This window comes from Phasianus colchicus, chromosome 1, assembly GCF_987193195.1.
Source record: "Phasianus colchicus chromosome 1, bPhaCol1.hap1.1, whole genome shotgun sequence".
In the NCBI taxonomy this organism is placed as follows: Eukaryota; Metazoa; Chordata; class Aves; order Galliformes; family Phasianidae; genus Phasianus; species Phasianus colchicus.
The window spans coordinates 35832125-35895325 of NC_143436.1; the positions used below are offsets into that span (position 1 = coordinate 35832125).

At 39.8% G+C, this 63201-nt stretch overlaps 3 protein-coding genes across 6 annotated transcripts in view; all 3 read right to left on the reverse strand.

Annotated features, from left to right (window-relative positions):
* Positions 1-247, reverse strand: part of IL26 (interleukin 26) — a 6511-nt gene extending 6264 nt beyond the window's left edge. Inside the window, exon 1 of the mRNA XM_090134421.1 lies at positions 77-247. Within this exon, the coding sequence (XP_089990547.1) occupies positions 77-247 (171 nt within the window). The remainder of the gene's footprint in view (positions 1-76) is intronic.
* Positions 248-13344: 13097 nt separating this feature from the next.
* On the reverse strand, positions 13345-16004 carry IL22 (interleukin 22). The gene is made up of 5 exons (XM_031589613.2): positions 15778-16004; positions 15027-15092; positions 14788-14931; positions 14485-14550; positions 13345-14077 (listed from the first exon to the last, which is right to left on the reverse strand). Exons 1-5 carry the CDS (start codon positions 15979-15981, stop codon positions 13964-13966), a joined length of 594 nt encoding a protein of 197 aa, XP_031445473.1. The 5' UTR covers positions 15982-16004; the 3' UTR covers positions 13345-13963.
* An 8506-nt stretch (positions 16005-24510) lies between these two features.
* On the reverse strand, positions 24511-49516 carry SAXO6 (stabilizer of axonemal microtubules 6). 4 transcript variants are annotated; one of them, XM_031589498.2, is made up of 16 exons: positions 49305-49516; positions 48704-48809; positions 45754-45906; positions 45548-45642; positions 44983-45117; positions 42731-42883; positions 40672-40805; positions 38028-38127; positions 33691-33726; positions 33146-33321; positions 32052-32330; positions 30736-30884; positions 30502-30632; positions 29811-30069; positions 28631-28699; positions 24511-26531 (listed from the first exon to the last, which is right to left on the reverse strand). In XM_031589498.2, exons 1-16 carry the CDS (start codon positions 49320-49322, stop codon positions 26422-26424), a joined length of 2103 nt encoding a protein of 700 aa, XP_031445358.2. In that variant the 5' UTR covers positions 49323-49516; the 3' UTR covers positions 24511-26421. The 4 variants fall into 4 exon arrangements, with proteins under 4 accessions (XP_031445358.2, XP_031445355.2, XP_031445356.2 ...); XM_031589495.2 differs by having other exon boundaries at positions 24512-26531; positions 45548-45906; XM_031589496.2 differs by having other exon boundaries at positions 24512-26531; positions 42743-42883; positions 45548-45906; positions 49305-49515.
* Between the last annotated feature and the right edge of the window lie 13685 nt (positions 49517-63201).

The window sequence follows — 63201 nt, forward strand, 5'->3', positions numbered from 1 at the left end:
TCCAGGTGATGAATAGCGAAGCTGCCAAAGAAGCATCCGTAAATAGAATAAACTTCAGCTAGTGGGATCAACTTACAGGAACAGATGATTTTAAACTAGTTGCCTTGGTATATAGGTTCTCTGTCACTTGGGAGAGTAGTCCTTTCCGGCAGGTACGCTTTCCTGTAGGTGACTTTTTGCCTTCTACAGTGAAAAGACAAAGTAGAACTAACAAATACCCAGATCTGAAAATAGAATACGCTTTCATCTTCGCTCCCAAATCTTCGTGCTCTACAGTCACAGCAGCGTATGTGATACAGCAAGACTGGTTAGATGACAGAGGTTAACCTAATTTTGTTAACCCTCAACACAGCTTCTGCACTGAGATGCTCGTGTAGATAACCTAATGCTCGTGTGCTGGCTCATTAGTATTGTTGCTGTGCTTTTTTATACATGTTGCTCCACTTTCAACAAGTTTTACCACAATCATCTGTGACGTTTTCTAAACGATATCTCCATATTTACTGGCAGCAGGGTCAAGGTTTCCAAGAAAGTAGAACTTCCCTCTCATGTGAGAAGTCTTTCCTTTAAGTGGTGGTCATTTGAAGGAAAAGTATTTGAGCTGATTAGTTTGGTTTCGTAACAAATTATACCAAATGTGAATTTTCTAGAATTATTTTTCCACAAAACCTTATGGCAGCAATTTTCTAACACGTAGTGGCGCAGAGACAGAAAAATCTTTGCTAATTTACACTAAAGCATTTTTGAAAATCCATTATGTATAAGGAAGCTAGACTACGTTGCTTTTAATTCTTCATTGTCCAGTTCATTGTGAAGTTTTTTCAGGTATACAGCAGATAGTAGCAAAGTATTTTGCTGCTTATTTTAATGACTTTAATTAATCTTTTGCTGGGGCAAGACTTGAATTTGTAGTAGCAGCAGGGGTTGTGCATCATGAAAAGCAGGTCTCCAGTCGGAGCTCTCCTCATGCACCAGGGCATGCCTGGCTACCAAGCTTCCTTAAGAGATCACCAAGAACCAAAGGTCAGGAAATGGCATGAGAGGTCCCAGCTCACCCACCAGGAAGGTTGTAAAATTAAAACTGTAGAGTCTGATACTTGGTTTTCTACACTCATGCCCAAACAGAGATTGGGCAGTCTGTATCTCTGTCCTGCTTTTGGGCCTGCCAAATGCTGAGAGCAACAGAGTTGTCCATCCCAGTTGGATGACTGGGATAAATTCATCTCAGGTACCACTCCATTCGGATAAGGAACGTCATCACACCAAGGATGGACTTAGAAATCCTGAAGTGATACCATCAATGTGAGGCTATAAAGTAATGAACCGGTGAAGTCAGCCATCAGACCCCAACGACCTGCATGACCCCCATTTCTATGTGTGATAGAAATAGGAGAAAGCAGCTTCTGGTCCAGCATGCCAACTCTTCCACCTACAGTGATAGCAGGTTTGGGAGAAAGGATGGGACAAGCTAGATAGTAAATTTACCCCAGCACTGATCCCACTGGCTATTTATGCAAACAAATATACATGCATTCTCAGTCAAGATGGACTCACATTCAGCTCCAGGGATCTCACTTGTAACATCTCCTGGAAAAGAGTTTTACTACATGACCAATCCACATATTCTAGTAGCTTCACTCTATGCTCCTGGGGCTCAGGACCAAAGAACTGACCAGAGGAGAAGAGTTAAGACCTTTGGTAAGCAGAGATGATGGAGACCTGAGGCCCTGTGTGCACTTCAGTGCTCGTTTGATCTCTGGTCTGTGTTTAAGCGCTCTAAATGCTGTCAGATTTGTTTGATGAGATACACTAAAGACATGTGGACAGATACATTTCAAGGCGTGTGGACAGCAGATTAAACGCTTTCTTTTAGTTTGCTCCCAGTGAAGGATCTCAGGCAATACCAGAAGCAGAGTCAGAATGCATAACTGCCTTATTTTCCCCAAGGTGTGGTACTCTCTGGTCAGTAGCTTTACTCTGGATGGAATAAATGTGTCATGTAGCCAGACCGTAATGGCTTTTCGCAAGAAAATCAATAATTTTAAACATCTCTGAAACTCCTGTTGTTGCTGGAAAACCCTTGAACCCACAAGTTTCATTTTGTCTGTTCTGCAAGCTCTTACCACTGTGTGCTATAGTAGTTACACTGATGTACTGAGCTTTAGAGAGCTTCCTTGGTGACTCAGCACACATCTTGCTGAATCCAGCTAGCTTTTCCATAGAGTTGTGTAAATGGATGCAGGTGGATATAAATGCATGGTGTCCATATTAAAAAATAATATAGGATATAGGGTTTCCTTATCTTTCCTGTCATAGGAGGATGGTGGGTGCTGTTTAATATCAGATCCTGTAAAGTCAGTTAACATTTTGTTACCTATTCAGAGCAAAGATTTTTTTTTTTTAATTTCCTTTTTTTTTGGTGGAGTGCCTCATTTAGTGCTCTGTACACTGCAGTTTAGTACCACTTTTGCACTCAGTTGTAGTAATGCTATAAATAATATAGAACACAAAAGAACTGATATTACTCAGTGTTTTGAAGTTGTATGAAATAGAGGAAGAAAGACATTCAGGGACACGGATCTTTTAGAAATGAACACTGAAAAGTGCTGCAAAGCTTTGTGTGCATGGTAGAACTGATACACCTGAGCTATCCTTGAGGACAGCAGCAAAACACACCACAAAGCATGCTGACTTCCAGACGTGAGTTGAGAACCATATGAATTTAAGGAAATCACCCCAGTGCAAATGTTTTCTCACAGTACAGACAAATCTAGATGCATATCATGGCGAATACTTAAGGAACAGTACAATAATGATAGAACATGAAACTTACTTTCATTCATTACTTTAATACAAATTGTGTAAAATTTAAGGTCATGTGAATGAAAGAGAAAGAAAACCACTAAGAATAAGAAAAAACTAACAGAACGACCAACACATTAGAGAAGAAAATCTTGCCAAATTTGCCCTGGCTAGGGACTAAGTTTCAAAGAGGGCTGTGTGTAATTTACAAATGCAACAATCCATGTCAAGACAGGCTCAGTGCACAGGAACATCACCGTGGAGAAAATCTTTTCTTCACCATCCTGTTGTGAATCATGGAACTGACTCGATCTATATGAGTTAACTAGACGTTATTAATATTAAATTCTCTTGGTCTGTGTAAAGCAAATGGATACATCTATCACTGCTACAAAGTTCTTAGTCCATTTAAGATAACAAACATATGATTATTTTGCAGCTTAGTTGGCTTTTTGATCTGCATCCATAAAATACCCCATCTAATTTCTTACTTCTGAATCTTCTCATCTTTCACGTTTTCTGTTGATTTTATTTCCTGTTAGCATAACGAGAACTAGAACTAAATTAGCCCTATGCTTCCTATAAACAATTTTTTTTCAGTTAACTTTAGTCTTCTGAAAAATAGTATTCTACATGAAGAGCTGCAGTATTTATGCACCAGAATATGTTTAGATGAGTAATTATGAAGTTTATTGAGATTTTCCCAAAACTGATGGTTTCAATACCTATCAAAAAAAAAAAAAAAAATCCTAATACCTCCATCGTAGACAGAAGTTTGGAGTGGAGCATCTCTTAGCATCCAAAGAAGATTCTGCAGTTTTTGGAACATGGTTGTAATGAATATAGTCATATAGATAGGCACAAAATACCCACCAGCACTTGAGAACTGCTCCTTTTAACCTTCTTTACTATCTGAAGTAATAAGAGACTTTGGAGCTGGTACAGATTTTTGACAATCACTAAACGTTTATGAGCCGACTTTTCAGACATGAGGGCCTAGACTACCCATGCAAACTCAGCACATGGGCACCCAGTGATTCACTAACACCATCTTCAACAGTCAGCAGAGCAGTTCTTGCTTAAATATTGTATGCACACTGCTATGGTTTGGAAAAAAAAAAAAAGAAAAAGAAAAGAAAAGAAACATTTAAAAAATTGTCCTTGAAACTGGGGTAGTCTAAGAAAGGTTGCAAACATTTAATGCCTAACATGGGATGTCAGTCTAGTGCCTTTCCCACCCCTAACTATGACTACAATTTTTCCCATGGTGCACTCACAGTATATGGTGCCTGCCTAGATGCTCCTCAACTACCTTTGTTGAATATATCCAAGAAGCACAGAATGACTCTGGTTGGCCAGGCCCTCTGGGTCCATCTGCTCCAACCTCTGCCCAGCAGGGCCACCAGCACAGGGTGTCCAGCACCATGTTCAGTCAGCTTTGAAAGATCTCGAGGGAGGAGACTCCAAAACCTCTCTAGGCAGCTTATGCAAGTGCTCTGTCACCCACACAGCACAAAAATGCTGCTTGGTGTTCAGAGGCAACCTCCTGTGTTGCATAATGTACTCACTCCCTCTCTCCATTCTCTTTCACTCTCCTTTCAGATATTTCTGCACACTGATAAGATCCCCCTTGAGCCTTCTCTTCTCCAAACTGAACAGTCTCAGCTCTCTCAGACTGCCCTTGATGCTCCAGGTTCTTAATCATCTTTGTGTCTATGCACCGGCAAGACCATGTGTCCAGAAAGAATTTATTCAATCTATGCCTTACATGAATCTAATAAAAATTTTAAGATATTAAGTAAAGCAGAAATCATAGTCAAACCTAGGTGAAAAAGAAAAACCAAGCAAAAAAAAAAAAAAAAAAAAAAAAAGAAGAAAAGAAAAGAAACCCCAAACCCAATTACATTTCCTCCAGGCATTTGCATCTCTTTGCTCAGTATGAGTAACATCTCATGAAGAAGTCTCAAATGTGAATTTCTATAAAACATACTGATGATGTCCTCTCATCTTCAGGAAAAGACACAGACAGGCTCGTATGGTGGGTCCATCTAAGCTTCTGGTTCTGTATTTCAGTTTGATGGCAGCCAGCAGTTGTCTGCCAAGCAATTCTTACTTTAGCCTCGTTTAGCATGCTCCATCTCCCCAGAGACAGTGCACAGAGGGTTCAGTTTGAAATCACCAAGGTACTAAAAGTGATCTTTTCCCTCTACACTTAGAAAATAAACAAGAGTTTAAGATTTCATAGCAGTAATGAACCGTTGCACCCATTGGTTAGGTACCTTGGAATAATGCTCAGCACTACCTGAATATCTCAGGATGCTGTTCAGTATCTCCAGCCATGCAACTAAAAATTCACAGATCTGTATTTGACATAAAACCTTTATTTAGATAGTCTTTACTAGTCATGCTTTTGTAGTCTGATGGAGATATTGCTATTTGAGAGAATATTGAATATGAGGAAATGTTCAGGCGCATTCACATTCTTATCAACCAGTTACGTGATCTCACTTAATGGCAGATATTCAGTCTCTAACCTCATTATAAAATGTTAGTCTGATGCCATCAAACTCTTATTAGGAAATTTCTGTACAGAGGTATTATTCCTTGGTTTACAGACATGCTGGGCAGTAACAAACATCTTAGCTTCCCCACACTGATAGATGTCTATTCCAAACTCTTTTCTTGCTCTTGCACATAGAGCAATATTCAGACGTCTGTGACTTGCTTTCTCTTGCAACGTCATTGCAGCCTTATTAAAAAGTAACTTTTTAAACTTGTAAAAACAAAAACCAAATCACATGGAAACCTGAGCATGGTTTTGGGAGAGGAGGATGCCTACATCTGCTAGGCTGGTGGAAGTGGGTTGGTTTGTATAGTACTACATTCACACTGAAAATCTCTCTCATTCTACCTTTGTACCTCTTTCTTCAGTTTTCTCTCCTTGTTGTTGCTTGCTTGTTCTTTACCTTTCTTGCTTTACGTATTTTTTTTTTTTTAACTTATAAAATTTAGCTTTTAAAGTGGTTCTACTCTGTTCTCTTCTCCCAGTCCATCCCTGACCACCTTGCCAATGCCTATAGATTGTGCTCAGTGGGCTCTCTGAGCCATGTCAGCTGGGAGCTGGACTAGAAGACTGTTGAGACTGTGGAAAAAAAAGAAGGTGTGAACCCCAGCTACTGTTGGTCCTACTGCCATGGTACTGCTGCAAACTTCCCCAGCAGTAACACCAGGAAACAACAGCAAGGGAAGCAACAGCACTGTGGGTAACAATATTATTTTCTAAAGCTTTTTCCATCTGAGGTAGCATCCTCCCTCTGGTGAGCTTAAACCTAATGGTAATAGGTCCTTCCACTACATTTCCCGTAGGAGTTATCTTGGGAGTTCTGCGCCCTAAAGACAGAGATTGTTGCCTTGGCACCCTTCCTCCAGCTTTTATCCAACAGCCCTCAGTGTCTCCAGATTTCTCCAGTTCCCACTGCATATCTGCTTTCTATGTGAAATATCGCTTTGAATGAATCTCATCAGTAGGGTCCTTTGTTGTTATTGTTTAGATATGACTACATCTGGTGATTTTTTTTTCCAGCAAAAGATATAGGGGCTGAATAATGAATGACTCATGCTGGATTTATTTACCAAGGCACGTAAAATCCTGCAGGCATAGGTCACATACATAAGCACAGAGAAGTACCTGGAATGGAGTAAAATCTAAATTTCTTGTTGGCAGTATTTAAATGAAAGAAATTTTATTGTAGAAATTCTATAAGTTACAGAAAAAAATATCACAATATATGAATATCACACAGATAGATGCGCCACATGTCAAAACATGCATTAAGATTTTGACTTACAGTATACTATTACGATAACAAAATATAAATCAGTAGCTATTAATTATGACAGTAATTAGATCTAGAAAATCAGGAGACAATGAATTTCACATTTCCTACAACATTTGAAGTAATTTTAGAAACTTAAGATAAAGTAAAACACAGATTATATCTAACTTTGCATAACTCTCTTCTCTGAACTTTTCTGTTTATTTCACTTTTTGTTTGGTCTGAAGTCCAACATTTAAAATGGCAAAAGGGGTGATTAATTCATTTAAGAAATCAGAAATACTCCAACTTTTATTGTTTGTAGGTTTAGTAAAGCTTTTAGGGAATCCTTATGTGCAAAATGACAACTACAGACCTGAGCCCTAACTTTAAAAACCCCATATATTCCATTAACTTTGTACCCGTAACAGAAGTTTGAAGAATCTCAAGTGTTTGTAGGACTGAATTTGAAACTAGTTCAAAAATTGTTGAACTTTCATATGAAAATAATTTCTTTTTTAAAAAATAAAGATCCACCTTTTACTGCGAACCATCATTGAAAACAGACTGGCTTTTTTTTTCCATTTTTGAAGAGCTACTTCTTCAAAATACTACTTGGCTTTTCAGTTTTTTAATTTCCAGGAGAAAATCAATATTTAAGTAGAAAAGCAGCAAAAAACATTCATTTCTTCACAAAACCCATCTTCTACCAGTGGAAAATGAAGTAAAATTTCAGTGGAAAAAAAAAACAACAACAAAACTTCCATTATTAATCAAACCGTTAAAGAAGGAAAGAGAAAAGAATTGAAGAGTAATCCTCTGTCATCGTTTTTCTTTTTGTACCCCGATCATGCGAGACCTGAAAAGTATCCCAGGTCTGAAATATTTGACCAAAACTCTGAGTTCTACTGAGGTTTGTTCTTACTATTCTGTCACTTCTGAAAGCAAACATTTAATTTATCCCAGCAAAGAACAGGAGATAATTTGTCAACTTGCAACCTCTCTCTTACCTCAGTTCTGATAATGAGGTTACAGCATAAACCCAACCCTCTTGGCTGAATCTTCAAACTGCATCTCTGAGACATTCTCTGTTTTACTTTTCAGAAGTGTAGAAAAGATGAGTTGCTCCAGTCTTCCTATTTTCAGAGAAACTTGCACGTTCTTCTAGTCTAAAACATATTCTTCATTATTAAGTATACATTTCCAGCATCACTAGGTTACCAACGTAAATCAAATTTCAGAACTGCAAGTAATGTTAAAAATGCTACTGGGAATTGGATAAGAATTCAAAAACAAAATCTAAATTTAATGTCAAATGTTTCCAAAGTAAAATGGCAATACTTGTTGCTGGTTCTCTCACTTGTTGGTAGCTTGATCTGGTAGGAACACAATATCCTGCAGTCCATGACTGGGATTTCTCATGGCTGGACACAAACTTTAGGGGTTTGGATCTCTGAATGCATGTTCATCACCAGGGGTTCTCCCTGTGGCTGACGGAAGGAACAGGCCCTCAGAGAACACCTCACTTCATCTGCCTGACATCCTTGCTGCCAAAGGTTCTAGCGATATATGTCTACAGCACTGTTTCTGTGGGGGCCTAGGGGCACCAAGATTTTGTTGGCTAGTTTTCTGGCACCCAAGCTAGGGGACATGACTAATACAAGGTCTCTATAAAAATGTAAGCCAATTGTACTGGCTTGCTGGATCGGAGGGTTGGTCACTGCTTTGTTTTTCATTCCCAGTCACTGACTAGAAGTTCTTGTCACATAACAGCTGGATCACTGACAGATTCAAAATGAGAGCTTGAAGCCATTGTTGAGCAGATTCCTGTTTTGGAGGCCTTATGTCAAGTTAAATCAGACAGTTGGTGGTGTTGTGGTTTAACCTGGCATGTGGCTGAGCACCATACAGTCATTTCTTCACTTACCGCATTCCCAGTTTGGTGGGGGAGAGAATCAAAAAACCAAGTAGAACTTGTGGGTTGAGATAAAACTATTTACTAAGTTAGAGAAAAAGAGAAGGATAATGATTATGATAAATATATACATATATATACATATATATGAACGTATATAGCAAGTGATGAACAAGGAATTGCTCACTATCCCCCCACCAAAGCTCAGCACAAGAGAGCCAGATGAACTCCCACTCCCTTTAAAATTCCTTCCACTTGATGTCATATGGTATGGAATATCCCTTTAGTGAGTTTAAGTCAGCTGTCCTAATTCTGTTTCCTCCCATCTCCTTGGGCCCTTCACTGAAAATGGCCTTGGCTCTATACAATACTGCTTAGCAGTAACTATTGACATCTGTGTGTTATCATTGTTTTTCTCCTAGAACCAAAACAGAACTCCATACCAGACACTCTCAAGAAAAAAATTCCACCCCAGCTTAAACTAAGATGGATGTCTAAGTAGCTGTCTTGCATTTTCTGAGAAAGACATGAGTCCCACCAAACCAAAACTATCTAAACATTAGATATCTTCTGTTACGTGCAATGACCACTGTGATGTAGTTAACAAACTAATGCTTATAAACGAGACATGTATTTTTGCCAAATTTTGTGTGTGACAAACAAGTGTTCCCCATTTTTGAGTTACCCAAGGAAGAATCAGATCTGATAACCTCTAAATCTGTGATTATCTATCTAAAATGTCAGTTATTCATTTTTGGGGGGATAAAATACAAAAAAGAGAGAAAGAATATGAATCTTCTTCTGCTGTTCAGGATTGGAAGGAATTACATTTTAAAGAACTACAAACCAGAAATTTTAGAGACATGCTTGATGAGAAGTATTAACCTAAGACAAAGTCTAGATAGTTAAATATATTTAATGTTGTGCCTTAATAAACTTTATAACCAAGAAAATATTTACATTTAGGTCTAATGAGTCAATCTGTTGAAGTTGATCCTTTTTCAGTTTTCTCTTAGAGAAGGAAAGATGAAACAATACTTTCCTTTCTAAATCTTTTATCAGTGTATTACAAATGAAAAGGCAGATATCAATGTATTTGTGAATTTGGTCAGAGATTTGAAATTTAAAAGTTAAGCAGAGAGCAACTTCCTAGACTTCAGAATAAAACTTTTCACATACACATTACTTTAGCGCTTTTTCTAGTGGTGAAATTCATATAGTTTATCTGATAAGATCTGGCTACGTGTTATCTTAGAAAAAGTTGCTGCAAATAGATACAATTTTAGAGCCACATGTGGCCCCAGAAATATCATCAGTCTCAGCACATTTTGTGTTTAACCATTTCTCTCCCCCAAATAAGTCTTGCTAACAAATTCTTGAACAACACGGAATCGTGGTCATGAGAGGCTGCATTACTTTCTAATCCAATATCTTGGTTTATGTATCATGACATTGGGTAGCTGCCTCCCAAATATCCCCAGAGTCCCATAGAACCATGTTTAGGTTTTCCTTCTTTACAACGGTCTTTATCTTCTTCACCAATAACAGTAATCAGTAACATCAGTGCTGAGCCTGAGACGACTTCAATGTCTCTGCCAAACCTGCTTCCAGTAATAGGCCAGTTCAGCTCCAGATCACACTCATTTAACAAACATCTATTGGCTACTGATTATGGTTATGAATGAAAGGATTATCAGGCATTTATGGCTGTTCCATGCAATCCATATGCAATCCATACCTTCTTCAAAGCATAGTTTAGTTAGCTGTGCTTTAAAGCACAGGCTGCTGGGTAACCATTGGGATAGCTTCAGTTCTGCATTCTCTAGAATACAATTCCAGCAGCAAATTGGAAATATTGACATTTTCTTATTCTAAATCACTTAAAGAGTATATATTCAGACGCTGAACATGTAAATCTTGTAACTGAGTAATGCTCGATATGATGTATTTAAGAGAGTTTTGCTAACAAGTCACCAATGCTTACTGGGCAGGATGTGGAAACTTCTCTGCATTGGGTTCCCTTGTCTTCTCTACACGAAGTTTCAGAGTTAGATAAATGTTTTATAGTTATCTATTTAGCAAAAAAAAGTGTCTGTTCCGGTCCCCAACTGTAAGCAACAGGGAGGAGAAGTCAACAAAATGCAAATTTGGCAGTAGGTAGTTCTGTCCATTTTTTGCCCCATGAGAAGTCCTCCACCTTCTACAACAGGGGTGTTCACAGTGAAGGATGTGGACTGGATGCCCTCCCTAACAACATTAGGTCAAGGACCTCTCGGAATTACAAACTGTCCATGACTTGCCTAGGGTAGGAGTGAGGAGAGGAAAATAGGGCAACGGAAATTAGAATTGTGTGAACAACAGAGTTTCTGTTGGGTGACCCAACTGAAAAATCAAACAAAAAAAATTAATTTGGAGTCAGCCCAAAGCACTCATCCAACTCAAAATGAAACAGCTCATTTTGCTTTCAAATCTCTTTTTATCACTTGAGACAAAATGTAAGTAAAGCTCTAAACCAAAGCACTATTTCCAAGTGCTTTGGAATATTTTCTTTAGAAAACGTCAGAATGAAATATTTCAATTTGATTTCCCTTTTCTGAGCTGTAACTATCGACTGAAATGAAATCCAACTTACTTGACTGAAAGTACATTTTTATTTTCTTCTGGTCAGTAACTGCCCCAGACATTTCCCCTGCTGTAAGGGAAATACTATCCATCATCCTTCACACATCCACAAGCCACCTGTGTCTTGCAAGAAAAACTTAGTAGGACATTCTGCACATTCTGCTGTGTGACATTTCCAGGGTTCCAGCTCATTAGGTTTCCACTGTAGAATCTTTTAGCTGGTGGTTTTCAAGATTAGAGAAGTTAATAAATAGATGAATGACTGTCTTTTGCATTTGTGGACAAATGGTTTGTTTAGGTTTAGCCAGAACATGGAAAGCTCAAGAGATGCATCTGACGTTTCTGGGTAGGGCAGCTCAAAAGAAGGGCAGCGTAGAAGGGGACTAGAAAAAGTAGAAGAAAGAAGAAAGTTAATTGTCCATTGGTAAAGAGATTGTATCAATGAGCAATAGTACACTTAGCTCTTGGTCTAGTCTTTCTAAATAAGGAAGAAAACAAGTATTTCTAGAACAAAGACATCTTATTCTGTTCAGAGGCATTACCTTCATAAACTTTGAATGGAGTTCTAACAAATCACACCTGGATAATTCCTTTTACCTTCCATCACCTGTAAAGGGAGAAGGTCATTGATAGTGAGATAAATTCCCTAATTTGTGTTTAGCTTCCCTGTCTTTGCTGTCAGCTGTTGCAAGTTTGAATGATAAGAGAAAGGATGTCAGCCAAGAACTCTTGACAATATCATTCCTTATCCCACAAGTTAGAAAATAAATATCCTATTCAATATAATAAAAGGTTAAATCCCTAAAGCTGTCATATGGTAACAAAGCCTGGCTGCCTGTGACTGTTGGGTCACTTCTTCCTTGACTGTGAACAGGCATGTAATTCATATGTTGTCAGATACAAAGGAGAGTGTGGAGCAAAGCAAACCATGTTGATTGCATCTAGTTTGACAGGTGATGGACATCGTTACCTAGATGGATCATGTATCAGTTTAGAATGTGAGTTCCTACAAATGTTATTTCAGCTGTCATGAAATTTTTCCATAGTATGGACAATTGCTTTTGTCTTGAAATCACTCTGGATCACAATCAACAAGGCATAGTTTAACCTTCTTTACTGCTAATTCATTACAATAGCTGATGTAAGACATTGCGACTACATCTGGTTTAGCTTTGATTTCTCTTTGAGTAATTGAGGAAGCTACACAGGCAGAAATGTTTTCCTGCCAGTATTTTTAGCACATTACAATACCCACTCATGATGAGTCTTTAAGATGCCTCTTCAGCACACATTTTAGAATTTGGATTTCCCTAAGATGCTGTGTCCACAAAACTTCACCTGTACTGCCAACTCAACTGGATCTCTTATTTGAGGAAAACTGTGGTGACTTTTTTTCCACTTCTTTTTCCTTTCTTTTTTTTTTTCTTTTCTTCAAGATGTGGGCAAGATGCATGCTCTCCTGATGAAGAAATGGTAAAGCCTTGCTTAAGAGGGCTTCACCAGTTGCTGACAATCCACAATTACATAACTCCTCTGATTTTTTCACTATTTGGATGCTTTTTGACCTCTTTAACCTTCATGCAGTCACTAATGATCCTGGGTGTACCAGAGCGACTTGTCTGTCAGCCCAGGGGACACTGCTGAAGGAACAGATAATGACACCAAGCAATTCTCTTCTGAAGTGCTCCCAAATCTATGGTGCTACTGAGCACTCTTTGTCTTAGCACTATGGGTCAGTGAGTTTTCATGTAGCTCCTACTACTTGTCCATTTATCTCCATCTCGTCTGACTCAGGGGTGGACAGTCTGAAACTTTTTGTTATCAGCTGTTCAAGATAGGACATTACCTAGGGAGAATTACTTAGGCAGATTCAATGAACCACACCAAAGACTCTCAGGAGAAGTGCTATTTTTCCAACAACTCCCCACAAGATAGGCTGATCCACACACTCCCCACAAAGCCCTGGCCTTTGTTGAAATTTCAGATTTGGTGTCCCCAGACTGAGTTTGCATCCTTTCTGAATAGAAGAATACAGCCACTCGGCCCAGCAGCCCCCCAGGCATGATATGTCACCTCCCTTGCCTTTCAGTAAAAGAGAAAAGCTCTACAAGATGGCAGTATTTGAAAACAAATATATTTATTGTAATAAATTAAAAAATAAGCATTTATAAAACAATCCATCTGCATATAAATATTACACTGCGGTTTTAATTTTACAGTTCACTCTGAAGCCTCTGGTCTCCATAAATACATTCCTGTGGCTATGTTTTAATTAATCCATATAAATACAAGTCATGTATAATTAATACAAAATTATTACCTTTAAATAAGTTACTATTAAATATGAGCAACAAAACTAATTTCTGAATGTCTAAAGTTCCAGCTTTTCAGGTAAAGGTCAGAAGAGGGCAACATACACAAGAGAGATTTTGAAATCAAAGACTGAAAACTTCCTGGCTATGGAGCACTGCCTACCTTGGCCAAAGCTGACTCAGAGGTGTCAAATCTCAGCCTATGAAATACAGAAAGAGTTGTCTTATTCCAGTGTGGATAAGAAGGATAGGAGCACGCTTTTGAAAGTAACCAGTGTGCAACACTGAAGTGGAGCCACAAACACTGCTCTGCAGTCTTCGTTTTCAAAGAAGGCAGCAATACACATCCATCTGTGCCCTCCTGGTTTGCTATTTCTGGTACAGATTTAAACATGTACTGCAGCTGTGGGCGGGATTTTTTCCACAGTAGTTAATCAATTTGGGTAGTAGTAAGAGCTTTTGGAGACATTCCTTCAAGACTAATCTGGGTTTTTTTTTCAGTTTTTCTTCTTGTTCCCTCCCTTCTTTGGGGCATCAGTGCAAGCATTTTCTATGTAGTCAAACAGTAAATCCAGTTCTCCAATGGCTTTGTTCTTTCCATTCTCTCCCAGCTAGAAAAGAGCAGAACACAGGTTTTAAAATCTCTACATTTCTCAGAAGACTTAAATTAGGCTCGTTGAAGAAACTGCATAAAGAACTTACACTCGTTTCTCATAAGCAGTTCTGTTAAAGTCGTTATATCATAAAATATAAACTAGCTCATTCAAATCCAATCTAGTATACACAATGACTCGCAGCTCAATTTCTAAGGGCTAATTACTACAAGGTACGCAGAGAGATAACACCACAAATGAAGGAACTCTGGAACTGGAAACATGACTAGTCCCCTCTTTAACATCCCTGCAAACTTCACCTCTTACATAAATTCCAGAGCTCGCTTCAAAACTTTGTCGGCTTTAATTTAGCTAAACAACTGGAGTTTTGAACTGCACTTTTTAAAAACAGGGAAAAAGTATACCTCTTTCATTTTGCTCTTCATTTCTTCCAGGTTCTTTTCAATATGCTCTCTGTTTCCTGAGGATTTCTAAAAAAGAGAAAATATCCAGAGGTAACATTGACAGCTGCACGTGACAGTATGCTGCTTTTTTTTTTTTTTTTTTTTTTCCCCCTTTTTCACACGTTTTTATCAACCTCTAGTTTGATATCTTAGATCTGAGGTTTCCTTTCATATCACTGCCTCTTGCCACTGTTCGCAGCTTTCTGAGATTCGGGAGCAGTGACAAGAATCACAGCCAGGGGAAAGAAACCCAATACTACTTACACATCTGCTCAGCTCCGAGGTCAGGGATGCCAGAAACTGTGCCACATCTTCAACGTACGGGTATCGCTCCTTGGCCTCTGTGAGGAGGACGTCCTTCAATATAATCTCTGTAATTCTCTTCATCATGTAGCAGCGGTTGTTCTCCTATGTGCGTAAGTAAGAGGTCACGTTAAATTGTGAAAAGCGGAGAATGAGTGCTGCAGAAGGACACGGGATCTGTCTCTAGCTGGGAGACTCACCCTGATGTTGACGTAGATTTGCTGACCAATAAATCTGTTGTCAGTGTCTTGATCTGAGACCCTGGCCTGAGGGGAAAAAAAAGGAAATGTCAGGTGAGAATCAACAGTGAACCATGAGGTTTCATCAATAACAATTCCAGTGACAAAAAGAAATGGACACTATAATCAGGTAGATAAGGTACAGGAAGATAAGCTTGGAAATTTTGGCTGCTTCTCTCCATAACTGCATAAGAATCAAGGTCACAGGAAAGTAAATAAGCAGAAATCTGAATTCCTGTCCCTCTTGTAAACGTCAGAGGTCGTAGTGGTTATGATGACTAAACCAGAACCTGTGAGTGGCCATCCACAACATCTCCCGCAGTGCTGCATTGTCTCCCACAGTGCACAGCCCTCAAAGGTGTATGTGGGGGGGATCTACACATGGTAGAGATGGCCAAGAAACCTGTCCAGGCATAGAGCTGGAAAGCCAGACATGCCCAGCTCTGAGAACAAGAGTAATTAAAGATCATGTCTCGCAACTGTCCCTTCATACCAGCAGCCACTCCAAAGGAGCTAAGCAGCTTCCCTCGGCCACACCACCAGTGGGCAATGGGACTATTCCTCATGTCAACCTCTGTCCTACTGCAAATGTCTCTGGGTTTTTTTTTCTGGAGAAGTGCAGAAGAAGGAGAGAGAAATGATGAAGGCAAGAAACCAGGGCACAGAAGGAGGTCCTCACATTTTGCCATGAAGGGAAAGTGGGTTACCATACCATTTCAGCCAAGGTGTAGGTGCGATTCCTGATGTAGGGCAGCTGGAAGTTGATCTTCCTGAGCTTGCAGGCTTGATGGGCATTGGAAACCACCCCCATCCCTTTTGGAGGCAGGGGACTGGTGAGAAGAAGAGGGAGACAGCAACAGCAGCAGAAAATGACCCATACTGAGAAGCTCCTGGTCAGGGTGTGCAGGGTGGCCATGGCTCACGTCCGTCCCAGGGGCTGCAGATACAGCACTCAGCACTGATGAGAGAGAGCAGTGTTAGCATCGGGGAGAGTGAGCAAGGGTAAAGGGAGAGAGACACCCAGGCTGTAAGACTTACCTTTGCTGTGATTCTAGATGTGCTCTGAAGGAGGTGAGGTGTGCCTTATATAGGGCTATCAACATCTCTCGCAGCTTTTTTGGGGGGGAGTATTAGTGGTGAATTAAAAATGACATCAGCAAGTCTCTGACTTTCCTGTATCTTCTTCTGAGAACTTCCTAACCACTACAAAACCCACAAATACAACTTCAAGGCAATTGTAACCTTCAGGTTCTTATAAAGTAAACCAATTTTTAATGCAGGGACAAAGCAGGGGCTTTTACTGGGAATGGGATCCTGAATCCTTTTCTCATAAAAACATCTGAGAAGTTCATAGATTTGTGCCTTCCGTCCTGATTGTGTCACACTAACTGCAGTGGCAATTTGATGGCAAATAACATCATATATTTATGTTCATCTTCTGTAGTATAAGACTAGTGACCCACTGGAGCTGATGGCTGAACACAAATGATCAGAGATCACTCCAGACCTTGAGCACTCTGACCAGGTGTGATACTCACCCCAAAAAATCCCTTCCCACACGGGTCTGCACTGGAGCCATGGGCTATCTGCCCATCACTGCATTTCTCTCTGGGACATCAGAAACTGTATAGGACCAGCACAGAATTTATCACATCCCTTATCCTCACACTCACATTTTCCAAAAAATGATCAATTTTTCAGGTTGTAACCAGGGGTAATAACCAGAGCTGAGGCCATGTACTTCAACTTTATCTTTTTCTGAACACATTCACATCCTTCAATTCTCCATGCCTCTGTCACCCCAGTTACCTCCCATCTCATCTCTGCATGGCTCCGCGGCCTTTGGCACCTGCTCACCCTGAAACTGCTTCCAGCAGAGCCACCATCACCATGATACTTTCCATGACTCTCAGATGTATCCCACCCATTCTCATGCCTGGCCTCCAACAGCAAGCCTGGATTCAGGATGCTGACCACACAGTTCGTATCCCAGATGTACCAAAAGACTATTCAAGAACATGTTTATAAACTCTTTTCTGGGAATTTGTCATTTGCCAGGTGAATAAGCCCAGTGGGGGAGCAGGTCAATTAGAAGAAGGGAGGGTGCATTATAGGTAGACAAAAACAGGCAGAGAAGAACAAACTGGGAGAAATACAGGCAGAGACTGTTTCAAAGAGTTGGCCTCTGAAGTGCACTCCCATTAACTCCTCTTCAAGGGCTAACACAATCTGATAACTACTGCCTGCTTTGAATTCTAAGCTAGGTTTCTCTCATTTCTCTACCAGCTCATCCAGCAGTTCAGATGTCCCAAGCCCAGAACAAAAGCCGTGAACAGGAATTCTGACTATTTCCAAGGGGAGCAATCCCCGTCTTGCTCCAGATCCTGTCTTCCTGAACTTCTAGACCCCACCTCACATCCCTCTGATCACTCACTCTCATTTGACATGGTTCCAGTTTTGCTTGACCTCTTCTGGTAGCTCTGATCTCATGGACAATGCTTGTGGCCCGTGCAAGCATGTGCTGTAGTACACACATCTGTTCAAATTGCAGTGAGGAGACCACATGGTCTCAGGATTCCCCCAGTGATATCCCAGGGATATCTAAATAACATCAGGCAGATGGATGAGGAATTAGATGCTGAATCTGCCTCCTGCCCTCTTTTATGCAGTGACTACAGGATCTCTTCTATCTGGCTTCTCTAGTATTTGCAAATCATAGACTGGGATGTATATATTTCCAGAGGAAGCGTTAAGTCATACTTCATGAGCCTCTCTCCCATCTATGCTGTCAGAAATCTCTCTCAGTCACACATCATTGGCTCTGCCATGCTGTCTTCCTTCTGAGGCTTGCAAAATGTCCTTATTTCATTTCTTTGCTTTATCTCTGCTGCTCATACCTTTATTTTCCAGACATCGAAAGGAAAATTTAAGTTTTAATTAATTCATACTTCATGAATTTCCTTTTTATGACATTTGTAAAGCCTTTGCATTACTTGATCTTTTGCTTGCCTTAGTGGGTTATAACAACATTGCTTCCTTCTTTCTAGCTTGCTGTGAATATGGCCAAGCCCAAAAATGAAATTTCAGAGTCTTTCTGGACACTAATTTTAGCAGTTCACATGGTTCTCCTTGCACATCAGTCCACAGTTGGAAGTTTCCTGACCACTTTTCACCAGGTGACTGCTGGTTCTTGATGTACCTCTGGTTATGGCACAGCTATGGTCATGGCTGCAGTTATTCCCCTTAGTATGTCAAGATAAGATGTTTGGGAATGGAGATAGGCCTCCCATATCACCAGGAGAGCCATTTTCATTTTCTATTTGTGATTTTCTGTAGGTTAAATGTTATTTTTAATATTTGAGGCTACTAATACTGTTAAAAAAAAATTAATAAGAGAACATACATGTTTTGGTTCTATTTTAATCAAAAAGAACAAAGACCTCTCCTCTTCCATAAAGTATCTTTTGCATTGTATTTCTGAGTGTAATCGCTTCAAAAATAATTATGAAATTGTTCACAGATTGCATTTTCTTCTCCATGACGTCCCAAGAACCAAGCATCTATCCTACCACTAACCTCACTAATATAATTTTTAAGCGTAATTATGTGGAGTTTCCCTAATTCATTAAGAAACCATAGCGGTTGAATATTCTCGACAATGACTTCTTGACCCATATTGAACACAGAGGATTTTTTGAGGAGGACTGGAACCCTACATCACGCCTACCTCAAAAGCCACAGGCACTTCCTTCTTGCTTTGAATGAGGCCACAGGTGAATAACCAATACTGTACTTCCATGTTGTACTTCAATCTGTGTATCACTAGCACACTGCCATGCAGGAGGTTCCTTCAGCTTTAATACATTTTCAATTAGGTGGGTTTGCACTGTGTTATTAGAAACATCCTTAGGATCAAGCATCAGAGTGGAAACATTGTCAAGAGCAGAGGTGTTGAAGACTCTCTGCATTGTCCTCTTGGGTCTTCCACCTGACGATCTAATTCTCGAAAGTATTTGTACAAATGTACCATAGATGACAAAGTGTTCAAAACTGAACAGGCAAAACCCCTGAGCACAAGAAAAATGCAGAGCTCTTGGAACAGGTCCAGAGGAGGGCTAAGGTGATCAGAGGACTGGAGCACCTCTCCTATGAGGAAAGTTTGAGGGAACTGGGCTTGTTTAGCTTGGAGAAGAGAAGGTTCAGCGGAGACCTCATTGTGGCCTTCCAGTACTTGAGGGGAGTGTATAAACAGGAGGGAGTATGACTGTTTATATGGGTGGATAGTGATAGGACAAAGGGGAATGGTTTTAAACTAAGACGGGGGAGGTTTAGGTTAGATATTAGGAGGAGTTTTTCACACAGAGGGTGGTGATGCACTGGAACAGGTTGCCCAAGGAGGTTGTGGATGCCCCATCCCTGGAGGCATTCAAGGCCAGGCTGGATGTGGCTCTGGGCAGCCTGGTCTGGTGGTTGGCGATCCTGCACATAGCAGGGAGGTTGAAACTACATGATGTTTGGGGTCTTTTTCAACACAGGCCATTCTATGATTCTATGAATCTATCTGAAAACATCTCCAACTTTCAGGTCACTCTCATCCCCTGCACTTCTTTCCATTATTTACTTAATCAATTTTGGATTACAGTTTTATTTTATTATGATAAATACTTTTAAAATGCATTATCTCATGAATGAGCTAATTCACTGCACTTTATGTAAGCTCTTCTAGGCTAAGATTTATCGTAGTCTTTCAAGGTTGAAAAAAAGTAAAGCAGACTCTGAAAATATTTCAGATCACAGCAACAGAGTGGCTGAGGTTGGCCAGGCCCTCTGGGTCCATCTGCTCCACCCCCTGCCCAGCAGGGCCACCAGCACAGGGTGCCAGCGCCATTCCAGGCGGCTTTTGAAAATTTCCAGAGAGGAGATTCCAAAACCTCTCTGGGCAGCCTGTGCCAGTGCTCCTTCACCCTACACGGCACCTGCTGTTCAGAGGCAACCTCCTGTGCTCAGGGTTGTGCCCATGTCACTTATCCTTGCACTGGGCACCACTGCAAAGAGCCTGACTCCATCCTCTCTGCACCCTATCTTCAGATATTTGTTCACATTTTTCAGGTCCCCCCAATCGTCTCCTTCTTCAGACAGAACAGTTCCAGCCCTCTCAGCCTCTCCTCATAGCAGTGGTGCATTGGGCTCTCCCCAGCACATCCATGTCTCTAGTGTACAGGAGGCACAGAACTGGGCATAACACTCCGTGTGTGGCTTCATCAGAACTGAACAGAGGTGAAGGAGGAGTGGTGATCAAGGTGATAAATCTCCAGAGGAGCCTTATTTTAGTCAGTTCTCTGCCCAACAATGAAAACATCAGTAATGAAAATTGATTCTTCTAACAGAGTACATACAGTATTTGAAATTCATATTTTTGCCTTAATCAAAGGCCTAATGATGAATTAGACAGAGAGAATTTGTTGGAAGGAGGATTATGTTATTAAAATTGCTTTGCCTGGGAACATTAGTTGAATCTGGAAAAGACCTCTGTATGGGGACACGCCAGTTCTCAGAGCAGATACCACTGACTCAGGCATTTTCCAGAGGATGTGCAATTCATATACCTCGCATGACCATGACACTTTTATACAGTTGACCATGACACTTTTATACAGTGAGTAACATATTTCCTCTGTTAGTAACACTTTTGCTTGTATATCTGATATTTCATCAGACACTTTTTCTGATCTTCAGTCAATTCTATTACATAATTTCTGGATCTATTACGTAAAGGATTTTATATAGTAAAAATTGTAAAATGGTATTTCATCTTATATAAAGTCTAAGTGGATGAGAACTGATAATTCACTGTGGTCTCAATTTTCAATTACATTCTACAACAGATAATCCTTCCTGGCATGAAAGCCTTCATTGTCACCTCAGAAACACTGACATAGCAGAGCTCCAAGATAAAAGCCACCCAAAGCCACAGTGAGACGACACTATGCAGCTGTTTCTGATAGTACTACTGCTACCCCAGGATCACTGATGCTGTAACTTCCATTGCAGTGTCAGGAGGATTCCATGGTGAAAAAGAAAACAGTAATTAACAGAGCCAGTGGAAGTGCAATAGATGTTAGCCCAGTGGCTCTGCTTCTGCACAACTGTTGTTGACATCGATAAAACATAAAGAAAATTTTAGTTGGACTTCCCAGTGGATCCATCATTTAGCCTATGTGGATGGGAGAAAAGAGAACTGAATCCATCTCAGTGCATACAGCTTCATGCCTTCACAGGTACCACTATTCACCCTTCCACCAAACAGTTCTCCTAGTTCAGAGTGTAAAATCAAGCGCATACTCTGTCACTTTGTATAGTGACCTACATATCCAACTGTGTCTTGCAAAGAGTCAGATCAGGTGAACTGAAACTTCTGTGCTTCCTGTTAATGTGGTGTGCTTGCACAGCAGTGACTCAGTGGCATGGCAAAGTGGAATTACTGACATAGTGCGCATTGAAGAAAACCACTCTAACTAGGAACAGAATTATGCAAGCTGGTTTATAATCTGAAATTCAGTGGTACGTGGTTACTTAGGTTAAGAAATAGCCTCAGCATCATGCACCTTGATTTACCAAGACTTATCACGTAACAATTCCACTTCATTTTCAGTAATTACAGATGTTCTAAAGGGAAGCAACAAATTCAAGGTGAAGTACTTCTACACACACTGCCCATACATCAACACTTTCCATTGAGGATCCTGGAGAAGACCTCAGCTGCTCAGTTACCCTGTACGACAGGATGCTGGAGGTCACAGCTCCTATCTCCTTAACAGTGGCCTTCTAGTTAGCATGTGTCTCTAGGAAGCCAATAGTCTGTGCCCCAGCCCTTCTCCAGCCCAAAGTGATGCTATTGTCCATCCTCAGGAGAATAACACAGCCAGCGAGCTTCCTGTTGGAGTGGGGCTATTGTCAAGAACATAAGATTTATGGAGCCAAAAGGAGTCCCAAAGAAAACAACTGCTGCCTAGCACTTAGGATGCTGTTTTCCTGGGTTATCTGTTTTTAGCTGCATATCGTGTAAGCTAAAACGGATAAACCGGCCAGAGCCAGCTTGCCCTGGAAGCACACCACACTCCTCATGACGGCACTCCTCAGGGAGCACGCAGCCCCATACGGCCTGGCAGGACACAAGCAAGGCTTGTCAGGACAGGAGCAATCTGCTCATCCCCCATCTCCACCAGAGAGCTGGGCATGCAACACCCCAGGACGGGAAGCACGCTCCTGTGCGTGTGTGATGAGCCCAGTGACTGGAAAGGGACCAGAGACAGGATTATCCCAAAAGGATGGGTTTTCTGGATCCTGTCAGCCATTACCATTCAGCTTCTATTGGCTGGAGACACCCCAGGACACAAACACAAACCTTGAGCAAAAAGTGTTAATACATACATATGTACGCATGTATAATACATGTACACCTCAGACATAAATACAGTTAAAAGGAAAAGCACTGAGGCCCATTCAAGAATCTGCATAGTTTATGAGTTTAGTTACCGCAGGAAAGGTAAGTTAGCAGAAACATAATTAGTCACATTTACAAAGCAAATGAGTGCTTTGTTGTATTTTTATTCCAGCCCCACTCCTTCTCTACAGCTTCTGCTCCCGGTGGGATCGCTGCCACATGAGATAACACCTTCCTACTGGGTTTCAAAGCCAGACGGGATCTGCATCAAAGTGCTGCCTGTGCCCAGTGGGTTAATGGCAGCTCCACAGCCTTCCCCACTCCTCAGCAGATCTGTAAAGGTCTGAGCATTTATTTTGGTCGTTTCAAATGGAAACTGCTGTTTGAAACAATTTGTTGGTTGCCGTGGTTTTCCTAATTGGTAAAACAACTTAAATACTAATTAGAACTTTTTGTTCTCTCTCATTTGTGTTTCTCTGTCTAAAGGAACTATTTTGCTTCAGGCTCTGCTGAAAGTCAGTTGACTAGTGCATAACAGAGCTCCCACTTGCAACAGATGGCAACAGAGCTCTTTGCTGACAAAATGTACCACACAGTAAGAGCTGCTCTGACAGCAGAGCATCAGTTGCCTGCCCAGCCTTGCAGAACAGGCAGCTGTAATGAGGCACTATGGCATTATGTAAATAAGAGCACACTAGATTTTTCAAAGAAGCTCTGCTTCTTACTGCATCTTCAAATCTATAAAGTAGTTCACTGGCTATTATGAACAGCAATAGAGGAAAAAAGAAACTCCCAGTGCTGTCAGGAACGATGCTGGGTCAGGTAAAGAAAATATCTTAGTACATGGACTTGAATGAAGGATAAAGTGGCTTCACATCCCTCGACCCTTCCACAACATAGACATGTTTTCAACCTGTGGCCCTTAAGCTCAGGGAAAACTCAGACTACTTGCAAGTATCAGTGAAAGCAAATACAATTTCAGGAGGCTACTACCCACTGCACAGGGATCCAGGTAAGTAATACAGAAACACAAATCTATTTAACTACTTATTGGCATGAATCATAGAGTGGCTTGAGTTGGAAGAGACCTCAAAGATGACCTAGTTCCAACCTCCCTGCGGCAGGCAGAGCTGCCAACCACTTGATCTAAGTGCTAGATTGGGTTGCTCAGGTAAGAGAATACCAGGTAATGGGAGACCTTTTACCTCCTAGCAGTGGTCCATGAGAAGTTGGCTTATCTACTTCTACAGACAGTAGAGAGCTGTGAACCCACAGCAGTGAGATTCACAAAACACAGGAGCTGAAATTGTGCAATTCAACAGTTACTGACTGGGTCCATTGTTAGGGTGCTGTATCTGTAGATCTTGTCCTTGGCAAGCTTGCAAAGCTGTTTATTCCCCGGATATATCACCTATTAGCATCTGCCTTCCTCCTTTATCTTTTTTGTCTCTCTACTTCAAGGTTTCTATGATTTCCTTGTCAGAAAACAATGCACATTCTCTGTATAGCACGCATTTGTAATTATTAATAAAGTGTGCACTTTTGAACTGGAAATCATAACAGGAAGCATGTCTGAAGGTTGGACTCAGACAGTAAGGATAACAAAAAAAGAAACACAACTGAAAGAACTAGGTAAACAATAGTAAAAAGCAGGCATAAAGAATTTTGTGCTTGCCTCAGAGGCTTCAGAAGCTTTACACTAGCACTTTTTTAAAAGGGTATTTTGTCTATATTTCTCCTGAACACTTCTGTCCAAAAGTAAATTCACTCAGAGCATTTGAAGCAAAGGCTAATATCTGTTCACATGAGAAATGCAATGATGACATGTAGCATGCCACAGGCTTCCATTTTCATCCATAAATTGGTTTGTACACTCATGTACTCCTCCTCCACCATTTCCATCGTCTTCTTGCCATCCATCACTGGACTCACAGTGCAATACTGTAAGCAAAACTGGTACGTAAGCTGTTAAAACATTTTTTACTTCCAGGCTTCAATTGTATTTTATTTTTTAAAGAGGACAGTTAATAAAACTCAAATTACAGGTATCACAAAGAAGTAGAGGAAGATGGGAGTTCTTGGCTTTTACACACATTGAACTGTATGTAGAACATAGAAGACTGACAAATTAACCCTGCCATAATGCATGGCAGTAACATTTCCATCTTAACAAAAATTTTTCCAGTTTTAGACATTACATTTTCACTGTAAAACAATTATTTTTACAGGAAAACTGGCAGTTTCCATAAAAGTTGCTTCACAAAGAAACAAAGTTTCATTTTCAGTAGGAACCTTCTGACCAATTATAATTTCAATATTAAGTGTATCCCAAAGAATAAGCCCAGAAGTCTTTGAGACAAAATAAAATATCTTGATTTGTTTCAAACAACTCTACTGGTAGAAAGATATTCCAGTGCAGAACATCTGGAAGGTGTGGACACTGATTTCTAACATAATCAAAGCTGAATATCATCCTGTTTGTAAGCCAACAGCTCATATGTTGGGGGGCTGGCCCTTTGGGCACTGCAGCCCTTCAGCTTGTGCAGCACTCATCTGCTCCAAATATGAACATACCTGGTTTAGTAAATTATTCTTCCTAAACACTAGTTATGAGGAAACCTCCTGTCTTTCAGAAGTCCACTGACATTCCACCTGAACAGCTGTTCCACTAAATAGAGAATCACCAACTTAACAGACTCTCACAATTTATCTTGTGTAACTCTAAAAGAAACAAAGCCAACAAAACCAATTTACCAATTTGACCTTTTTTATTTTAAGTAATTCATGGACATTAATTGTGTAGAAAATCAATACGTATACAAACTTGTACAAAATTCAAATTGTTACTGTACAAAATTTTCAAATTCAATAATATTAAAAATTGAAGCCAGGTAAGAAGAACCAAACCACTGAAAGAATTGGCTGCCAGCCATCCATTTCTTCTATTTCATGTTAACTTAGCCTGTTTTTCCTTTGTATGTGATGCAGATATCAGCATAAATCACAAATATTTTTGCTCTGACAATTGCAACAGTATTCCTGTTTCCTATAAACAGGTAACTGGAAAGAGAGGTAATTAAAACATCAAAGTCTAGAAAACATTCTTCAGAGTTTACTTAAAGGTATCAATTACTCCTAAGTACCTGAGGTTGAAGCAATGCTGGGACAGACCACAGTTTAAGTGGTTAAGGTTGCTTTTTCTAGAGAAGCTGACATTAACACTAAATATGGATCTTGCCCACAAAACATAAGTACATCTGCAGAACTGTATGCATTGACCTTTAATAGTCATCCTGGCCAAAAAAAATACAACTCGGGCAATCAACAAGCCCTGAACCTTAGCATCCTTTTCTCAAATTCTTTTATGTGCCATGTCAGCTTTCTTAAGAAGTAATAAGGAGTTTTTGGTAACAGGTTAAAAGTAGTAAATAGCAAAAGCAATGGATTTTGTTACAGCTCTGTGTTGTACTCAAATTCATGAAGTAGCATAATGAAATGTACCACAGTTGCCTTTAAGATACCTGGTTAAAAAAATCAAGCAACTGAGATGTTTTGTGAGTGATAATGCTGCCCCTGAATACTGCCCCAGGTCATACTGCCTCACTGCAGCAGAATATCTTGATAATAAAGACACAGGTTACACAAAAATAATTGTCTCAGTTTCAAGAGGTTGCATTAAAAAACAAGTAAACAAAAAAACATCTTCTGTAACATAATTCTCAAACATAAAGGATTTGCACTTTCAGCACTGGTTTAAATATTGAAATTTTAAATTGGAATGGCAATTCTAAAGAGGAACTGTAGTAGTGACAAATAAAAGGATGCTACATGATATCTACAACTTTTAAAAATGTACAACCTATAAAAATAAATCATTTTACAGAACAATTTGTAGAAAACAAGTGAGAGAGATTACGTCTTGCCCCAGAAATCCTCCTTCCTCTTCTGAGCTCGTTCCAGTATCTGAGATGCAAGTGAGCTAGAGGCTGCTGAGCGAGCAGAAATCTGAGACAGCCTGTCATCTGGGGGAAGAGTAACAAGGGAAAAATAAAGAAAAAATAAATATGTATTTAAAACACAGTTACATTCATGGCAGGTTTGGAAAGCACAAACTCCAGAATTGAGATCTGCAGCCTCATCTGGGGAATTTTGACACCACTGCCCAATTCTCCAAGGCATCTTTACATATAGTCTCCTTTGGCAGGAGATCTCAGCATCATTCCTCTGCCACCAACCTTTGTACAGACTAGACTCTTAAGAAAAACATACTTATGAAAGCAATTCACCACTTCAAGCAAACAGGACAACCCTAGAATGCTACAACTAAAATAGCAGAGCCCACACTGTCAAAATGTCCTTTTGTGCCAAAACTTATTTGTGTGCAACAAGCTGCTGAAAGCAATGTGTCTTCTGAAGAAAACAGGAAGTTGAACACAACAGTAAGGAAGCTTTATAAATGTACTTTTGGAAGGTCTTCTTTTTCAATACAAGATTCATTTCACACCCAACAGAACTTCTAAAATTAAGCAGCCTGGACCATGCTTCTCTGGCAAAGCATGACATTATATTCCTATAACAACATTTTTAAAAGGTTGCCATAGCTCTATAAAGATGGTCTCTACAAAAAAAAAAAAAAAAAAAAAAAAGATCTCAATTACATTAATTCTCTTGCAATGGATTAAAAAATTTGTAGCACTGCTTCTCAACCCTGTCACCAGAAAACAATAAAGATTCCACAACTAAACCCTAATAGGATCTGTTCTTTGTCAGTGTGCCAATAATTTTTCAGTGGCATTTGTTAATCTTTGAAATCCAGTGAAAACAGCTCATAACAGACTTAAACACTATGCATAACAACTATATTCCCATGTATGAGAAAACTGCTGTACTTGTGCAATCAGGCACATCATTGGAATAACTCCTGGGCTTGTATGTATATCAACAAATACCAGCATACAAAATATTTGGCACACTGCAACGCTTCTGAAAGCACGGATATCATTTCTCAGATCATAGTAAAAGAAGTTAAAAAAACAAAAGGTATTTACAGCACTTAAACTGTGAACAGAAAAGCTTGTGGGAAGCTGCAGAGTACTATAGGATATTGCATGTTTTATGTAGATACACAGATGCTTGGCTGAGCCATCTGCACAACCCACACATTTTCCAGCCAAATGCAATGACTAAAATAGAGAATCAGCCCGAACCTTGGTTAAAACCAAGGAGAGAACCAACGTAAGGGGTATAAAAAAGAGCGTGTGTTTATTCTGGGGTATACTTATAAATAGCTTACTGTCAGATATAATCTCACTCTGCCTATGCTCTGAAACAAAGGCAGGTGATTGCAAGTAGCACAGCACCAAACCAATGCTATGAAATGATGTGAAGTGGCCCAGACTATTGAAGCTACAGAGCCTTTGGTTGATTCATAATACTACAAGAGTTTATTTGGGGCTGCTCACAGAAGGGCCAAGAAGATGCACTGGTGGCCCACACACATACCATCTGCTCCTGCAGAGTAACTTTATAGTAAATGGAAAAAAAAAGGCCAAAACAGCAATCAGAGTAACAGGATGCCATAAGTATCCCTAATGCAAGGAGTGGAGGAACAGGTGTGAAAATCAGAGGAATAGGTGTGAAGTCAGAGGAATCATTTTATGTATGCTACATACTTGCTGGTAAAGTTTCAAGCACATGTGGTACCTTTTAAGTTGCACCCATAATTACTATAGCTGCAACCTGAGCTGTGATCATTTTGAAGTTTGCTTCTGTTGCTACCAACACAAAGATTTTTAAAAAAATGTGTGGGGAGGAAATGATTTAGGTATGGAGTCGAGCAAGCTATATTAAGCATACTGAACCGCAACGGTTTGTTTGATTTTCTGCTGTATTCATTGTGTTTGTTTATGCTGGAACATAACTTCATGCTCTTACTTCACATTACTGGGATGAACATTTTTAATTTTCTTTCTGTGAAGCCAAGAGGTATTTATGCACTACCAGTATATTATAACTACCAGTGTAATAAACCAGTACTAGACCTCCCACATTAGTGCAACAGTTAAAGTCAATCCAGATAACATAGACATGAGATGCAATGATATTTTGTGATGATAAATACCTTCATTGTTGTAGTTTCTTTCCTGAAGAGGTAGCTGGAAAGATCTCATTTTTGGATTCCCAATATTTCCTAAGAGCAAAAAGTCAAGTTGCTTTTTAGAATAATTTCTAAGTAGGCAAAGGATTTCATTTCAGAACATTTTAAAATGTTAGAATATTATTACTTTCATCAACATCAGTCTTCCAAATAACAAATATGCCAAAAACTCCATGAAACCCCTTTACTCGAGGCTGAGGTAAAATTTATTCCATTGTGTTCTCCTCACCTGTCTTTCATAGACACTGTAACAATTAGTTCATGAACAGCACTCCAGGTGCACAGATGGAACACAGCACCAGTTCTAACTCTTTGCAGGGAAATTCTCTGGATTCCACCAATCCACTTAACCTGACCAGTACTTGCTCCATTCTAGAATGGAAATTTTACCTTAGTCTAACAAATCTTTATAACACAAGGACCAAGAATTGGGGGACTACTGTGATCATCTACTGAAAGCCTTACCACAAGGGCAACGTAAGCAAATAAGCTTTATTCTGACTAAGGGGTAAAAGACCCTGCTTTATCAGATGTGCCTTCAACAGTTCCTAAAAATCTCTGAAACACTCCAGCACAAATTCCTCCTAAGCAAAGAATTTTCACTGAAGAGTCAAAAATACCCTTCACGTGACTTTCCTCAATATCCAATAACTTTTTAATAATTGTTTTGTTTTGTTTCCAAGTTCTGCAGAAATAGTTAAGGAGCTTATTTCTCAGAAATTCATCACCTCTGCAATGTAACGACATGCTCTAAAGGTCTTGTTCCCTATCTCTGTTGGTTGTTCCAGTTGGATGGACTTACACAGTTGTAGCCTAATGATTAAATATTACAACTGTCTGTGGTAAACCAAATAGTTCTCGTGGTAAGTGGGTACTTATTGATATTAATAGAACAGAATTAGACAACAAACCACAGAATAGAATTGTATTAGTGGAATCTGAAACTAAGATGGATAGTCATGCACACCTTTCCTTCAGATCCTCAGCAAGACTAAACATACTAGTGTAATTTTTTGTTTATAAGCTCTTCTTTGTACAGTTACTAAGACAGCAAACTCAGGACTCCCTTGGCCTGAATGCTGCAAGGTAGCTATTTCCATCTTGTGACATTCTTTAACACAGCCAGTTAATAAACAATACGCACCATTATGCTGGAATTCAGGATCCTTAAGAGTCCCTTGAATACGAGGAGAGGGACTCCAGCAAGGCACAGGATGGTTTTTGGTTGACTTTAGCACAGGAAGTGTAGAGGACTGCTCTTGATATGCTGAATTAATAGCAACTGTCCCACCAGAAACACCATTAGGATGCCACTGATCCTGCCTAAGTGGCAGAGGATCCACAGTTCCCAGCCCAGCAGGTGGAGAGGTAAGGAGTGAAACAGCTTTCATTTCTGCTTCAGGCTAAAACACAATAAAGAAGGAATCATAGAATAGCTTGGGTTGGAAGTGACCTCAAGGATCCTCAAGTTGCAAACGGAAGTGGAGGAAAAGAAAAAAAAAGCACTTCGTGTATACTAACAGCCTTCCAATACAGTCCCTCACATATGCAGCTAATGTTTTTAATGGGAAAATGAACAACTCCTGATTACAACTTTTTTTTTTCCCCCATGTATTTGGTAGAAATAGCCAAAATGGAGCTCATCTAATCTCACTCCTTTGTTTGATAAAAAAAACATATTTTTTATTCAAACATCAGCCCTTTTAGTCACAGATGCTGAAAATTTTACAATAGCAAATGACAACTCAAGAAAAAGAATTATTAAGCTATTATTCAGAATTACTTTAGAAGCATATTCCTAAAAAGCATTACACTAAGTTCCTTTTCTCACTCACCTGGGAGGACCTTCTTTGTGAAGCCTCTCTTGCACCTTGCTTTGCTGAGGAAGGATCTGTTCCTAAACTTCTCATTCTCTGCCGTGAAGACGAAGATTTGAATTTAGGAGGAGACACTAGAACTGCACCTCCTATTGTGGTGGAGAAGATAAAAAATGCAAACTTGGTAAAAACTAATTCATACATATCTGTTTTTCTTTAGTTCTTGATTTTGCATTCAAAAGTCTCTATTACCAACAGCAGGGGTAGTGAGATCATGATGAGTTCTCCGTGCTCGGCCAAGTGCTCTCAGCTTCGGAGTAGGAAGTCTGCCACCGGGCTCCGAGGATGCAGAAGAAGAATCTGACACAGCTGCAGGAGAATTCAACAGGCAGGTATTCTCACTGCAAAAATGAGAAATAATTCCAGGATTAGTTAAGGTGTTGGGCATCTTGCATTCAAACGTTTTGCTACTAATACATTCCTACAATGAAGGCAAGACAGTTAGGGCCATAAAACATCAATATCCTGTAGCTAAAACATCTGTTTGCAATGGGGAATCCTGAATTCCAGTCTCTGAGCCTCAGTTTCTGTTGTGCTGTTTTGTTTTTTTTTTAAATGTAACACATAAGCAGTCTCAAGCTTCAAATTCAGGCTCCCTGTTTCCCATTATACTTTGAATACTTTGCTGTGCAGTAGCACCCAGATCTCACCCAGAATAACTTCAAACCTGACTGCTAATAGTCACCTCAGAAGTTAGAATGTGGGTTTGCCTTTACAGTCAACATTATGGAATCGAAACGAAACACAATGGGCAATACAAAATGCTTAGGTAGTGTGATAACGAGGGCCAAAGTTACTCAGATTTAAATACGTACCAAGCTAACATACTGTTCTACCAAAAATGTTTACAGAAGTTGCACAGTAGAAAGCTAGAAATGGCAATAATTAGATAGATTAAGGATCTTTGAACAGACAAATACAGTAATACACGCTGTACTATGCACACAGAATTGACCTCTTTTTTTCTAAATTCCCCTACACATCTTTCCCATTTGGGCTCACTGGTGATTTCTGGATGCTAGTAAATTCTTTTCCTCCAAGTCCTCTATCTTTGCCCATGAGTTTTCTTCAGAAAAGCAGACACATAAGAGCAAGATTAGAATGGACTCCATCCTTTCAGCACTACATTGTCAACCTGAAGCAAACTGGGCTTTGATTTTCACTACACTTTGCTACTGTGCAATGAGCAGACTCTACTGATAGGCCTACACTGCAAATTTTAAAGCTTTTGGAAAAATTCATTCCAATTTTTCACACTTCTATACAAATTACAACTTAAGTCTTGCAAGTTGGAAATCCAGTATTCTAATGATGGATCCATTTCCAACATCCAACTCAGTGTTCTGAGGTTTCCTATCCATTATCAAACTATTACAAACCAAACCAGAGTCACACTGAATTATACTTGCATAAGTAAGTCTGCTTTCAAAACAAAAATAACTTAATTTACACATTTCTGAGATGTTAGAGGAAAAAAATATATATGCCACAAGAATGTTCAGTTTTACCCTTCAATTTTGTTATCTTCATTTATACCCTTATTGTTTTTTTCTAAATTCTGTGTCACAACTGCAGCTTGCTCGTTTTCTTTTTCTTCTTCTTCTGTTGATTGTTGACTCTCTTTTTCTTCAGTGCCTTCTTGTTCACCCCAAACCAAACGTCTTTTGACTGGAACAGTTGGTGCATCTATCAAGTCTTTCTTCTCAGTGTCATCCTGGTGAGACTGTTCTCTGGAGCCAGGTTGCTGCAGCATTTTTGGCTTTGGTGCTGTCTCCTTTTCAGAAACTCTGGGTAACAAAGAAAGCACTGTTTTACAGCACTGATTTGCATCTATATAGAGCACACTCATCCAGTTCAGTCCTTCATAATAAATACAGCTCAGATACTAAAAAGTAGAGTTAACATAATGTATATGTATTGAGACTTTAACTGATGATTAAACTATCTATTTTCAAACTAGACTGAAATCTCTGAACTACCATTTCAAAAAATGGACTGTAAAATTAGTGCACTATTTCCAAATCGAAAATAATAAAACCATCATAACACACTTCATTTGGGTAATAGCTGCCTGTACATTCCAGTAAAATACTATTTCTGAATTCTCCTTGCAAAATATTTATTAATCTACCTGGTATTCACAGAAACGATCATTCCAGTTTATAAGCCTACATCTCACAAGTAAATTGTGTCTAAGATTCAACCATCAGATTATTAATTAATCTCAACAAGAACAATGACAAAATCTGAGCAGGCAAAATATACTTCATATCACTCCAATTGAAAGAGGAACATTACTTCAGTATGATTCAAAGATAAATTTCTCCATACTTGACAAGACTAAGGTTGCCACACTAAATATACATTTGTGGTTAACCACAAAGGAGTAGAATTTCTCTTCTTTTAGAAGACATGAGCATTCCTCATTTTAAATTGGAGCATATATCAACTGATGCATTTGTGAAACAGTAAATGCCCACATCCATTCCAGAAAATTTACATTCAGTCTAACAAGGAGATCTCAAAGCTATGCTAAGCCAATCTAAAGCATTTTGCTCTGTGTTCAGAGATGCAGAACAAAATGTAGGACTGACTGCCTTACCCAGCAAGATCTAGTGCTCTGATGTCATTGCTGATGCCTTCTTCTGAACTGGAATTTGAGGATACATCCCACAGACTGTTATTATCAGACAGGAGCTGGTTGAGGTGGTATCGAGAGAAGTGTGTTCCCTCTATTCGTTGCCTGTAAGCCTTTGCTCTTGCTCGAAGTTCTCTCACCTGCACACCAAGGCTACGTAAGCTGCATGCCAATTTAAAGTTCACTTACATATTACTACCAAGTACTCGCATTAGCTACTGGCAGCTAAAAGAGAAAGGCAAGTTACTCATAACGCAGTCACCCACAGAGCAAACACTGCATGCTGCAGTAAGTGCAACAAAAAGAAAGCAAAAACAACAGAAGTTTGTGTTTAGCAAGCATATTTGAGCCATTATGCCAAAGCAAAATTATCAATTACTCATTCAGAGAGCACAAAAAGTTATGCAGCAGCTATGAATAAGCTTAGTACTGGATTCTAGTTCTTCCATCCGCGTTCAGGCACAGCACAGTGCTCCAAACTTTAGAACAAGAACGTAGATGCAACAAACCTCCATATACCACATGGAATTTAGGGGGTTTTGAGCCTAAAGAGAGGAATACAGAATTAATTCAAAATTCCTTAATTTTCTCTCAACACTGTATTACCATTGTAAATCGATCAGTATCTAAGCAACAAACTAAGTACACAGCTCTATGCTGCCTCCCTGAGATTCAGTAAAAAGCTGTAAAACAAACACATCAACACTGCCATTACACCAGTTTTCACTGAGCTTGAGGAAACTGATTTACATTTCTAGGCCTTAACATGTAAAAATACATTTATTGTGTATTTATTTGTATTTCAAGTCAAAAGACCTATGTGCGTGTGTAATACCAAGTTCATAAACTGTGAACACTGCACCTGGCTCTTGCTACACTAATCTCATCTCAGTGAGGAGCTCATGACTACATGAGATCTCTTGATACTATTGTATATAAGTCATAACATCCAAATCATTCCTTCTAGGTTAGCACTAGCTATATGAATGAGATGTAAAACTGTTAAAATGTCAGCTTTGGTTTCAAAAGGCAAAAATTGCAAGCCCTCCCTTTAGATACGATACTGTTGAAATTATACTGGTTATATACTGTTTGAACACTCCCTTTCTTCCATCTTTCAAATACAATTTAAAGAGCAAGAATACAAAACAGCAGTAAAAATTTACTTTTATTTTGAAATGATTCAAAAGAAGTTCTTGATATTGTAACTTTGGCCATCATTATCACACTCCCTAAGCATTTTGCCTCACTAAAAATGGCTCACAGGAACTATGCATTTTGTCAAAAAGAAGGAAAGCAATACTGATGCTTCCTTTAGCACATTTTCTTTTATTTATTTGTGGTTTTTTTTTAATTTCACAATAGGCTTAACAAAGTTCTTCCTGAAAGGAAGGGGCATAAGGGGCCAAATTCCACAAATCCCACTAAAAAGCAATCAGATACAGAAGATGAATATCCACTCAGCCTGCACCAGCTAATATCCCAATAGTTGACCCATTAAACTTCCAAAGAATAGTCCATTAAAAATATATACTTGTCATTTTACGAAGAGAATTTAAAGGTGCAAGTGATTTACTGGATTATTCACTTTAAATAGAAGAACGATAAATTAATTATGATAGTCACAACAGAAGGAATACAAAACCAGAGCAACAGGACACTGCAGGGGGAGGAAGAATACTATGTCTCCAATGAATTGTGAAGAAGTACAAAGGACAACCGACTCCTTCAGCGACTCAGCAGGCAGCGTCATCTCAGCAGGACACTGGCCCCAGAGAGTCCTAATGTGATTATGAATTGTCTGCATTAATTTTTCAAAAGCATAATTCAAAGGATCTTTTCATTCTACTGCTGAAAAGCAGCCCTTAATAATATATTATAGCATAGCAGTTTAGCAATAATCACTACAGCTAAGGTCACACCAGGATTCTATTGCAGTCCTTGCCTGTTCGAGCTCAAAACTTCAGTCTATTTTTCGGACCCAAAGTTATCTATGTAAGGTCTCAACTGGGAAAGCAGACTGGAGCAGCCAGAGCTCATCAATAATCACACTATAGAGAAATGTTCTGTAGGCACCTTCAGCAGGGATGAGCCTCAAAGAGCAATTAGAGATAATGGTTAAGATGGAGCCCTGCAGAACAGTCATGTCAGTGCATTAGTATGGGAGTGGGTATGGAATCATTCAGAAACCAAAACAACCATTAAGAAACTGGTAGGGTAGCCTGTACTGTGAATAACCAAAGTACTTCTGCTGCTTTCTGTAAAAGTGATTAGCTTAGCAGTTTTTCCAAGTTTTACATTCCTGGAACAACCTGCAGTAATATACTTCTCAAACAGCTAGATTCTTTCCTGTATCTCAACAATGAAGGAAATATTTTATTCAGTTCTACTAATTCAAACACGCTGGATTTCATCCTGTAATGAACTCATTCTAAGGAATTAAAAAAAAAAAAAAAAGCATGGCAACAGATCAATCAGGATTTTTATTCCTGTATTAATAGAGGTTTTAATAATTAATCTTGGTTTTCTCCCAGCCTATCTGTACAACTGGAAAATTCCAAGCTTTAAGCTTGTTGTTTGCTTCCACTGTGCCAAAAAAGCCCTTCTTTTTGAGAGTGATAAACCCAGGAGATTTATATAGAAATGCTAACAAGGCAATAACAATTTAAAAAAAAAAAAAAAGATTACATAGAAAATCCCACCAAGTAACATATCTGCACAAGCTAAACATTGTTGTATGTCTCCTAGACATGTGAGCATGTGAATCAAAGTGTAACAGAGGAAAAATTCAGATAATTCCAATTCTGAAAATCTCTGCTATATGAAGTCATACTGAGATGTAATATAGGTATGTATATATAAAAAATGTATACATTATATATACTTGTAATCAATAAAGCATTTGTTATTATCATCTTAAAATTTGGTTCTTTCAGCTACCCAGCACAACTCCCTCACTTAGAAGGTCCCAAAAAGCCAAACATATTCTTCATGCAGTGACTGTTCTCCTTCATTTTCTGCATTTCTTGTCAGCAAGTAAAATCTCCATCAAAAAGTCAGATACATCCAAAACACACATCCTTAAATGTGTGAAATTCTTCATTTCCAGTGCACTCTAATTAAATGTTATATATTTCTATATAAAAAGGATCCTGCTTGGTAAAGCATAACACCCGAAGCTGATAACAGCTCCAGTTTCAAAAATTACTGACACAACATCCAGTCTCCAGAGAAAAGCCCAAGATGCCAGAAAAATTATATATTGTACAGAAACATTCTGCATGCTGCTTTACAGTCAGGCTGCATGCAGGAGCTTGGCTTATTCTACAGCCTTAGTGACCGATTAGTGTTAAGCTAACACATACATCAGTGCTCATCAAAATTAAAATATTTCCTGTTTTAAGTTCTCCAACATCTTACACGGCTGTTTTTGCATAATGGATTATCTGATGACATATATAACAACTGCTTCTCATTAAATATTCAACATATATACATTTTTGCCTAAGAAGAAAAGTTAAATGACTTGTTTGATCAAGTCTAGTAAGACAACACAGAACTGAAAGCTACCACACTATTGCTTTTTCTAGAGAATGCTACTTGCTAAAGCTCAAAGCCCAGCACTCTAGAGTCATTCCCTCCAGTTCTGCCTTCCATGTCAGCTTGGTCCTTACAAGACAATTCACATTTTACAAGTATTTGCCATATATTTAGCAGCACATCACATCTCAAGAAGACTCCCTCTATCATATAAGAAAAGCTTAAGTCAATTTAGTGAAATTTGACAGTTGCAGAACTAGCTCTAACAGTTTCTTACACACTGCTAAAGGTTTTGTGAGGAGTGGCTGAGGGAGCTAGGACTGTTCAGTCTGGAGAAGAGGAGGCTCTGGGGAGACCATACCACTCTCCACAACTGACTAAAAGGAGGCTGTGGCGAGGTGGGAGTTGGCATCTTCTCCCAGGTAACACTGAGAGAATGAGAGGTAATGGCCTTAAGTTGTGCCAGAAGAGGTTCAGGTTGGATATCAGGAAAAATTTATTCTCAGAAAGGGCAATGAAACATTGGCACAGGCTGCCCAGGGAGGTGGTGGAGTCACTGTCCCTGCAGATGTTCAAGAAATGTGGAGAGACAGCACTGAGGGACGCAGTTAGTGGGCATGGTAGTGATGGTTTGGTGGTTGGATGATATGATCTTAATGGTCTTTTCCAATCTTAATAATTTTATTCTATATTCAGTAAACCTGCTAAGAAATACTATGCTCCTGAAGCTGCTAAGCATTTTCAGACTGTCAAATGAGTTACCATGGGGTATAATACTGATTGTAGTTGCTGAATTAATTAAAAGAAAATACTTAGATACAGTTAAACTTGCCAGAGAAACTTGTATTTTATATTGTATATGACTGAATTTAGCCAACTGCTTTGAATAAATTCATCTTGGCAGGTGAAAGAGTTCAAATGTCAAACAGACCTAGGCTGATACATGTACTGGTCTTCTTATTCTCTTGAAAACTGCTACCACCTAACTCAACATTTTTTAAAGTTCTGCTAGGTTGAACATCAACACTGCAATTATCAGTTGAAAAGGCCAAGTTCTGAGTGATTCTGATTTGTAAGGGAAATATTTTCTCCTGTACTTTTCACATCATGTTAATTAATTTATTTTTTAAATCACACTGTCGCTTATTTTTTCTTACTACTGTCTTGTCAGAATCTAACCTTCTCTGCAGTCACCTGGGGGAGCTTGAGTTGTTAGCATTACAATGACAAACCACAGTTCTTTTACATACAAAAAGCATACTACAAACCATACTCATGCCTCTGATTTTTTTTTAAAAACACTCACCTGATTGGGAACCTTACTCCTAATACGAGACCAAGCTCCATCTTTATAGAAATACTGGGCTGGGGACAAAAATTTTGACCTGTATTCGGTGTTCATCTTCCTAAGACATCAAAAATAAAGAGGAGAAAATAGAAAGAATTATTCTCAATATCCCGAAGATGCCTTTTTATTAAGTTACATCAACAATACAAAGTATTCTTGCACTTAAATCCCAGGGCTCAGATGTAAAAACTCTTTTGAAACACAGCTCACTCGTATCAACGCAATCAGGAAAGACATGAAAAGCTCCTTCAGTTGATAATTATTCCTGATTTGTTTTTCCTACCAGCACTTCTAGAAGCTTTTACCCTCTCAGTAAATCAGCAGAAGTAACAGTAACATACACAAGGCTCAATTACTTTTATATCAAATGAAATACCTTGCTTTACATCATAGATGAAGGTGCATTTAAGTAAAATGTCTGGTTTGGCACTAACACTGCCAGGATACTTCCTTCTATGAGTTCTGCTGTAAAGGCAATACACTCTGCATATGAGTGGTGTGTGCTTTTGAAGCAGACCCATCTGACTACCAGAACAATGTTCAGTATTAATTCATCTATTTCCTCCTGTTTGGGATTTTCAGAAGCATTCAGTGTTCCTAAAGAGAGTCATTTTCCCTTCTGCCACACACACAGAGAAAAATGAGCATTGTCTAACCTAAAGCAATGCTACCAGGCCTTTAACCACTGAACTGTGGATTGATTAGCTCAAATCTCAAGTTTTTTTCTTTCTAATCTTGGTTTAAAACATTGCTAACTTTCTTTTCATATACTCAATATCAAGTGAATAAAAACTTTTTCAGTCCTTCAGAAATAGATCATATTATAGATATAGAGAATATGATGCACCTTGTGAAAATAAAAATATCAGGGGAAAAAAAGAACATTCAGAACTTCTTTCTGTACGTCTCTTTTTTGTAACTCACAGAACTTCTTGTTTTATTCACAAAACTAAAAAAACACATCAAAACTAAAAAAACACACAGCTCAAAAACACATCAATGCTGTGCCTTCGTCCCAGTAGTTCTGTATCACAGGCAGGTCACAGAATGGCCAGGGTTGGAAGGGACCTCAAGGATCATGAATCTCCAACCCCCCTGCCACACACAGGGCCACCAACCTCCTCATTTAATGCTAGACCAGGCTGCCCAAGGCCCCATCCAATCTGGCCTTGAACATCTCCAGGGATGGGGCATCCACAGCCTCTCTGGGCAGCTGTTCCAGCACCTCACCACTCTCTCTGTAAAGAATTTCCCCCTGACATCCAACCTAAATCTCCCCTCCCTCAACTTCAAACCATTTCCCCTTGTCCTGCTGTTATCTACCCTTTCAAAGAGTTGATTCCCCTCCTGTTTGTAGGCTCCCTTTAGGTATGGAAATGCTGCAATGAGGTCACCCTGCAGCCTTCTTTTCTCCAGGCTGAACAAGCCCAGCTCCCTCAGCCTGTCCTCATAGGGGAGGTGCTCCAGTCCCCTGATCATCTTCGTCACACAACACAGGTTGCACACAAAGTGCAAGTCTTGCCTGCATGCTGAGAATGTGCACATTTTCCACAATTGTTTGCCCAGTCATTGTTTTGGAAACTCTTGTTTTGTTCTATCATACTGAAAGCGTAAGAGGCAGAAATCCGTCTTTAAATGGGCAAAAAATGATCAAGAATTTTTCACAGAATTTTACACTTTAAAAATGTCAACTAAATGATCTAAAATTTCAAGGAACAATGAAATCCAAAGAATTTAAGGTTTCAACTGCATTATATCCACATGCTTTTTCACAAAGTGATATTACCCCACAGTATTCTTAGTGATCATTTTGCCCACCTCCAATCTAATGCCTTAACACTGCCAGAAAATTATATGAATGAAAGCAATCACTGGGAGATACATGGAACATGAAGATAGAATAGATTTCTGCATTTTTAAACTTGCATCCATTCCGGGCTTTTGCTTCTCTGACAGATCTCAGATGCGTGGAAAATGGGAATAGGATTTCCGTTTTTACACTGAGGGTATGTGTAGAAGAAAAAGATGCTTAGATATCTCTCAGCAATATCCAACACTGTTTTCTTTCAGTGCTTCTCATATTACTCAGTACAGGACAAATTTCTTTACTGTCTTTTACTTTGTGTATTTACTTGTATTCCTCTATGGGACAGATGGTGGTACAGAATAGAAAAAGAAGACATCAGGTACAATCAAAACAGTTTAAAGGCGTGTAGAGCAAGCACAAGAGAGCTGTTTGCAAGGTGACTACGACTTCCAAAGCACTCACTGAAAGCACAGTAGCAGCATTACAGCAATTTAATTTCACTCATGTTAAATTTATTTATTTATAATCATATTATTCTTGTACCAGGAGGCTTAACTGAACACTTTAAACACTTAACGTGTTTAAAAGCATCCACTTCCACTGCCTGGAGAAAAAGATGCAAATTCACACCAGGATTTTATGTACCACAGGAAGCTCAGTCCCAATGCTGCAGGAGAAAGACATCACATTTGCTCTTGTGACAACAGGATTGCACAGTTAAAGGTCATCATCCACCATTCTAAACAGGCAGCTGCACACCAACTCACAAGGCAGGTTTTCTCATTTTATACATACCCACGATTTGTATGAAAAGAAAGGGGCTTTTGACTGATATGCTGCTTATTTTTTCGTCTAGGATGTTTCTGCTCTGATTTCCCTTGTTTTGATGCATCTTCTGCTGGCTTTTGTAACAATTCTTCCCTTTTAGTCTGAGGCAAAGATAATTTTAAAAATAGTGTATTAGCTGATAAACTGAAAACCTTCCTATTCCCTCTGACACCAAACTTTTGCAAACAGTTGATTGTGATTGCAATTTTAAAATATTAACTGTTTTATATATTTAAAAGAAGCTAGCATATTACATTCCTCTGTTAATACCAAAATAAATCACCAGAATGCCAAAGCTACGATTCTGAGTGCAACATTCTCTTAGTTAGATGATGTATTTTGCACACTTCACAAAATGAATTTAACATGAAACAGAAATAAAATAGTAGCATACCTCTGCATTCAAACTGGAATTAACGTGAATTTCTGGAATGTGTAATTTAAATAAATAACTCAATGATGCTCTCAGTCTTATAGTGAGGCAATGGAAACTATTTTATAATAAACAAAAATGAGAATTTTTCATTTGCTGCCATTCTGTTTTTGGAAGAGTCTGATTCGTTCAGCTTTCACAGCAGACTTTTTTCTTCCTGCTAATGTTATGCCTTTGGAAATCTCAAGTACTCTTTCTGATTCTACTGGAGATCTTTACAGAAATTCTTCAAATTCAAGAAAAGCAGAATGAAAAGAAAGGGAAAAAAAACCCCAAAGCATCACAAAATCTCTTTTTTTTTTTCCCCTAAGATATTCATCAAAGAGAATACGAGGGTATAAACCAAAAGTGTTTTGAGCACTTTTGCCAAACATCGTCTCCTCATGTCTTCTTCTGACACTTTCGCTTTATCAGGTCTCTTGGGAAAACAGAATCTGAATTTCTGATACTAGAAGCAAAGAAACACTTCCTGAAAACCTCCTGCCTTTCAGGCTGTCTTCACATCTGCTACCAGAGGCAAAAGAGTACATAATGTCTGTCCCTCTCAAATGAGATTTAAAGCACCAGAAAAGCCTAGGTTCTAAATGATAAAACCTCCAAGCTGACAATCATCTTTAAGTACCTCAAGAGTACCAACAACTTAAACTGAGGCAAGGCACTCCATGTCAAGCATGTTTTGCTTGGCAACAGTCCTAGTGAACGTCTTGACACAGACTCTCTTTTATTGAGATCACAGATGTGTGCTTAAGAAACTCACAGATGGCCCTTCTACCTGATACATAATGTCCCACTACAGCCCTCTATTTGCCTTTCATCTCACAATCAACGAATCACTGAATAGCTTGGATTGGAAGGGACCTCAAAGATCACCAAGTTCCAACTCCCCTGCCACAGCAGGGCCACCAACCTCCAAACCAGGTACTAGACCAGGCTGCCCAGGGCTCCATCTGACCTGGTCTTGAACACCTCCAGGGACGGAGTATCCACAACCTCTCTGGGCAGCCTGGGCCAGCACCTCACCAGTCTCTGCATATCTCTGGGAAGAACTTCCCCAACATTCAAAAAGATGATAGCAAAGATAAATGAATGATAACTCTCCCTCCATCTTCCTTTACACTAAAACTGTTGTCTAAAAATCAGTTCCATCTGTGTTTACACATTTTTTTTCTTTGTTTTTAATCCACACACTATCTGACCTACCCCAAAAGTTCCAGACCTTATCCCACCCAGCCCTGCTGAAAACTAAGAGACTACACTGGTAGCAATGAGAGAATGAACAGGAGAATTAGAAGGTTTTAATTAAAACAAAATGTTTTTGAAAACTCATAATCAAATTAAGGTGGCAGTTCAAGGGAAAAAAAAAAGACTTTGTAAACAGAACAAAGGCATTACAGAAACTGCTACTGGAAAGAGAGTTGTAACAGTGTTACACAGTCCTCCACAGCAAAACCACTATTGACTGAGACCAGAGTCATTAACAATAGCTATAAAAGTAACATTAGAAAATGTTTTAAAATCCATTCCCATATTACTGAAAAGAACTGTCAAAACTATTAAAGAATATATATGTCTTTCTTTTAGGAAAATATTTACTTGCTCACAAACCAGAAATTCTTTCTCTTCTGTAGATTTCTCTTGCAGACCCTTAGCAGCAGGAGAACTTTTGAAATTTCTCACATCTTCAGTTTCAGAAGTATTTGCAGGAGATTTAAATGGAGGTACAGGTTTACTCACATTGTAAAGAGCCTTTAGGAGAGAGGGAAAAAAAACAGTAGTAAAAGCACTGTGATTTGCTTTAATTTAAGCAAAATTTTCAAAATCAGTTAACCAATTCACACAAATGTACTCACAAACCAGCAGAGGCAGCCATGCATATATATACAACACATGCAGACTAACTTCTAGGACATTCTAGGACAAATTTATTCTCAAAAACATATATTACAGGAGATGGAATCAGGTTAGGTTAGACCTGTGCTCAAATACTATTCTTACAGAATTCCATTAACAGAAGTTAACAGAAGTTATTTTTATTTGGGAAAGCAGTGGGGGAATGTTGCAGTTCAGACTTTTATAAAGGATCTTTTCTTTTTCAAATAGAAATGCCAGAGAACTCCCTAGGAGTCCTCAGCACATGCCCTGTCCTAAATAACAACTGTTCTTCAATTTAGAACTGGACACTTAGGGCTTGGTGGTTTTATCTAGGCAGTTTTCCAACCACTACTGCATTTATTGTAAGGCAAGGTATAGAGTTGGCCCAATGGGTCTTCTGGTGTCATTCCTTCACAGGGTGTTGAGAGTTAAAAGATGATGCCACATGTGGCATACATTTTCCTCAGGTTTACTATGTGAGTTTAGGTCAGACTTCTAACCTAACTTGGATAACTTGGTCATTTCCACAGAACTTTCTTCAAGAGATAATACTGTCATAATTCAATATCCAGGTGTGCTTTCCATCATCTCAACAGCAATCAGAAGAAAAACAGATTGTTAACATTTTAATTTTTAATCATGACACTGTAGCCTTAAGCTCAGAAGCTGCAGTTACATATATTTAGATTTTCTCTAAATCTATTTATCTAAGCATTTACCGTACTTACAAACTTATCCTTAGGATTTCCTATTCTCTATAATCTGTGCGGAAAAAAATTCGCTATTTTAATTTCTACATTCTTTCCTCTGAAATAGCACAATATTCACAAGCATCAAACTGACATTCTGGGACCAGACTCTTCCTCAACCAGTCTATACTACTGCCATGCTTATCAGTGAATTTTCCTTGCACGAGGGACTGCTGGGAAACAGGTATCTCAAAGCATGCCCACCTGCTTGGCAGCGCAACAAGAAAAAGACAGGAACGGGTTTTGGAGGAATTATTCCTAGTTATCATGTATTGCCTTTGAAAGCTGCTACTAAGCAAATCTGCAACCTGTAGATAAAACCAGAGATAGAACTATCTGTAGTAATCCTATTAATGCATATGCTTCTTGTGAGGAAAGAGAAAACAGAATAGAAATTCTCTTTTACAGCAAAGTTTAAATCTCCAAATTCTGCAGTATAGGAGAGCCTATTCTGTAAGAGGGCCAAAAGACAGGCTGGATCTCCTCAGTTCTGACCTCAGTAACAATACATGGAAAACACAAAGCAGTCTTGCAGTCAGAATTATTCCTTATGGCCGGATTAGAAATAGCAGTATTTCCAATCTTACAAAGTCCAAAAATGGATGAGATGCATCGAAACGCCACAAGGGTCTTTTATAATCAGGAGATTCCACTTCTAAATATAAGCAGTTCTCCTGAAAGAAAACTACAGCTGAGTAACTACAGAGTTGCCTTTTGGGGCCTAGGAGCATATGTGCACAGAGATTGAGAGTAAGAAACTGTGGTAACCCATAAAAGATCATGAGAATAAATACCGAAACCTGCATAATTTCAGTGGCAAGACGTTATTATAACATAGAACAGTGAACATTCCTATGCTGATTAGCTATATACTAAACATAAAAATTATGAAAATAAAAAGTAATGCTTAGAGCACCTAAAGTTAATTCATGAAAACTGAAGAAAATGGTCTTTGAAAGAGCTGAATACAACCAGGAAGGAGATGATCACGTAGTAGACCTGGCTACAATGAAGAATCACGGGGAAACATATCTAACCATATTGCACATCTGTATATGGTAAAGGAGGTGAAAAAAATATATACATAACAGCATGCCAGTTTATGAAAGGAAAGAGGAAGAAGAAAGAGGCGGGAAGAAAAAAGGAAAGAGGGGAAAATAAGCAACTTTCCTTATAACATAAAAAGAAATTATTCATCTACTTTTTGAAATTTTTTTGAGTTACCTCTTCAGCTTCAAGTATTGGTGACTTTTCCTGAGGACTCTTCCAAACAAATTGACTTTGATATTCAGAATTTCTAGGGAAAGTACTTAAACGGGGAATATTCATGCCTGTTTTCCTCTGAAGGACTCTGTGCAGCTGACAACATAAAAAAGCAGAAAATTTTACACCAATTGCTCCCTTTCCTACCATGTTTTGCAAGTCAGAAATGTTTTCAGTGCATATCTTGAAACCAATTTTTGTTGTTATTATATGAATTACGTGAATGCAAGGTGCATTTTCTCATTTTTGTCAACAATTCCAAAAGGTCTGTAAGTCATTGGCTAAATTCTTGCTTAACTGAAATCAATCCAAACTGCACATGAATGGAAGAAGCCCTATTGATCTACACAGAACCAAAATCTGGTCTCAAAAGTAGTTTTCCCAAAAGGGAAGCTACAGTAGAAGAACATCAAAATGCAGAACTAAGGAGAGTTAAACAACAGAGGCAGGTCTAAGTGTATTAAATTACTGTAAATATCAGATGAATAACTTTTATATCAGTCAATTAAAAAAAGTCTGCTCTTACCCCACTGTTCACCTTTTCTGCTTCTTTTTTTGGAGGTACAAACGCTTCCTTTTGATTAGGTGGAGCTATAGGTGGTGATTTCTTCATACTATTTTCTGCAAGGGAAAGACCAGTTTCAACTCCAGAATCTGAAGAATGTGATCGAACTTTTGGGGGGAGCCTTGGTCCTTCTGGTGTTTCAGTGTTTTCCTGATTCACATCGTTACCGTGGTCTGCATGTGACTCTGCAGTCTTGAGAGCCTCTGTTTCAAGTGGGTCATCCAGATCACAATCCCCTGTCCATTCAAAGGACTTTGAAATCTGTGGGTTATGGTAAGGTACTCTTCTCTTCGAAATGAAGTTTGGCTCTCTTGTGATTCCTAAAAAAAGACATACTTTGTTTAACATAAGACCTAATCTTGAATATATAATATCATTGTGTTACAAGAAGAAACTGGAAGTTTATCATCCAGTAGATTATTAGAGAAAAACTATTTTCTTTGAGCAACGAGAGCCTATGAATTATGTAAAATCATGGCTTCTTTCACATCTGTAAGTGCCTTTCCTTCCCACTAAAGAGGGACCGTAACATGGCGCTCCAGGACCACACTGGATAAAACCTATAAATAAAATACAGCCAATGACCAATCTTCTCCAAGTTGATTCTGAGAATAGAAAACCAGAGGTGGTGGTTAATGCAGATACAGAATAATCAGTCAGCAGCAGTGAAGTACCTCACAAGCATTTCTACCTACACCAGCTTATGTACATGCTACACAGGTATTCACAGTCCAGGGACCATGACAGACCCTTAATACAACTGTAGACCATTAAAGAAGAGAGACTTGAAGTCATTTCCATCCTTAAACATCTTGCAGGGTTGACTTAAAACTTTTATCTCAGACCGCTGGTAACTTTTTACAGCACAAACATGAAGTAGTTTTCAAAATTCTAAAAACATCACATAGAAAGACAAGGTATCAAGTTATTTTAAAGATTCTGACTTTTACACATGCAGATGAAAATAAAAATACCCTGACATGACAGGACAAAGATTGAATGGCTGAACTCATCTGAAGTAGGAAATGACAATCCAGCTGTGAAGTGTGAAACTACAATGGAAAAATAATTGAAGGATTATAACTGGTTGAAAGAAACAGTTTCTTGGAAGGAGTGAAAACTCCTGTGTTATGGAAAATAAATAAATAAATAAATAAAAATCAGAGTAAAACCAGACAATAGCCTGCAGTGAGAAGTATAGAAAGTGTTCAACAGGATACAAATGTTCAACAGGATATTCTATCCAACTTTTTCCAACTTCCAACTGCACACAGGTACTTGGAAATAACTCCAGTGGAGAAATGCTGGAAAAGTTGCAAGAAAAAAACCTTGGAGTATCTGCCCCTGTTTTTCTGGTAGTGTTCCAAGTCATTCTTAAAACTGTCAACTATGCATTTCAACAAAAACAGCAAGTGAATTAACAGCAATCTGCACAGATGGTAAAGTCCTACAAGGTGTCAAGAGAGACATTCAAACATACACACTGTTAAATGGCCAGAAAAAAGGTGAGAGTAAAAACGAATCCAAAAATGTAAGAAAACTAAAGGAGAAACTATTGTATTGCTAACTCATAACTTTATTGCAAGGCTTGTAATATTTGTAGTAAGTATAAAGCTTCACCACCCCACATGACTGGAGATGATTCACAACTTACAGTTTTCAACAGAGGTTAATGTATTTAAATGTTCTCACATTTCAAGATTTGTGGAAATTACTCTCCTAAATACAGGTACCCAAACATGCAACCATGTGTTAAGGAAAACAAGGCTAAAGAAATACATATTCTGCAGTAAGTGGAAAAAAGTAGTTTTGTATATAAAATAAAATTTTTAGCAAACTTAGTTACTGAAATGCCTAGTATCTCAGTCAAAAAAAAAAAAAAAAACCCTGTACATCCAGCAGCTGGTTCTTAATTACTAGGTCATAATTTAGAGCACTTACCATAACACAGAATGAATACACTGGACTCTAATTACACATACTGCATAGCACAGTCACACTTAATTGCACAACTTTGTTATTTTGTGATTTTGGTGCTCCTTTTCAAAGCACTGCAGCTGTGGTTACTCTACAGTTCACTCCTATTCCTCTACTCTCTATGGGTTTTTCAACCCTGAAGCAATTTCATCTGTTTCCCACGTTCCAATCGCACATTTTCCTGCCATAATAGCATCTGTGTAGAAGGCTGAATCCTGGACTGTAGCATCACAAGCTTCGTCCTTCAGTGCCCATCTTTTTTTGATTCTCCCACTTAGCGGCCTTGGGAGCCTTCCTAACAGGTTTAATTCATATTAAACTTTGACCCAAGTTACTCTCTTCTTTAATACAAAGTTTTACGTGCTGTTTTTGTGCACCACAGGTAACCCAATGCCTCCTTCTACACACCCTGTAAGGGCTAATGCATTTGTGCTTCACATTTTGGATTTAGTTGATGCTACACGTCAGAAACCATGTGTTTTTCAGGTTTTATGTAAGTAGCACTAGCAGTAAAACCGTCCAAAAAACATACTCCACTTTACAGTAATTAAGAATATACTTTTAATTCAGTAAAGTGTTCAAACTGTGCTCACACACTCAAAGAGAACCTCTCTCGCAATCACAGTATCGTAGAGTTGCAAATGACCTCATCCAGTCCAACCCCCTGCTGGAGCAGGTTCCCTAGACTGGGTTACCCAGGAAATTGTCCAGGCACTCCAAAGGAGGAGACTCCACAACCCCTCTAGGCAACCTGTTCCAGTGCTCTGCCACCTTGAAAGTTAAAAAGTTTTGTTCTCATGTTCAGATGGAAATTCCTGTGTTCCATTTTGTGCCCATCGCCCCCCGTCCTGCTGTTGGGCACTGCTGAAAAAAGTGTGACCTCATCCACTTGACTCCCACCCTTTCGATATTTATAAGCATTGATAAGTTCCCCCTTACTCCTTCTCCTCTCTGGGCTGAACAGCCCCAGATCTCTCAGCCTTTTCTTCATAAGGGAGATGATGCTCCAGGCCTATCATCATCTCTGTGACCCTCCACTGGTACTCTCTCATGAAGTTCCCAGTCCTTCTTGAACTGGGGAGTTCAGAACTGGACACAGGATTCCACATAACATCAAGGGGGCAGTTTGGAGGTGCTTACCCAACTGATCCGACCGAAGGCCTGCCCACAGGGACTTCTGCTCTTGGGATGGGCTACACAGCTCGGGGGTTTTCCACCTGAAGTTTCTCTTATATTCGCTCAAGCCCTGCAGCAAAGAGAGATGCCTGTCAAGCAACTGACAGCTGTCCAGTCCTCTGCACCTACAGGTACCTCATCGCCAAGGGGAAATACAGAAGGCTGCTGCAGGAGTCACTTAAACTCAGAAGGTGCTCTTCATCCTCGAAACCAAATCCCACCCAAGAGCATAAACCAACGCATTACTCTCCAAATAGCAGAAGAAAAAAAAAGAAAGAAAGCAAAAAAACCAGCACACAAAATATTTAAACAGAGCTTTAAAAGACCTCTTCCGCGAGCACGACTGAGCTCTGTCTGTCTCCCTCTACGAGCTGCTTAGCACAAGGGTCTCCCACCCCCCGCAAAGCCAGTGGGGCCCGCGATCAGCTGCGGCCGCGCTCCCCACCGAGCCGGAACCGCTGCCGCCACCTCCACCCGCCCAACGCCCGTTCATGCCCGGCTCGGGCCGGCCCGGTTCAGTTCGGCCCGGCCAACCCTCACTCCCCGCCGGGCCCCGGGGCCTCACCCTGAAGCGCACGGGCATGGCGGCCCGCAGGGCGCAGGCCCGCGGCCCTCAGCACCGCCGTTCCCTCGGCAAAGCCGCCGGCCCGAGCGAGCCTGCGCGGCGCTGCGCAGCGGGGCGGGACCCGCCGCCTCCCTCACAGCGCTGCCGCGGGGCCGTGTTCGCCGCGTTGTCGGCTGCCCCCTTAGCCGGGCTCCTCATCAGCCTCCTCGGGCCGGTCCTCCCGCGGGGGTCCTCAGCCCCTGTTAGAGTGCATGGAGTTAATAAAAACAGGGTGTTGTTTTTTTTTTTTTTTAAAGTTATGATTTGTTTATTGATAAAACTTGAGATTCTTAGGTTCACTGCATAAACCAGTTGCTGTGTTATCGCAGTGACTTGTTTGTGACGTTTGCGCAGGTCTAGCTCAGTACATTTTCTGTAGTAACACACAACGTTGATACATACCTTGTCAAAGCCAGCTAGCATGCCCCTTGTTCAATACACAGGTTCCGGGTTTGCCAGGAATCTCTCTTCTTTGATATGTGGGGAAACGTGGCCAAACATAATTTCAGTGTATTTTTGGAGTGTTTTGCAATTAGCCAAACAGTAATATTTATAGATGGTTTGGGGCTGTCTGCTTTCAGAGGTTGTTCTGTAGTGCAAATACATAACATGACACCACACCATCCTGAAATACCCGGTATTATATTTCTTAACTATGTACTCCCTATTTTCATAAGACAAAGCAAAATAAATTATCCTGAATCGGTGGAATACATATTCCTCTATATGCACTGATTGCCTTAAATTGTATTTTAACTCTCCTCCTTTCAGCTAAGAAATGTCACTACCTGACATGGAGGAAGCACCACCTCAGTAAATACACTGGGATCCTTACCTGATGCTCCCTACCACTGCTGGTGCATACTAGCTACTTTGAGTTCAGTGCATATACATTAATTAACTCACAGTTGTTTGAGGTTATATAATGTAAGAATGCTAAAATGTTTAAGCAGGTAAGAATATTTTCATGTGTGCTGAATAAATAATGCAATCATCAAAATGAGTCCATGTGTAGAAAAAGTCACAGCATAGTCACAAATTTATGGCATAGAAAAGAAGTAAAATATTGTGCCCCAAAACCTATGAAGAAGTTTCTGGAAAACAAATGAGCTGGGACTGATGTAAATGTACATCCCTTGGTAATTGGTCTCTATTATTTATTGGATCCTGTTGTTAAAAAAAAAAAAATAGCATTAAAACTTGTGTTTCTACATTCAAATAGTTTTCAGTGCAATTCAAGTCACTTCAGATTTCCTCAACACTTGGGAGGATGACCATCTTCCTCCTTTGTTTCTTATGAAGCAAATATCAGTATTTCATCTTGCCTTAACTGATTTTTATTCCAGATTTTAATGTTGTTGCTGTTCTTCAAATGAATTAACAGATGTATTTTCACTTTCTAAATCACACAATTCTCTTTTATTTTAAAGTGTAATTTCAAATAGATAATTTATGACTCATATATTTTTATTTTCAATTTGATTGTTTGCCCATTTGCTTCACTGCCCCTTATTGCATGTTATGATCTTTATCTTTGACCTTCTCTCTTCTCTTCTCTTGAGTTCTGACTTCAAGTGCGTGATTAAATTAGATTTTCCCTGAGCACCTTTCACTTGAACATTAGCCTGTGAATAGCTCTCTACTCCATCTAAGTAAATGGAGTCCTCCTTACGACCTGTTGCTCATGCTCCTTGCAAACCTGTATACTACAAGCAACGCCTTAAAGAATCAGTAACCCAAAGTCTTTTTCCTTTCTTTTGCTTTAGCACTGATGGTCTGTCCTGCCAAAACACAACGTACAATATGTCAGCAATCCTCCCTCTAGCCAAGGATGGCTAGACACAGCTTGCTGTGGAGCCCGTCAACTCTATGTGTCAGCCCCAGGGAATCAAATGAGAGCAGTGAAACGTGTTCTCTACCTCCAGTTGTCTGTAGCCTCTGGCACCTACTGGTACATGAGTAAAGAAGGAAAGCACAGCTGGCCTGCCTCAAGTCCCATAGTTTTGCCCTTAATAGCAAATATTTCTAGTGCAAACTTGTTCCAGCTTATTTTACAACTCATTTAGAAACTGCAGTGTCAAAACTACTTTAACTTTACTACTCATTTCAATCCTATTTTCAACTCTCAGAGCTGATCCAGCTGTCGTTAAAGGGCAGCATTTTTTTTGCTTAAAAGGATCTGGATTCGAAGATATCCTGGCTTTGTGCCATACTAATGGCTCTTGGGCTTGGCAAATACATCAGGTGTTACCTTAAACTGGCCTGTCAGTTGGATACAATTTCATTCTGAATGCTGAAAAGCCTACATAGTTCACTGTCGTAACAGAAAAAGAAGTCAAAACAAATATAAAATGTGAACAGACGGTTCATCTCTTTGCCCACCATCCACTTTTTTTTGTACACTGTGAACTCTCTTAGGGCAAAACACTGTTGAAAGTGACTGCTGCCTGTGAAAATTTCATTTCTTAGCCACTTGAGGCCAGGTCTGTGCTGCAGCACTTCCATAACCAAGAGCTACCAGCCTGCATGTCAGCCCCGGGTGATCCTGAAACTCTTAAGTGTCTCAGATCAGATCCCTTCTGAAATCAGCATCTTTAGGCTTTCTGAAATTCTCCCTTCTCTTTAGTGAGAACAACATGAGATTTGTAACCGTGGTTTGATATTTGCTAATTGTGAGCTTGTTTTGATTATAAAAGCACAAGATTTTGAAAAAGGATAGAAGTTCAGAAGCAGAACAATCTCAAATGTGTGTTGCTGATGCAAGGCTGACAATGGTTAACTTCATTTCTTGTTTCAGAAGAAATAGCAAAGTAGTAAAACGTGTCATTTTGATCTAATTTTGTTCTAAAATTTGCCCTGAGAGCAGAATAAAACCACAGCTGCTTATCCTCTAGTGAAGAAGCGTATGCCCAACTTGTAGTTGTAAACAAATGATCTCTGTTTCTATAGGAAGCTTTTTTCTATATTCCTATTTCCTATATTACTATAATTCCTATAGTATTTTTGTGGCTGCACGCGCCCAGTCATTTCCAGTCTACGTGACTGTCCATAATGCAGTAATAATCTCCTTTCTGTTTTTAAAAGCGCATAAGATTTACACACCACAGTAGCAAAATTGTGCAATGCTGGCATGAATAATGTGTTATGACAACCCCTCGGGGAGTAACTCCTGTTGGCAGTGTGTGTGTAATCCCTGGATGGCCTGATGCACTGGTAACGGCCCGTAACAATGGGAACACAAGCGTGGCCTCGGGTGTCTCAGGCCTGGGCTTGGTGGACTCAGCTGTGTTGTCAAGGTAATGCAGTTCAAACTCAAAGGGGAAGGAGAAGTGGCTAACAGTCACTGCAGAGGGCCATCTGCTAGGTGACCAAAACTATCTGATATATTAAGAAAAAGTTTTATAAAAGACTTGCTGAACTTTCTGTATAATGAAATTTTGTCATTTCTCAATTGGCTCTGTATGCTCTCTGTAACAATAATCTGCTGTCATACTATTGACACTATGTACAAGTACTAATAACAAATCACTTCCACGGCACTACCTTCAACAGTCACATAACCATTTAAAAAGGAAAGCTCATTAGGGGAGTGGAAATTAACCAAACTGCACAGAGGACATTGTCCTCTATGTTTTGGAATCCAAAACATAACATGTACATGTACAACTCTGCCTCTCCCCGGACACCCCCAGTGATGTCCTTCAGGAAATGGAATGATAAGTCTATTCTAACACCCCAGAGGACAGTGTGAAAGTGTTTAAACTCTGATTTTGTATACCTAAACCAACACAGAGGCAGATATTTTTCATCTGGCAGCACCAGGACAAAGAAACTCGTACAAATTGTTCTTGCTTTGGTAGTAACCATCTATGAGTGCAGTTTGCCAGTGGCTGTCACATGTGCTAAAATCTGCATCTTATCTGTTATCTATAAAACAGTGATAATGAATAGAGATAATATTCTGAGTAAAATTTATATAAAACTGTTTTTTATAATGTAAATATTGAAAGAGATGGCACTAATAACTGTGCCAGTAGCTTTAATGGTGTTTTTGCAGCCCAGGCTAAGAGCTGCTGTTGCTAGCTGTGGCCACCACTACTGCTTCTAGCAGTTATCTCTGTCACCAGTGTCCCTGCCCATGGTGGTACTTGGTTTTAAAAGTTTGTAAAAGTCAGATTTATAAATTTGTTTCCCCTCAAACAGCAAACAGAGTGACTAGGGCATCTGAAAAAGCCCAGTTCTAGCTGCCTTCCAAACTCAACTCAAACCTGCAAGTAGCGAGGATCTTGTAGATCTGGGCTAGCACAAACCTGAACAGCTCATTGTTTGCACCAGGTTACATGCAGGAGATCATGTAAATATCTCAGCTTTATTTAGCCATTGAAAGGAATCCGGTTTACTGTGTGCCTGTTGTTGATAGGTTGTTCACAAGGTCAAGAGCTTTTGAACTCTACATAAGCTTTTCATTTCTGCAGCTCAGCATTTCAGTTGGGATTAAGTTAGGCGACACATAAGAATGTTTTAGGGCACTTAATACAGCAGGTACAAAACACTGTAAGTGCAAAGTGCTGCAAGTGATTTGATGGCGCTAAAAAAAGTCTGTGCTTGTATTGGTTTGAGTATATTCTTCACATACCACTCCTGTTTTATGTCAGACTAGGTATTGTCAGCTCCCTGCAGACAGTGTAAAGTATAAAGTATAAATACCATGTTGCACACTCTGGATAATTCAGCAGCAGCACAATCATGTGCTCTTGCCCAGTCCTGGACTGCTAGGTGATAACAGTACCACGCTAGCCAAATCTTAATGGTCTTGTCAGCATGTCCTCCTTAAAACTGAGATTTCTTAATTGTCTCAGCCTCTCTTCTGTCTGGCAGACGAGAGCACAAAGAAATTGAATATTTACCAACACAACTGTATTCTATCTCCTTCCCTGCCTGTAGCCCCTCCAGGACCATTCTGATAGAGTTCTGTGTAAACAGCATTTGTCAGAAATACTGAAGTACCTTCAGAGGCAGACATGACATCACTGTGACGTCATCTTCACAGAATCACAGAATCACAGAATCACAGAATCACTAAGGTTGGAAAAGACCTATAAGATCATCCAGTCCAACCATCCACCTATCACCAATGGTTCTCGCTAAACCATATCCCTCAACACAACATCCAAACGTTCCTTGAACACCTCCAGGGAAGGGCACTCCACCACCTCCCTGGGCAGCCCATTCCAGTGCCTGACCACCCTTTCAGAGAAGTAGTATTTCCTAATATCCAGCCTGAATCTTCCCTGGCGCAGCTTGAAACCATTCCCTCTAGTCCTGTCACCAGTTACACAAGAGAAGAGGCCGACCCCCAGCTCGCTACAACCTCCCTTCAGGTAGTTATAGAGAGCAATAAGGTCCCCCCTGAGCCTCCTCTTCTCCAGACTGAACAATCCCAGCTCCCTCAGCCGCTCCTCATAAGGCCTGTGCTCCAGACCCCTCACCAGCTTTGTTGCCCTTCTTTGAACACGCTCCAGGGCCTCAAGGTCTTTCTTGCAGTGAGGGGCCCCATCTTGAATTTCTTAAGAAGATTATTTCTTCAAGATAATATCCACTAGAGAAATCGACCAAGTTGAGGGTGTTCCTGGAGGGCATCATCCATGGCAGTATCATCCCCAGGCCCTGAAGCGAGGCCTCCTCGTGGGGGATGTTCTCAGGGCCTTCACAAAATGAGCACAGTGGGCTTTGCCATGTTGACAACTGGTTTGAACAGAGTGCTTTATAGCATTTTTTTTGTAGCAAAATCTAAAGCTCCCATTTACTGCTGGAAAGTGCCCAACCTACACTGGTCCTGGTCCTTATCACATCTATTCAGTCTTGATGCCCAAGAGTCCAGTTTCAATCAACTTAATCTTGCATGCCTTTTCGATTTCAGACACATCGGTACTTCTGAGAAAATATGTGCCACTAAATATGATAGTTTGGATTCCTTTCAAAATACTTGACTTGCAGAAGTACATGTCAAAAGATAATTTCATTAGGGTTTTTCTTTCCACAACAGTACCTGGAAGCAAGTCCTGCAATTTCCTTCTCTTACATAGCTTCCAGTAAAATCAATGGAGCAAACTCAGAGGCACAGTCTGCTGAAGGTGTCTCTTCTTTCCACAGACTACATTAGCTTCTTTGCATGCCAGATCTAACCATAGCGTCATTGATTCATCATCTCTGCTAAGAAGCCTAAAAAGAATTATGTACAATAACCTCTTATCCTCTAGTAACCTAGTGTTTGGGGCTGAATAGTAGTAAAGTATTTAGCTGTCTATCTGTCCACATATAGTCTCCAGTATGGTATTAACCTCCCATATAGTCTGGTAGATACAATACTGTGTGGAAATAATTGGAAGTTCAATATTTCATGTGCAATCATCTGATGAGAAAATCATAATTTTTCAATGCAAAAGCTTCAGATTTTTCAAAAACCTTACTTTGTGTTGAGGAAGAAAAAAAGAAAAGAAAGAGGAAAGTCTTCATCTGCCCTGTTCTTATCAGAAATTGGACTTAGCAGAGATAATATCAAAAAGTGTTCAAAGATCGTTGGACATGTTAATTGAGCAGTAGCAACAGGATCCAATAAGGCAATCCAGCTTGATTCCATTATCACATCTGCTGTATTAGTCTCACACGAAAATGAGCATTTTTGGTTTTCTCAGCATTTTGGGTCTCTCCTTTAAGTATGGGTCTTGCTGGCAGTCTCTGTGAAATCGATACCTTTTCAAGTTTAAAAAATTATTTGAATGTCAATGTGTTTGGTATCTTTTTCTGCTCACAGCCTTATCTCCCTCCCAGACAGTCATCCTCACATAAACAATTTGCTCTTGGAGATGTTACATTAGTTCCTGTTGTAACATGCTGCGTCTGTTCTAACTATGACTTACAATACAACTGTAATGCAGCAGCTCTTCCAAGTGATTTTCCTCCTACTCTTTCCACATCTACTTACTTCACTCTTGACATGTACTCAACACTGAAAGCGTGGTATTAAGACAGCTTAAAGAAGATATGTTTCTCACTTTTCTTCTGTCTATACAATGCTTAATCCTCAATAAACGATGCTTTTCTAATCCATTTTTTTTGCATTCATTGAGAGCTGCGGCTCATCTCTCAGGCATACTTTTTCTTGTGTTTTGAATTGGATTATTTGAGAAGTACGGAGAAAATGCCTGAAAACCTTATTGGCATAGTGTCAGACACAGAAGTGGTGTTTGTTTCCTGGGCACTTGGCTAATCCTCGCAGCAGAAGCCCTGCTGTAAGGAGGAGGCTGGGGCCTGCACGTCCCATAGGGAGCAGGAGCAACTGCTGATGTGATTGAGTGAGGGTTAGGTCCAGCAAGACTTTTTATCAGCAGTTTCTGTCAGAATAAATCATAGGGGATACGGGTTTTAATTTAAAGCTCATCTCCTAATATTTTCCAGAACAGAGTGGAAGCAACACCATGTCCTTCTGTCCTCCCAACTCCCCCCCCCCCAGGCCTGGCTTCTGCAGCATCTGGGGTGTGGGACGACTCCTGCCTGGCACCAGGCAGGGCAAATCTTCAGTCTCTGGGTGGGGACAATGCAGATTTTGTGGCATGGCAGTTTCTCTGAAGATTTGAGCACTGACTTTCTTTTCAGGCTTGGCCTGAATCCATTAAACTGCATGAATGTACAATATGAGAAATTTTCCACTGCAGTCTATTCGTTAAAGCTGCAGTCTGTACTCTGGCTTGTTCAGTGCAGAATGATTGAAGTCAACAGTTTCTTCTGTTGTGTTTTGGTCGATAAATGTCCTGATGCAGATTCTTTCCTGATGTAACTCCAATGCCACAGCGTGGATAGATACTTTTTTCTCACTCTCTGGGTAAAATCACACAACAAAAGGATGACAAACCTTCAAAAGCACTCTGCTGCCAGTGTCACTGAACAAAAACAGATGGAAAAAATGCAATTTAGAATTTGCTGAAGGTTTGCTGACAGCCAGTTGTTAAGCAGACCTAATTGTAGCGAAGTTTAGAAATAATCATAAATGGACGTGAAATACAAATCAGTTAAATAAAACTGTTTAGACGTTTCTCTTCAAACCGTACCTTCCAGGGTTTCCAGGCAATGTATGGACCATTCACAGCCATATTATGACTTGGTCAAAGGTAGAGAGCTGCAGAAGTGGCACTGGAGGACTACATGAGTCTGTATTCTGCTTTGTTAACAGCACATCGCCTCTGGCTGCAAGAGCCATGCAGGGGCTGCCTGCAGTGGGCAGGCAAAGCTGCAGATGTCAGCACTTGCCTCTGGCATTTGCTTTCAACGGGTATTATCTACAGTCTTCTGAGGGTTAACGTGCACTTTGGAGGCAAACTAACGTGAGCATACAGAGTACGGAACAGTAACTTAGGACACTGCGGCTCGGCAATTGCAAGCACTCTGGTTACTGCCGTTTCTCAGGAAGAGGTTGGCCAGGATGCGGCACGATGTCGCTGTCTCCACTAGGTGGCACGACGTGCTGCAGCAGGCAGCGCTGCTGGGACTTGGCATCCAGCATGGGGAAGGGATCACTGCCTCGCCAGCCATCAGCGGGTAGAAAAAAACCCTCTCTATTCTGATTTGCAAAGCGGTTTTAAAGATGAAGGAGGGAGGCGTAATACGTTTGTAACAGAACATAAAAACTCGTTGCTGTAATTTTTTTCTATATTCCAGCAGCCAGGTAAAGAATGCACTTTTTCCCTCTTGGAGTTGCAGTGACAGGCAAGGCTCAGGCTGCCCATACAACCGAGGCCAGCACACTGGCACTGTTGTCCCACTGCCCAGCAGCAGCCATGCTGCTCACTGGGTGCAGCCTTGCTTTCAGGCCCCAGGACCTGAACTCAAAGCTCACAGCACTGCTTGGTTTCCCTGCCAGCACTGCAGGATGGGGAAGAGCTGTTCTCTGGGACAGGTGTCCTCCGGCACAATGTCAGCCTGCAAGCCTGGGGTGATCATCCACCTCAGTAGGACAGATCTGCTTGCTTAAGTAAGTGGTCAGCAAGACTTCTTTAGAGATATGCACTCTCACATACTACTCATTTTTAATTCAGATTTGGTGATATCTGACCCATCTGGACTCTTTGCTGGATGAAGAACTGGCTGGAAGCTGGGCCCACAGGGTGATGATGAATGGAGTTAAATCCAGCTGGAGACCAATCATGACTGGTGTTCATTTCACAGAATCATAGGATGGCCTGGATTGAAAAGGACCTCAATCATCATCTAGTTTCAACCCTGTGCTGTAGGAAGGGTCATCAACCACTAGACCAGGCTGCTCAGAGCCACATCCAGCCTGGCTTTGGATTGCCTCCAGGGGTGAAGCATCCCAGAGGTTGATACTGGGACCTGTCCTTTTAATATCTTTATTGATGACCTGGACAAGGGCATTGAGAGCACCCTCAGTAAGTTTACAGATGACACCAAGTTGGGAGGAAGTGTTGATCTGCCTGAAGGTAGAAAAGCCTTTCAGAGGGATCTGGACAGGCTGGATCTCTGGGCTGAGGCCAGTGGGATGAGGTTCAACAAGACCAGGTGCAGGGTCCTGCACTTTGGTCACAACAATTCCAGGCAATGCTACAGGCTTGGGGCAGAGTGGCTGGAAAGCTGCAAGGAGGAAAAGGATCTGGGGTTGTTACAATAGTCAGTCTCTCTGAAAATTCAGGAAATCTGGCCTCACTGCTTATGACACAGGAAACTGAAAGTTACAGAAATATGTTCTAGTTAGGCTCACAACTGTTAATTAAGCTTTTGTAACAAAAATTTATGTCTTTAACATCACAAACATGGAAAGCACAGTAAAGAGAGACAACGTGGCAGGACCTTTTTCTGAAATAATTCCTTTAAATTTGGTATCATATATGCAGAAGGCACTTGAAAGAAAGCAAATGCAAGGTCCTCGCACTAAAGCATCTATACTTTTAAATGAGATTAAGTGCAAGATAAAATGACAATAAGCAAAGGGCTAGATGAAAGGCTGGCAATGGTGAACAGTTAGACTTAATAAGAAGACCATATCTTATTTCCTCTAGATTTTTTTAATACAGTAAATTTATTGTAATAGGATTTCTGGACAGCATCCACTTTGAAAGTCTGTGTAGAGGTTAGCAATGGAAGATTGGCTGGAAAAAAAAAAAAACACTGAATCACAGTGAAGGATTTTAAGGGAGCCCGAGGTTGCAGGAAGCAAAAGATCAGAGGCTATTTCTTTGAAAACACTTTTAACAATTCCCATTTCTTATACAAAGAGCATGTTTTAGTACATTACTCTTACGTAAGTTCCTGAGTCACTGGTGTCAAATGTGAATTTGGTTTGGTTTCCTGGAAGTGTGATGCTGCATTCAGACACTGAAGTGATGAATGTTGTATACATGAAGGCAGTCAGAAATTGGACACAAGGATAAGAAAGAGTTTCCTTACAGGAAACTTGATTTTTGGCAGAAAACTAGCAATGTTCTCAATTTTGGTTGAGGAATTAAAAAGAGAGAGAGAAAGAGAGGGAAAGAAAATACTTCTTTTTTTTTTTCCCCCATATCACAAAGGAAACTAAGCTATTCCTAAGAAAATTTTCATTTTGCCCCAAAGTGGACCTGCACGACCTGAGGGGATCTCATCCCACATCCTACTGGCACCTCTGACAGCCCCATTACACATACAGGAATAATGCAGGGGAGGCAAGGCATAGTCATTGTGAGACTTGGTAATTGCCAAAGTGTAAAAAAAAAAAAAAAAAAAAAGTAAAAGTTCACATCACAAAACTGCACAAATTGAAAATATCCTCTACTCATGCTCTTCCTTTCTAAAGTGAATCACTGGCTGTTGCAGCCAGAGCCTGAAAAGCGCAGCCCTGAACTTCTTTATAAATTCTGCTTTGCCCCTTTCCAGCCCAGCTCTGCCTCCACTCAAAGTGCAAAAAGATGCAGCATTTCTTTCCTGCACAAATTTACCAAGCTAAATGGCTTGCTTATTATTGATGGGCTGATTAGATTCTGTGCTATAATAAAAGGAACTAATTTTGACCTGTTCTTCTTACAAGAATCTCCCTGCTTATTAGATCTTTTTCTCTAATTCCTCTTCCTTCTAAAAATAAATCCAGATCAGCAATTGAAAATCTACTGTCCTCGTAGAAACTCTTGTATTATTAGTACATTATTTTCCTGAAAGAACGTGTTTTCTTATGTCAAAACATTGCATGGGAGTGCTGTCTGAGGTGCTACACAAAATATTCATGCTTGTTTCCATTAACCACTTGCAAGCCAGATCAATACTCAAACAAGTGCCTGAAAACTCTCTATAAAAACTGTGTGGTTAATGTGAGCCAGGCATTTTTAAAATAGATCATCCAGCCCACCCATGATTATAAGCCTGAGCATAAGGGAGCGTGTTTTACAAGGTCAGTTCCATTTAAAGCTCCTCTCCCAACCCAAATATCTGTAATCTCCGAAGACTGCTTGTATGCATCATTTCACTTATGTAAGTCTGTTTTGTGATTACTTCCAATTACTTCCCTGCCCACATAGCTCTCTCACCCCCATCCTCCACAGTTACAAATACAGAAAGATGAAGCCAGCCCCAGCTTACTACAGCTGCTTTCCTAGGGAGCTCTTTGTAGGGCAGTGCTCTTACAGTGATTTAATACTTTGCAACAGGCAGGCAAGTGGGGGGAGGGGGAGAACTGCTCAGATGATGATGATACTTGGTAGTTCATGCACCAACTAACTGCTACTAGCTTGGTTACTAGTTTGATTTTTTACTATGCAGTTTATATACAAGCATGATGCTGCAAAGATGCTGAAAAAGAGCAGGGAGGAAGGTTTTTTAACAACAGACCTAGAATGAAATATTAGTTTATCAGAATCAAAACTTCTGGTCTAAACTGGAGGGAAGCTCAAATGTCAATGGCAGATTTTGATCTTGCTTCTCTAACGTGGTGCCACACTTTGTCAACTGTACTGTGTTGTTGGAAACCTCGCTGAGAGCACAGTTCCAATCCATTTGGTCTTTGAAGTTCTCATTCTGTTATGTGACAGAGACCCACCTGTGATCTCCAGCACAGCCCCAGACTAAGAATGGACAATTGTTCCAGCTCTTTTTAATTAAGAATGCATGTTAAAAATGCTAACACCACAAAGCTTAATCAGAGCACAGAGCATTGTATTATTTGAACAGAGCAGAAAGATATCTTTCTACAAATTCTACCACAACATTCTGATGTCTTTCTTGCTTTTCAGTGTACATAAAAAACAACGGGCTTCTGCAATTCCTTAAGCTTGGTAAGAAGAGTGATTCTTTCTCATCCAGCAGTGCCTCATACCACCCCACTAGCACCAAGGGAGAAGGCAGACAGCCTCATGGGTTGGATGCATATCCCATGGGGAGGGAAAAGACAGCAGGGAGGTGGCCACCTGCGGTCCTCAGCCTCAGTAGTGTGGAGCAGCCTCCAGGCCGCAACTGTCTTTTCTGATACAGCTCAGCCCAGCCAGAAAATCGGTCCCATGGAGTCCCACCAGCACACATGAGAGCAAATTAGAGCCCTGGCTCCTTAGTTTCATTGTTTTCTGTTTTGATGATGCAGTACGACTAATTTGTTAGGAATAATAGTGCTGCACTCAGATATACCCCTTTTAGAAAGTGCTTCCTCATGGCATCATTAAAAGTAACCTTTAAAAAAATAATAAATGCATGTGCCTCAGCTCCAGAAAGCAGAATGGCTCTTTCAATTTCTTATACTCATGTACACTTCTTTCAAACTTTGCCATATTCCTGATGGATTAAACAAATGAGTTAAGAGGTGCTGTGCTTTGTTTGGATGGTGTTTCCTGAAAGTGTGATGCTGCATTCAGATTCTTTCTCCATCCCTACAAAAAAAAAAAATTAATAATAATAATAATAATAATAATAATAATAATAATAAAGTACACCTAAAAAAGTTTTTTTTTAAATGCAAATGGTTTTCTTTTCTATCATACACTCATTCTGGTACCAAGACTACAGAGGGCACAGCATACTTGTAGTGCCAAGACCTTTCATCTCAGCTAAAGAAAGCAGATATTTAACTGAAAGGAGGCCTCAAAGATGCACAAAACATTTCTGGCCAGTGCCCATACATACAACTGATGATGATAAGGGAATCCTGCCTTTGAACTCATTGTTTCTATTGGACTTGTTTTTAACTGAGTTCAGAGAGTTGAGTTGTAAATAGTTTTTAGAAAGGAAGCAGTAGTGTGTAGAAAATGTCAGTGTTTGTGCAGTTTCAGTTGGGAGCAGTGGGGAATTTTGATATTGCTTTTCTACTTCTCTCTCATTATTGTGTAAAGTATGGTAATTTCTAACATATTTTTGTTTCTTTGGAGTAGGAAGGTAAGAATATCTATGATAAGGGTTATCCTTACACACTAGTGTCCTCCTACAATTTTGCTCTCCATGATTTCTACAGTTCTGACGAATCTAACCATGGGTTTTAAGTGTGTGTTTCCTAGGAACGCTGGTGATTCAATGAACATGAATAAAAATGGCATAAAATGGAAAGCGTTCTGGTACAATATCAGCCTCAAGATAAAAGGAATTTCCTTTGAACATGGAAATATTTTGGGAACGCCTGAGGGACTTTCCATTGCCCTTACAGCTCTTCATCTGTAATCTTTGCCTCATTGCTTCCCACTGTATTTCAATTTGAAAGACTTATAAGGTCATAGTAGAAGACAAGAGGTACAAGGAAAGATGTCATATTAAATTAGTGTATTTCTTGTACATACCTACACAACGAGTTTAGGCTTGGAGGAAAAAAAGAACAAACATATACTTTTGAACAAAGCAATGT

Coding starts and splice junctions, on each gene's coding strand:
- IL22 (XM_031589613.2), bottom strand. CDS start 15,981: ATGGCCACCCTGCACACCCTGACCAGGAGCTTCTCAGTATGGGTCATT. Junction 15,093..15,777: donor CCTACACCTTGGCTGAAATG/GTATGGTAACCC, acceptor TTTTCCCCTCAG/GCCAGGGTCTCAGATCAAGA. Junction 14,078..14,484: donor TGAAGAGCAAAATGAAAGAG/GTATACTTTTTC, acceptor GCTCTTTTCTAG/CTGGGAGAGAATGGAAAGAA.
- SAXO6 (XM_031589495.2), bottom strand. Junction 32,331..33,145: donor AGAGCACTAGATCTTGCTGG/GTAAGGCAGTCA, acceptor TTTGTTACCCAG/AGTTTCTGAAAAGGAGACAG. Junction 28,700..29,810: donor TCCTGAATTCCAGCATAATG/GTGCGTATTGTT, acceptor TTTTGCTCTTAG/GAAATATTGGGAATCCAAAA.